This window comes from Heteronotia binoei, chromosome 5 (assembly GCF_032191835.1).
Source record: "Heteronotia binoei isolate CCM8104 ecotype False Entrance Well chromosome 5, APGP_CSIRO_Hbin_v1, whole genome shotgun sequence".
NCBI classification, from domain to species: Eukaryota; Metazoa; Chordata; class Lepidosauria; order Squamata; family Gekkonidae; genus Heteronotia; species Heteronotia binoei.
The window spans coordinates 100,913,999-100,986,087 of record NC_083227.1 but is presented as its reverse complement, the minus strand read 5'-3'; the positions used below and the strand labels follow the sequence as shown (position 1 = coordinate 100,986,087).

The 72,089-nt window shown below is 43.2% G+C and overlaps 1 protein-coding gene across 2 annotated transcripts; it reads right to left on the bottom strand.

Moving 5' to 3' along the window:
• Nucleotides 1-27,283: 27,283 nt before the first annotated feature.
• On the bottom strand, nt 27,284-64,281 carry RFT1 (RFT1 homolog). 2 transcript variants are annotated; one of them, XM_060239924.1, is made up of 13 exons: nt 64,059-64,281; nt 62,882-62,967; nt 56,436-56,552; nt 54,699-54,888; nt 52,559-52,660; nt 50,743-50,877; nt 50,096-50,174; nt 48,557-48,607; nt 46,211-46,341; nt 36,543-36,687; nt 33,203-33,308; nt 29,240-29,489; nt 27,284-27,465 (listed from the first exon to the last, which is right to left on the bottom strand). In XM_060239924.1, exons 1-13 carry the CDS (start codon nt 64,119-64,121, stop codon nt 27,298-27,300), a joined length of 1,623 nt encoding a protein of 540 aa, XP_060095907.1. In that variant the 5' UTR covers nt 64,122-64,281; the 3' UTR covers nt 27,284-27,297. The 2 variants fall into 2 exon arrangements, with proteins under 2 accessions (XP_060095907.1, XP_060095908.1); XM_060239925.1 differs by lacking the exon at nt 56,436-56,552 and having other exon boundaries at nt 64,059-64,278.
• Nucleotides 64,282-72,089: the final 7,808 nt, after the last annotated feature.

The window sequence follows — 72,089 nt, the reverse complement described above, 5'->3', positions numbered from 1 at the left end:
GCATAATTGAACTCCAAGGGAGTTCTTGCCATCACATTTAAAGAGACAGCACACCTTTTAAAATGCCTTTCTTCCATAGGAAATAATTAAGGATAGGGGCACCATATTTTGGGGCTCATAGAATTGGACCCTCTGGTCCAATCATTTTGAAACTTGGGGGGTATTTTGGGGAGAGGCACTAGATGCTATACTAAAAATTTGGTGCCTCTACCTCAAAAAATAGCCCCCCCAGAGCCCCCAATACCCACAGATCAATTTCCTATTATTCCCTATGGGAATTGTTCTCCATAGGGAATAATAGTGCCCAGTAGACATTTCCCTCCCCCCACACGCTTTCTAAAGGGGGGGAGGGCCTCCAAACTAGGGAATCCCCTGCCCCCTCCCTCTCACACACACACACTTACCAGATCTTCCTCTGGACAACTCTACTTCCTGTGAAAACAAAAGCAAAAGAAAGGGAGGGACCATTCTCAGAAGCCCTTTCTGCTTCCTGCCCAGCCTTAAAGGGGCAGACATTTTGCAAACGGCTCAAGAGCTCTACAACATGAAGCCTAAAGGTATGTTCTCCCCCCCTCCACCCCCACCCCCGCTTCCAGAGTTTTGAAGAGCGGGAGATGAGGCTGCGAACCCAGAAGTCTCCCGCCAGAGCGGGAGGTTTGGGAAGCCTACTTCAGAGATATTTCTCACACATCTGGTTCACATTAGGCCTGCCAAACCCTGGGCTGAGGGGGGGAGAATCCCTTGCCCTGAGCTCCTGTTGCCCAAGCAGTACCGGGGGGAGGGGTTTAAAAAACTCACTGAGGTCACAAGTGTGATACCATCACCCTACTGCTACTGCCAGCCATCCTGGCAACCCTAATTCATATTCACAAACTTCAGAAAGAAGAATCTGAAATTCTAGAACTGTAAGAAGAATTTGGGAAAGCAGATGGGGGGGGCGGTTCAGTGGCAGAACACAACCCTTGCAGGTCTCAGGTGCAATCTCTGGCATCTCCAAGTAAAGAGCCTTGCCTAGCAGAAAGGTCTAAGTTAAGGCATGCTGAGGCCCTAACCTATGTCATGTTTAAGAAGCCTCATATTATTACCACCATATGGTAATTGGACTCTTCTCAATCTGAGTTCCTAAACTGTAATTTGCTTAGATAAATCCAGCCCTGATAGCAAGTGCTGGGAAACACCTCTTCTGCTGGAGTCATAGCAGATAAACTCTGAGCTGGATGGATCAATGGTCTTAGAAGGTAAAAAACAGCTTAACATAAAACCAAATAGTGCTATCCTAAACAGAGTTACATTGAACTGAATTAGTGATAGGCATGAACCAGCAAAATGTGGTTTGGTTTGTGGTTCATAGCTGAATCATGAACTGAAACCTGAGGCTCATTTACAAACTGAATTAGTTTGTGTGGTTTGTGGACCTGCAAACCCCATTGAAAGACTGTTGCGCAATGGAGAGGTGCTCCCCAACATGCAGCTGTTTTGGGCTGCCTTCTGCAGTCTCTTTAAACATTATAAGAGCTGCAGAAGACAGCCCAAGGAACAGCAGCCAGCAGAAAGGGAGGAGATCTTCAGGGAAGGGACTTCCCTCCCACATATCTGCTGGCTGTGGTGAGCCCTAACCAGCAGAAAGGGGGTGAGATCCCCCAGAAAGGGACTTCCATTCAATCTTTCAGTTGGCCATAGTGAGCCTTGCCCAGAAGAAGCAGGGGGGGGAATTTCCTGGGGATGGACTTCATTTCCACTTTTCTGCTGACCACTTTGAGACTCAGCCAACAGAAATTCGGGGGGGGGGGGGAGATCCCCTGGGAAGAGACTTCCCATTCACTTTTCCATTGGCCATGGTGAGCCCTGGCCAGTAGAAAGTGGGGGCGATCTCCCAGAAAGGGACTTCCCTTCCACCTTGCTGCTTGCTGTGGTAAGCCCTGGCCAGCAGAAAGGCGGGGGTGGGGGGGAGATCTCCCAGATAGGGACTTCCCTCTCACCTTTCCACTGGCTGCTCAGCTGTTTTTCATTAAGACCAGAAAGCAGGGGTAAATCCCCGCATTAAGCTGTTTATGAACCGCCACAAGCCACAACAAATTTCACAGTAGTTTGTCTCAGTTCTTCAGTTCGCAAACCCCAATCAGGCCAAAATTCATGATGAACTTTAGTTCAACAGCCAGTTTATACCCATCCCTAAATTCAGTGAAAGGTGTAACTCTGTTTAAGATTGCTCAGTAAATGTAATATTATATGCAACTGGCGTGATTTCTAAGAATGTCATCATAGACATATTTTCAGAAAATGGGCTCAATCCACTGGAAAATCTTTCCTACCATACCACAGAGTCTAGTATTAAGATACTTTGATTTTTCCCCTTCCATTGCTCTCTAGAGATATCACTTGAAATGTTAATACAAGGGCTGAAAATGTATTTATGACAAACAGTATTCTTCTAGCATACAAATGTTTCACCTCAGTAAACAATACATCATCATCATCAGACACATTTGTTGCAGTTCCCAGCTAATGTTATTCAAAGGTTATTGACTTTAAAGGGAAAGCCATGACTTTAATCAATATATATTTACAACGCTGCCAAAAATAGAATTGGAGATGGAGAAGGACTGTTCATCTTATGGGGGTGAGCACAATTGTGGAGGGGACAAAGTACAATTACATATGGCAGGTCAAATGAAAGAGGAGCCCTTTATGGTTAATGTTTCCAGTTGTTTACAATAAAAGCCAGTTTTCTGCCACTGTTATGCCATATCCTAAACGCCTTGTAAATATATGTTATACATGCGCACACACACATGAAAAATCTCTGCAGTTTTTAAAATAGTATTCACCAGATACCTATCTGAATATCAAAAAACTTACTGAATATCTTCTCACTTTATTCAGAACTTTGAAATAGCATTTGAATGTATTTATGTATTTAATAACATACAATGACCTTACAATTTCATAGTGGTCATGCAACTTTAGTGTTTGACCATTGATAGTTTTTGAGATTTCATAAGTCCTCCCTGCTAAAATCAAAATATTAAGAAACATCAACAGAGCTAAGGCTCTTCACATTTTGATTGAGGGGGAGGGAATGTTATGTTAAATATTCAGATTCCAATTTTAATTTCAGGATTTCATATTTAAAATTCCAGTGGCTTAATATGTGTTGATAATAATAAAAACTCCAATGATTTTCAACTATTGAGTGGCAAAATGCAAAAGTTTGGCAGATTTTGATTATTTACATAGATTCATTTCAGCCCTACAACCAGCAATCACTATAAGATGAAAGTGGCCGGGTTCCATGTCAATCCTGAAAAGCAGCAAAATCACGTAACCCACAGATAGGAGAGAACTCTCTGAACTTACTTGAGGGACTCCTTGGGGATGCTGGGAAACATGACATTGTAAATTAAAACAGATTTAAAAAAAAAAAAGTTCAAAGCAGCCATGAGAGCCCTATATGATGAAATCTTCTAAAAGAACAATCCTAAAAAGGTCTATTATGTATTCTACTACAGTCTATTCAATGGAGCTTACTCCCAGCAGAGTGTCCTTAAGATTGCACTGTAAATTAAGCAAGAAGATAACGAGGGGGAGGGAGGACATTAAAAGGGAAGATGATGACCGAATATGTTCCAGGAACATGAAACGTTAAAAACTATTGAAGAAAGGGTGGGTGGAAAATATTGACCTGTTCAAGCCCCAGAGACTTTACAGAGCCCTGGAAGAGAGAGATGGGAGGGATCCCAATTCTTCTTGCAATGATTATTCACAGGGCTTTTTTTGTAGAAAAAGCCCAGCAAGAACTCATTTGCATATTAGGCCACACACCCCTAAGTGCCAATTCACATACACATATATAATATTCAGGAAAGGCCTGTGGCAAATCTTGGAACGTTTAGGATGTCCCCCAAGGTTCCTCAGCATGATCATCCAGCTACACGAAGACCAGCGAGGCCAAGTCAGACACTGCAACGACCTCTCAGAGCCCTTCCCAATAGGCACAGGTGTAAAGCAAGGCTGCGTTCTCGCGCCAACTCTCTTTACGATCTTCTTTAGCATGATGCTTCAAAGAGCCGCAGTAGATCTAGATGAGGACGATGGTGTCTACATCCGCTATCGCACCGATGGCAGCCTGTTCAACCTGAGGCGACTAAAGGCACACTCCAAGACAATGGAAAAACTCATCCGAGAGCTACTGTTTGCTGATGATGCTGCACTCGTCTCCCACTCGGTATCAGCTCTGCAGCATATGACGTCCTGCTTTGCAGAGGCTGCCAAGCTATTCGGCCTAGAAGTTAGTCTGAAGAAGACAGAAGTTCTCCACCAGCCTGCACCCCAGGAAGATTATCACCCTCCCTGCATCACTGTGGGTGAATCAGTTCTGAAGACAGTCCAGCAGTTCAGCTACCTGGGGTGCATCATCTCCTCAGATGCCAAGATCGACAAGGAGATTGACAACAGGCTGGCAAAGGCAAACCGTGCATTTGGCCGACTGCACAAAAGAGTGTGGAGCAACAAGCATCTGAAAAAAGGCACAAAGATCAATGTTTACAAAGCGGTTGTGATGACAACCCTCATCTATGGCTCCGAATCGTGGGTTTTATACCGTCATCACCTGCGACTCCTTGAGCGCTTTCATCAGCGCTGCCTTCGCACCATCCTCAACATCCACTGGAGTGACTTTGTGGCCAACACTGAAGTCCTCAAGCGGGCAGAGGTTACCAGCATCGAGGCACTGCTGTTGAAGACGCAGCTGCGCTGGGCAGGGCATATTTCTAGGATGGAAAACCACCGCCTTCCCAAGATTGCCCTGTATGGCGAACTCTCCACCGGCCATCGAAATAGAGGGGCACCAAAGAAGAGGTACAAGGACTCCTTGAAGAAATCCCTTAGCACCTGTCACATCAACCATCACCAGTGGTCTGACCTAGCCTCAGATCGCAAAGCATGGAGGCACACCATCCACCAGGCTGTTTCTTCCTTTGAGAACGCACGCATAGCTGGTCTTGAGGACAAAAGGAGATTGAGGAAGAATCGCACTGCTACAGGACCAACCCTAAATCAGACTTTTCCCTGCAGCCGCTGTGGCCGGACCTGCCTGTCCCACATTGGTCTTGTCAGCCACCAGCGAGCCTGCAGCAAACGTGGACTATTGCACCCTTCTTAAATCTTCGTTCGCGAAGCCAAGCCGAGAGAGATATAATATTCAATATCATTTGCTGACTCAGCAGGATTTGTGAATTGCCTGCATTGAAATACGAGGAAACATCCACTTAAATGAAAGATCTTTTGCCTTTCAATTGTGTCAGTTGTTTTTGGCACATGCAAACTCTTAGTTGATGTTAAAGTTTCCACTGTCCCCACCCCACCCCACCCCACCCCAGCTGTTGCAATACAACATATAGTTTCAGGTACCCTCAACAGTCACAACCAGACTGGTGTCTTCTAGAAGCAGGGCCTTTTCTATGGTGGTACCTCCCTGTGGAAAACTGTCCTAGAGAAGCCATCTTGTTTCACCAAAAGATTTATAAATGCTGCCAAAAAAATTATGTCAAATGGTGGGGTACTGTTTTCTCTGCTATTTGAACTTTAGCTGTGTCTTAATATGATGTTTACTTTTTTATTTGATTTAGCTAGCAGGCTGTTAAGTATTATGCAGTTAAATTGTGAGCCTCTAAGAGAACTTTTGAAGCTGTATTGGAAGGATATAAATTAGAAAATAAATAAATGAAATCAATTGCAACTGTAAGCTCCATCTGTGTTATAGTGTGATTCATACTGGAATTCCTCCATGTCATAATGTAGGAGGGTCATGAGGTACACACAGCAGCTTGCATGCATAAACAAGCAATAAACATTCTCATGTGAACTTGCCCTATCACCAAACATTTACTTGCATTGCTTAGAATCACTGCCCGCCATGTGACTAGCCAAACCAACCAGTATGATCAATGGATCAATATTTTAAAAAGTATCATTATCAGTAACTCAGCCTGGCAGTTATTTTTGCACTCCAGAATGCCTGTATTACATGGGGGGGGGGGGGGGTGTAATGGCTATTTTCCTTTCAAAACAGATGTAATGTCATGACCTCTTTCCTTTTCTGGATTGTATTCATTGCCAGTAGAGAGTGCTTTAATGACAAAGCAGCATTATACTCAGCAGCTGCTTCCCCCCCACCTAATTCACAGCTGAAGGAAACAGCCAGCTGAAACAATTTCCAAAATTGCTGGGGGCGGGGGGGGGGGGGGGCGCGGAATGATTATGCAAAGATTCTTAAGGCATGGAACTTCCCATCTTGGTGACCAAACCAATTTGTTATTGGAATAGTGTGCTCATTTAATGCTCTTTGACTTTGTGGTACATCATTTTCTGGGCTCATTTGGAATTCACAAGTTGGAATTCACATCAACATTAGATAAACCTTTCCAGAAAGGTAGAATGCCTAATTCAAGATTTCCCTTCTGCCCTCTGCATTCAGACTCAGTCTCGTTGATGGGAGTCAATGTGACCCATTAACAGAGTCTGGGTCAATTTGGCCAACTGCAACAATAGTATGAAAGCGACAGCAATACAGGCAAAACACCAATGGCAACAGCCACTGGAAGTGGCATCTGCATACAGTCTGGTTCTTGTTGAAATTTATCTGTACATGGGCCAGATTACATGTACAGGCATGTGTGAATCTTACCCTACCAGCAAATGTTTACATGCATTCTCTGAAATAGTGCTTCTCCCACACACAGACCAAAAATAAATACCAGCTGTTATTAGACTAGTAGTGGTGTAGCTGAACTGATTAAGAGGGTAACAAAAACCAAAGAAGGGTTTTTTTGGGGGGGGTCTCATATTTACTGTTTGGGTTTGCTGCCAGGGAAGAGCATAATTGAAAAGCAAAGACTGTGTGCTACAGGTAAGGGATTAATGGAGTATTTCTGTGTTGTTTTTAAACCATTACTATAATAAAAAAACAAACACATATTCTTCATTTATAGTCTGCCTTTCCTACTAAGAAAATATATATAGAAAAATTCACACACCACAGAATGGGCTGAATTCAGTCCTTTGCAGTTCCAGCACCTAAGGAAGGGGAGAGGGCAGCAAAGGTAGGACCCCTTTACAACTACCTGCTAATAACACCACACACAAAGTGTATTTGGAATAGAGTGTATTCGAAATCTTACAACGCTGCCACAAGGCAGACCAAATTCTAACAAATTGGAGATTGGCTGTGAGGCCTTTGCGAATTTCTTTGCGGATAAGATTGCATCACTCCGCCGCAACCTCCCTGCCATATTAGAGACAGTTTGCGAACCCGAGGCACCGTGCCTGTCTTCGGATCGTGTTCTGGATGGTTTCAGTGCTCTCAGCCTGGAGGAAGTTGACAGGATCCTCTTATCTGCACACCCAACAACTTGCAATTTGGACCCATGCCCTTCCTGGCTGATTAAATCCTGCCAGAGGGAGCTTAGATATCCTGTACAGGATATCATAAATAGATCCCTGAGGGAGGGGCACTTTCCAACACCGCTTAAAGAGGCGGTGGTCCGCCCCCTCTTGAAAAAAACAACATTAGACCCGGCCAAATTGGCACACTCCAGCCGGTCTCGAACTTGCCCTTTTTGGGCAAACTTATCGAGAGGGCAGTGGTGATGCAGTTACAGAGTTTCCTGGAGGATGCAAACTTGATTGATCCTACTTTCAGGTCTTTGATCCCTTTCTGAGTGTCAAAGCCCGGTAACAAATTATGCATTTCCTCTAAACTTATCATTCTAGCAAAATGTGCGAGGTTTCCCAAGATAGCAATTCAAGACAGCTATCTATGAGACATCAAAGACCTTTTTGTGACTACCAACCCCCATCCTCATACCCCTATAAAGTGTGGGTCAGAACCCTACCTCAGTATGCATTCTGTAGGGCGCCATTTGCAGTCTGTACCACCCGTTGCTCCTGTAATTGGGTCTATAGGACACGTTACGCTGGTCGTTCGCACTCCTCTCTGTGTATTTTTCCTTTGGACGGACCTCTCTTCTGGATCAGGTGAATATCACCCACTTCAACAACCTTTGAATTCCTCTATTGATAACCTCTATTTTTCTTAGGCTCATGTGTGTGTGTGTGCTTATACAACATATGTGCGTGTGTGCATATACATTCTTTTGACATATATTTTAAGTAAACACTATAAAAGATACAAACATGTGGTCTATTCTTGGCTGAAAACCCGAACTCCGTATTATTGAAAGCAAAGATCTTTGCTCCTAATTCGCTCTACCAAGTCTCTTGGCTAATTTTCCATTAAAATAAGAGATTTAAAAGCATTGTGTGTAATAACTGGCCACAACTGTATTAGTTACAGCTGTAAGGAGCCTTGGCACCAGATCCTGGCATCATCTGACCCATGCATCAGTCGATGTGCCACCAGCCTGCTGGGGTGGGGAGAACTATGGGATGGCAGGTTGCTGGATTCCACGAGAATGGTTGCCCCTAAGTGGACTCCCCTGTGGGTGTAACCCGTTGGCAGCCCCCTAGCTGGAGATACTCTGTTGGCAGCCCTCAAGCTGGGCATGCCTCATTGGCAGCCCTCAAGGGCATGTCCTTGAAAGCACTCACTCCCAAGATCCCTTAACAGGATCCCCCACATGCAGAAAAACTGGCACACAGACCAGTTTTCCTAAAATGGATCTGGCCCGTGCTGATACCACCTTAAGTTGCAACCAAATATAAAGCAGAAATCATTGTGAACAAGAACATAAGCTGTATTTCCAATAACATAACCCCCCTCAGCAGGGCCACCCACAAAGTCCAAAAACTTTCTTCCCTTCAAACACATCATAGGGAAGGACAGGTGAATAAATAATCCCACCCAGCCAGATGGGGAGGCTTGGTAGCATGGTGTGCTTTATCTCCCCACAGTGATCTAGTCCCTTCCAATGTTCCCTCTAAGCTGCAGAGTCTTGTGAGCAAAAATTCTGCTTTGTGAGCTACTAGGGTTGCCAAGTCCAATTCAAGAAATATCCGGGGACTTTGGGGGTGGAGCCAGGAGACTTTGGGGGTGGAGCCAGGAGACTTTGGGGGAGGAGCCAGGAGACTTTGGGGGAGGAGCCAGGAACAAGGGTGTGACAAGCATAATTGAACTCCGAGGGAGTTCTGGTCATCACATTTAAAGGGACAGCACACCTTTTTAAATGTCTTTCTTCCATATGAAATAATGAAGGATAGGGGCACCTTCTTTGGGGGCTCATAGAACTGGACCCCCTTGTCCAATCGTTTTGAAACTTGGAGGGTATTTTGGGGAGAGGCACTAGATACTATACTGAAAATTTGGTGCCTCTACCTCAAAAAATAGCTCCCCCAGAGCCCCCGAAACCTCCAGATCAATTCCCCATTATACCCTATGAGAAATATTCCACATAGGGGATAATGAAGACATTTCCCTCTCCTCCACACACACCCCACTTCTCGCAAATCTGATGTAGGGGATTGGCTCTCTACTCACCAGCCAGCTTCTTCACAGTAACAAAGACACAGACACAGAAAGTTGAAGCCTTTCACCACCTCCGGAGGTGCAAAGGCACATGGTCCTTTGGGGCGGGGCAGGAAGCAGCCTGGGAAAGCTCTGGCTGCTGCGATGGAGCTGGGTGGGAAGGGGAGGGGCAAGGAGAAGCTGCTGAGATCCAAGGTGAGAAGGGAAGGGAAGGGAGGAGGAGAAGCATCAGGGATCGGTGGGAAGGGGAGAGGAGAAGCTGCTGGGATCTAGGCTGCGTGGGAAGGGCCGCCATTCTCCCCGCTTTCTGGATTTTTGCCGAGCGGGCGGAGGAGGCTCCAAATCGGGGGTCCCCCACCCAAGCGGGGGATTTGGGAAGCCTATGAGCTACTGGCATGAAAGTTGTGAGCTACTGCATAGTGTGCTCTGGGGTCATCCTTCCTGAGCTAAGACAAAAATGTGTGAACTGGAGACTAAGAATTTGTGAGCTAGCTCACGCTAACTCAGCTTAGAGGGAACACTGGTCCCTTCCCTCAGGCCTGGTTCAAGCCCCATCATAGAACCACCAAGGAAGAGGGGGCAGGTTTTGCCACCGCTGCTGCCACCTGGCCCCCACACTGCCCATGCATACTGCCCTGCCTTGAAGGACATAGCCATCATGGCCACTCATCCCCTCGCTGGCTTTCCCCATTGTACAGGACTCCAAACTGGGCCTGCAGAGTTAAAGCCTCCCCCTTCTCCCTGATATGCAGGTTATGAACTCACAAGGAATGTTCTTTAAATTCAAAGATGACATCTGCTTTTGCATACTCAAGTGGCTAGGCCATTCTGTAGCATGTGCTGCAGATCAGATCTAATTCATGACCACGAACAGAATCTACACACATGTCAACTCAAACAGTTGTATTTCTATGGTGATAATTCACACTTTTAGCAGGGAGGTATTGACCAAGCACAGAAGATCATCCATAGAGTCAGCAAGTTTGCATATGCATCTAAGCTTAAGTGCATAGTTTCTGGGATAGCAGATTGAATTATTCAAATTGGGTCAGTGGTTAATCTTGTCCGAAATGCAGTCTAAAGCATTAACTTTCAATACAGTGTCCATTTCGGAACTTCACTGTGGACTGTTAGCCCTTCTGTTGATGAGTTTGCTCTGACTTACCTGTGTAGTCAGCACCTTGTTTGGAGCCTTCAGAGACATAACCAAGGGGTTAGTCCTTCAGACTTCATCCTTTCACTACAACACAAAGTGCTGTTTAAATTCAGTGTGTTTATTTTTAAAAAAAACCCACTGAACTCCCTTCCTTGAACCCTAAATTGTGACAAACAAGCTAATAACCAACAACTACTTGTAGCTTTGCCACATAAAAAATGCAGTAAGCAAAAGAGAAGGCCAGGCCATTAAAATAAAAGAAGAATGTGTCAACATGTCAATCTGGTTACAGTGAAAAATGTCATGCTTTCCCAAACCCTGAGCAGAAGCGCATTTAGGGAAAGCACTTATCAAACCTAATTTAAGGAGGAAAAGCAAGGAGTGCTGTCTTATCTAAGCTCTCTGAAGAGCTGCTGATTAGTGAGTGAAAGAATGGGTCTTGCAGAGTCCTTTTTCTGCCAGCAGAGTATATGGAGTTTAATCAGCAGGCACAGGTCACTGGACCTCAATGAAGAATTCATCTCTCCGGACTTGTTCCATCTCTTTTCCAACATAAATAAGGCCTTTTTTGCCACTACCGATTTAGGCCTTCTGGAAGTTCTTGTATCTTTTTGTATCTTCCCCTATTTCTCTTCCAAAACTGTAATTTTTGTACAGGTTACATGAGGTATAGACACATAAGTATAGAGAGACATAAATGCATTGTCAGTGCCATATCCCTTGTGTCTCATTGGCCAACTCAGAGATGGATCAGGACATTTTTTCCAACTCATGGTAGCATTAACATCTATACCTTCCAGCAGTGTGTGCTGCCACCATCGTTTGTCCATGGCAATTGAAGAGCGGTAGCAAAGGCTCTACTCACTACCAATCTAGCCACATGCTCTCAGCTTAGAAGTAGGGATGTCAGTGCTTCTTTATTAAAACTTTAAAGCAGCATACAGTTCTTTGTTGTTTCTGTACAAACACTGCTCATACGTCTTGTTTTTAGCCTTTCTCACTGACTGTTTTGAAAGAACAAAGGACTAAATTTGTAAATGTTCTTCCAGTGATCAGTTTCACAACACAGGATTAAAAGACCATTACTTACAAAAGAATAATTAGACTTTAAAAAGAGATGTTTCAGATTGCCACCAAAACTGAATATAGTCATCAGTGCAGATTTTATTACAACCCTGAGCAAAATTCATTTCTGCTGTTTGCCACATATTGGGATTCATTCAGAAAAAAAAAACCTGGGACAACATTAGTGAAGTTCTATGTCTTACATCCAATTTAACACTGTCTCCAGTATATCTTCGGTTGCCTAAACCAGAGGTTCAGATTGCTATTTAGTCCTAATGGAAGGACGAATGGAAATCAGCTCCAGCCGCAATCTAGTTATTATTAAAGAAGCCTTATGAACTAAAGATTTCTGTCTTCTCTTCTGTATATAAATGCAAGATTCCTAACCCAGATAGCTGAAGAAAGGGGGAAAACCTGAGAAAACAGACTAGCTTTCACTAAAGCCTGCGAAACTAGAGTATCGCTTCTAGCAGTTGAGTTGCTGGGTGCCTTCCTTTCATTTTCAGTGCCTCTAGATCCTCGTGAAGTCTGGCATCCAAACAATGGGACAGAATTTTATTAGAATCTTTTTTAAAAAACTGGAAATGTTTGGACCCTCACCAAAAGCTAGATGTTATAATGGATTGGATTCTATGCAGGGCTTTTTTGGTAGAAAAGGCCCAGCAGGAATTCATTTGCATATTAGGCCACACCCTCTGACACCAAGCCATCCGGAACTGCGTTCTCATGCGTTTCTGCTCAACCTTACCCCCACTCCCCCGATTCTATGAATGGCAAACAGGAGGTGATGGTGGATATTTTTTTCCTCCCTCCTTTCTACCTCGATAGGCTTGAGATGTCTTCTTTAATTCCAGACTGTAGAAGTCTCACAGGCAGGGCTGGCTCTCCTACTAGGCAAACTAGGCGGTTGCCTAGGGCACCGGGAGGGTGGGGGCACTGGGAGGGGGGTAGCCCAATTTGGCACCCCCACCCTCCCGCTGTCCTAGGCAAGCTACCCCCCTTCCAGTGCCCCAGGCAAGCGCCTTGTTTACCTGCCTCCAAGGCCCATGGACCCGCCTGCATGCCAGCTGCTGCCCACCCCTCCTTTCCTTTTGCCTCCCCCACGTGCGATTATAGCACTGTGCCTGGGCCATGCTGAGTGTGGTGTGACTGCCTCCTACCCCGCCCACATGCCTGCCCGCCACCCCCCCTTCCCTTCCTTCACCTCCCACCCCCCTGTGCCTGGGCCATGCTGGTCACGGCGTGCCTGCCTCCTTTTCTGCCCACACGCCCATCGCTACCACCCACCCCTCCCTTCCCATCCTTTGCCTCCCACCCCCCTGCGTCTGAGCTGTGCCAGCCGCAGTGTGCCTGCCACCAACCCCCGACCCTTCCTTTCCATCACCTCCCTCGGGCATGATAACAGCACCAGCCGCAGTGCACTGTGATCATGCAGGGGGAAGGACGGGAAGGGAAGGAGGGGGCAGGTGAGTGCTGCACCTCAGCACAGAGCCAGTGGGAGTTTGAAGCACTGTGGGGAGTGATGGAGGCACCACGTGCCCTCAGGTCACTGCTGCTCACAGGACTTGCAAAAATACTTCAAATATTATTTCTTTACAGAATTTATAACATGCCTTTCTGTTAGCACAAAAAGCCTTAAACAATTATTAAAAAGGTAAAGGTAGTCCCCTGTGCAAGCACCAGTCATTTCTGACTCTGGGGTGACGTTACTTTCACAACGTTTTCACGGCAGACTTTTTTATGGGGTGGTTTGCCATTGCTTTCCCCAGTCATCTACACTTCCCTTCCCCCCCCCCCCCAGCAAGCTGGGTACTCATTTTACTGACCTTGGAAGGATGGAAGGCTGAGTCAACCTGGAGCCGGCTACCTGAACCCAGCTTCTGCCGGGATCGAACTTAGGTCATGAGCAGATCTTAGGACTGCAGTACTGCAGCTTTACCTGTTAACCCAAAATTGCCTCATGCACAGGGATTTTTTTGAGCAGTAACGCAGTTCTGGATAGCTTGGAATCAGGGGATGTGGTCTAATATTCAAATGAGTTCCTGCTGAGCTTTTTCTACCAATAAGCCCTGTGTGTAAAAATGGTGATATCAGGGGGTATGGCCTAATATGCAGATAAGTTCCTGCTGGGCTTTTTCCTACCAAAAAAGCCCTGCTCATGCATTCCAATCCCCTCTTTTTCCATTATGTAGGGGATTACTAAAACCCTGAAGCTAGCATTCATACACACCCCAGAAATCTAGGAAACATTTAGGCCTAAGTATGCACTGTCTTGCCCTGGCATGTCCCACTCCCTATCCCAAAGGAACTGGAAAGAAAGACACCTCTGCTAAGCAATAGCAAATTTTATTAACTGGAAAGTGGCTAGATCAAAAAAAGAAAGTGAAGCCATCAATAAATGCAATAATGACAATCTCAATCCTAGTGTGATCATTCCCTTATCTCTCATAAGAACATAAGAGAAGCCATGTTGGATCAGGCCAATGGCCCATCCAGTCCAACACTCTGTGTCACACAGTGGCAAAAAATTTTTATATATACACACACACTGTGGCTAATAGCCACTGATGGACCTCTGCTCCATATTTTTATCTAAACCCCTCTTGAAGGTGGCTATGCTTGCGGCCGCCACCACCTCCTGTGGCAGTGAATTCCACATGTTAATCACCCTTTGGGTGAAGAAGTACTTCCTTTTATCCATTTTAACCTGGCTGCTCAGCAATTTCATCGAATGCCCACGAGTTCTTGTATTGTGAGAAAGGGAGAAAAGTACTTCTTTCTCTACTTTCTCCATCCCATGCATTATCTTGTAAACCTCTATCATGTCACCCTGCAGTCGTTTCTCCAAGCTAAAGAGTCCCAAGCGTTTCAACCTTTCTTCATAGGGAAAGTGTTCCAGCCCTTTAATCATTCTTGTTGCCCTTTTCTGGACTTTCTCCAATGCTATAATATCCTTTTTGAGGTGCGGCAACCAGAACTGCACACAGTACTCCAAATGAGACCGCACCATCAATTTATACTCACTTTCTTCTGGTTCTCTTTTTAGGGGGCCTCAACTGAGGGTGTGTGTATCTGTGTGTGTGAGTGCAGGACCAAGAGAAAAGAACAGAGCTGAAAAAGAGAAACAGTCATAAAGACAGGCATGGATGGGGAGGGCTAAAAAACACCTGAAATTGATTCCAAGAGGCCATGCTTAAGGCTATTGCAGAAGATAGGGGGAAGGCAGGCTGCGGGGTAGTTGAAGTGTATGGAGAGGAGGGAGTAGTGGGGCTCTGATGGTGAAATAGAGGGAGAGAAAGAGGGAAGCTGGAGCAGGATGGTGATTTGGGATAGCAATTGCAAAATACTAGGAAGCCTAGGAATGCAGTGGGGGGGGGCAGGATTAAACCATACTTCACCTGATTCCACAGTCCTGGTGCTGGAGTGGCAGTGGAGCTCAGTTTGAAGAAGCTGAATTCCCTTATATATCCCAAATTATCTTTTGCTTTTGTCTTGTGACAATTTGAGACTACATTAGTGTTTTCTGCTAGTTTCCTGATTCACAGAAATTATTTTCTTGCTTAATGTTCATTTGTGGCGACAGCTGACTGTGACACGATTAACATAATGGATGACTATTTGCTTACAGGTGTTTTGGGGCTCCGGAGATGAGGTTTGCCCTTATGATTAACTCAGGAATGAAGCTATATTGTTCTCTTGGATGTATTAAAAAAGAAAATCCCTTTATGTCTTCTATACATTTCTCCTGAGACATCACAAACACTATTTCTCATGGCTGCTGGAATCTGAAATGATCTCAGTTAATCAAGATGCTTGCCTTTAAGATTAACTTTCTCACAAAAGAGAGCTTTACTTCACACCTTTGTAAGACTCAGAGTCTAATCCATGATGCTCCCCCCCATTGGCCTCTGTTCTCTGGCTCTAAAAGCAATGTAGATGAGAGCTTTTAGCTGCCCCCTTTTCTATTTTCTAGGGTGACCTGAACCCCTAGATGAATACGGGGGAGGGGGGTGCTGGTGTAACAAGGATCTCCTTTATTCACTCTCATAGGAGCATGTGAACATTTCAGCAAAACGATCCACAGGAAGCAAATTAACATGCATGCATGCAACAATTTCATTTTCCACACCATAGATATGCCAGTGCATGCTCCAGGAAGTCAGAACTAGCCATTGTTGACCATGGCTGCTTTCACATGGTGACATGAAAAGTTGCCACCACTGTGGAAGCAGCAGTGAGCAGAGTGGACACATACACAAGGACAGCATCCATATGCCAGATCCCTGCGCCATGTAACTGGTGTCCCTGCCCCTCTGCCATGATCATACAACTCAGCAACCTTCCTTCCCGCTTCTCAGCTGAGCTGCAGAGCTCAAAGGCATGGGAGGGGGAAGCCAATAAAAGGGCTTAAAGTAGGGGGGGAGGACTCTTCCACATCCCCAGTTTGGCAGTGGGGAGAGCATCAACTATCCACAACTGCCCTGCACTTTCCCTTCTTGAGTCAAAACAGAGGGGTTCTTTTGTTCGTTTTTGCTGTGCCTCATAAGTGAAAAATACAGGGGCCATGAAACATGCTTGAATAAGCACACTGTATTGAAGCTCTTCCAAGAAAGTGGGAGGACCCAGCTGGCCACGTGGAGCAAAGCCCTCCCACGGAAGTGTCCAATGTCAGAAAATGTTAGTTCGTATCTCACATTAGACACAGACTTGAATGTCTTAGGCAAGCCGCTAGTTTCACACTCTCAGCACAGCCACCTGCCACAGTATGTGGATAACAACACTGGTCTACTGTATACAGTAGGGTTGCCAAATCCAATTCAAGAAATATCTGGGGACTTTGGGGGTGGAGCCAGGAGACATTGGGGGCGGAGCCAGGAGCAAGGGTGTGACAAGCATAATTGAACTCCAAAGGGAGTTCTGGCCATCACATTTAAAGGGACAGCACACCTTTTAGAATGCCTTCCTTCCATAGAAAATAATGAAGGATAGGGGCACCTTCTTTGGGGGCTCATAGAATTGGACCCCCTGGTCCAATCCTTTTGAAACTTGGGAGGTATTTTGGGGAGAGGCACTAGATGCTATACGGAAAATTTGGCACCTCTACCTCAAAAAACAGCCTTTCCACAACCCCTGACACCCGCAGATCAATTCCCCATCATTCCCTATGGGAATCATTCCTCGAGGTGCATAATGGCTGTGGGGGTGGACCTTCCCCCTCCGGCCAGCTGGCTGGGGAAGGGGGGAAGCCTGTAAAACCAGGGGATCCCCCGCTGGAACCTGGGGATTGGGAAGCCTAGTATACAGCTATTGTAGGGATTACTGAGATAGTTATATTAATTACTTTGAACACATGAAATGTGCTATATGAAACCTAATTACTTTATAATTAATTATAAATCATTACAATTTCATTGCTGTTTATTTTATAGTTCTGTTGCTATTATTTTGATTATTATAAGCTGCCTTGATTTTTTTTTCTTGTAAAAGGAAAGTGATATATTTCTACAATTTAAAATTCAATAAAAATAAGAGAAACTAGCTGCATCTTATTCGGAAGCCTTGGACATTCTTCTTCAAAGTGTGAAGTGAAATTCTCCCAGCTTGGGACAATATAAATTCTTATTAATAAACAAGTCCAGAATAATACCAGGTTGTTTACTGAATTCTAGCTGCTCAGTATTTCAGCAGAACATAAAAAACATCAATTTGAAAAGAAGTTCTTGCTTCCTCTGCCTATTTTTGTACTGTAACTGCCTCAGCAATCTTTCCACCATTATAACAAATAACCCCTTGAGATAACATAATCAATCTAATGATCATCATGACCTTATATGCAGATACTTAAAATTCTCAAATCAAGGCCATGTAGACAGAAGGGAGCTTTTTCAACAAATTTCCCCCCCCCCCCAGGTTTACAGAAAAATCTGACACCCAAGGGGGAAAGGAGAGGGTTAAAGCCCCCCAGACAGAGGAGCATTTATTTGTGCATGCACACACTATGCTCCTCTATTGGATCCATTGGATCCTGGCAAAGATGCTACAACTGAGTAGGAGGAGGGTGGGCACAGTAGTGGGTGGTGCATGTAGATGGTACTACAAAATCATAGGGAAACGGAGCCTCTGCAGTAAGCAGGCACTGCCCAGGCAGACAGTCTGGTTGATGTGGCTGGCCTACCAAGCAAGGGGGGAAGATAAGCTAGAAAACAGAATGGGTGAGAGGGTAGTCAGTCAGTCGTGATGATGGGGATGGAAAACGTTGTGGTAGTATGGGGGGGAAGGGTATAGAAAGGTGGCTAGGGGTGGGTGTCAAGAGGACAGTGAAGGAATTTCCTCATGCATTTCTTGCAGGTCACTGTTTGTCAATACAGCCCCATATGGATACTTAAATACAGATACTGGAACCATGACCAGACCAGACCAGACAAGCCATATCTATCTTCAAACATGAAAAAAAGCTCCAGCTTGCAGAAAAACCTAAAATCTTTTTTTTTTAAGGGCAGTTAAACTCACCAAAAATAGAAACAGTGCTGATACCTTTACAAAAGGAGATCTCCATCTCATTGCAAGGGTTGCTAGGCAACCACAGTATTGCCAGCCTTCAATCCTTGGTTTATGTATTTATTTAACCTCAGAGATGGAAGGGACCACCAGGGTCATCTAGTCCAAACCCCGGCAATGCAGGAACTACAACTGTAATAGCCCCAACAAGCAGATATCCGATCAATACTTAAAAACCTTCAACAACAAAGAATCCACCACCTCATGACTGTTCCAGTATTGAGTACACCTGACAGGAAGCTTTTCCTCAAATTTAGACAAAACATCCTTTGTTGTAGTTTATATCCATTAATCTGAGTCTTGTCATCCAACATATCCGCCCCATCATCTGCATGGCATTCTTTTAGTTATCAGAAGGTAGCTATCACCTTGCAAGTGTCTCTTCAACATAGAGATTCCCAGCTCCTTCTACCTCTTGTCATAGAATATGGTCTCCAACCCTCTCACCTGCATTGTTGCCCTATGCTGGACTCATTCCATAGTATTAACATCCTTCTAAAACTAGTGCCCAAAACTGAATACAGTACTGTAGGTGAGGTCTAATCAAAGCAGTATACACCAGCACCAATACAGTGATCTCAACACAACACTTCTGCTAATGCAGCCTAAAATCACATTAACCTTTTTTTAAATCACCACATCACACTGCTGGCTCATATTAAGCTCATCATGGCTCACTAGAACCCCCAAATCCTTTTCACAGATGGTTCTACACAGTCAGGTTTCTTTCACCCATCCAATGGTTATATAATGGATTTTTGCTAACCAGGAGCAACATTTTACACTTCATGTTAATCCTCAAATAGCTATTAATCCATGTTAATAAACTTCATGTTAAACTTAATCCTCCATCCTATCCAAATCCAGTTTAATCCTGTTTCTATCCTCCAAGATTTTAGCTACCTCACTCAGTTTAGTATCATCCATAAACTTGATAAGCAAACTCTAAACTCCCTCATCTAAGTCATTTATAAAGATGTTAAAACAGCACTGGGCTCAAAGCAGAACCTTGAGGCACCCCATTTGTCACCCCCCCTCCAGATTGACAGGGAACCATGAACTATCATCTTTTGAGTACAATCTACCAACCAGGTCTAACAGTAATGGGGTCTAGACCATATCTTATCACAGGAGTGGCCAACGGTAACTCCCCAGATGTTTTTTGCCTACAACTCCCATCAGCCCCAACCATTGGCCATACTGGCTGGGGCTGATGGGAGTTGTAGGCAAAACACATCTGGAGAGCTACCGTTGGCTACCTGTTTTATCAGCTTCTCAACAAGAACATCATGGAGCACCATGTCAACTGATTTACTAAAATTCAAACCAATCACATCCATAGCATTCCCCTGGTCCACCAAACTAGTGACTCTATTGAAACGAGAGATCAGATTGGTCTGACAAAACTTATTCTTATTTTGGATCCTCACTGGAGACAAAGGTGGGTATAAATGAAGTAAATAAATAAAGCTGAAGACATAGAGGTAGATAAAAGGTTAGCTGGTGTGTGGGAAGGAAAGAAGGATTTGGGGACAGAGGATATATGGGCTGCTTGGAGAAGAGAATACAGTGTGGGGAATGGGATATAGAGGGGAAACAAGTTCTTCTGGATTCACCGCTTGTAGTATGCAAGAGATAAGAAATGACTGTTCACTGAATACTTCAACATTTTTTACTCTTGAGTTGAGCAAAGCCTTGAACTTTTCTGCTGCAGGTTGTGCAGTATTAACTGGTCTTTCGAAAGGACCAGCATTTTAGATGCACCTTAAAAATAAGGTGTAGAAACACCGTGCAAAAGCCAAATGGTTTCCATTTGCATCTCTACTCCAAGACCAGCTAAAAGCAAAGCTCAATAAAATGTAAACACCATCATGGTTTAACTGTGTAAAAGGAAACACATGCAAACAATAGGCTTTATCTGAACAATTTCCTTAATGCAGGTTTCTTAATTTAGCTGTTAAAAGTGTTTCATAAATGAATCCATTTTGTCCATTATTGTTGCATTCCCTTGATATTTTATGACTATTCTGCTGAAAACTAAAGCAATATAGTGGAACTGATTGCCTTGAAATAATGGAACACTACCAGAAGACACAAATTAATAGAAATCTTTCCCCCTATTAATTTCACATTCTGAAACAACATCCTTCCTGCCATCCTTAATATTTAATTAGCAAATGAGATTTGCTATTATTAAGCCCAACTTTCTTTTCATACATATGGCGCAGAAATGGCAGTCTGGTAGTTTATCTAAAAAGTCTGGCATCAAAACACTTGGCTGATTAATCCAGCCAAATCATTATGTGAAATTTAAGTACTCATCCTTCTTTTCTGGCTGCCGCTACTCTTTGGCCTATAGCCTGCCGCTCTCCAAAACCTCTTTACCTGTCTACTTCCTTCCTTCCAATAGAATATTAGTCTTGCATCATAAAGTCCGTTTTTGTCTCCCTGTTTTTACCTTCCCTGTTCTATTCTCTTTGCTTCTTTTTCTCTCCCCGTTTTCTCCATTCTATTCTTTGCTTCTTTTTCTCAATCTACCACCTACCCTGTCACCAGGACTTTTTTTGTAGAAAAAGCCCAGCAGGAAATAAAAAGTCCACCAGGAACTCATTTGCATATTAGGCCACACCCCTGACATCACCATTGTTTCTGCAAAAAACCCCAGTGTGGACTCATTTGCATATTTAGGCCACACACCCTGACACCAAGCCAGCCAGAACTGCGTTCCTGTGCATTCCTGCTAAAAAAAAAAAAAGCTGCCTGTCACATTCTTCATCCACTTTATAACTTTATGTTTTTCCAGTTTAGTTCTTCAGACTTGAATCAGCACTCCTGCCTCTGCCTATAACCCATCCTGTAAGCAAGTACTTACCCTACTAAATATGGTTTCAGCATCTATGGTTAGTAGCTTTCTGCTCAGAGATATAAATGCTTGTGACTGTTCTGTGACATCACAGCAGCTTAAGTAACAGTATATTCTGCTCATGATTCTCAGGTTATTGTTACCAAGAATCAGTTTTTGTTCTTGTACATTTTAAAAATGTACCAACCAGATGGTAACATTTCAAATGCATCTAGAATTTATCAGACTTTTATCTATAATATTTTATAATAATTCTCTATAATATTTATCTATAATTTACAGAATTTTGCAGAAATAAAATCAATGTATTCTTCTCCAAATACTCTGGTTGCATTTACACATGACAACAAACTATGGTTATTATAGGGGCAAAATTTGAAAATATTTAGGCATGCATACACACCATTCTTTCTTTCTCTTCTAGAAAAAAATCAGCTTACAAATCACTTTCACAATTGCTACAAAATTTGTTTTCATCCAAATCACAAAATGCAATTTGCTCTCTTGCAATCCGCTCTAGGATTAAAACTGGTTTGGTATACTGATTTCAAGGCAGGAGAACCAACCATGGCTTGCAATTTGAATGAAACAAAAAAAATTGGGCTTTACATATAGGAAACTATATAATTTTCAAGCAGCCCACAAGGGGAAAAGAAGAAGAAGGATGAGTGGAAGCCCAAAGATTTTCAGGGCTAGTTTTTGTAAAAAAAAATTAGTTTGCCATTACATATGAATGCTGTTGTGCTAAATCAGACATCTTTCACTATTGTAAACGTTCTGAAGTCAGAAACAACTATACCCATGTAAGATATTCAACAAGCTCAGGCCTGTATAATTCCCCACTTTAGAACTTTGGGGAGTTCCTGATTTTTGCATTATATCCACAAACTGCTAGACACTGCAGAACCATGAATGGAGTCACAAACAAGCTTGCACTAAAGGTGGCAAGGGGTGTGTGACATTAAATGCTCAAACACTTTTCAGATTGCAGCCCACATGGCTCCTGACCATGAGCATCTACCATGAGGATGACTACTGATGTAGTTCAGGGAGTGACAGAAACCCCTTTTGCTCTATTTGCAAGATTAAATAATTGTAGCGGAATTACATAAAGTAGATTGGTTTGCCCTTTATTACAAATAAACTGACGCAGGAAAACAGTAACGACATCTTCGATCACATTCAGCTATACGTAAAGATACTGTAGGATTCAAATGATTTTTTTTAAAAAAAACCAAAGCTTCAATAACAAATGTAGATTGCATTAACAGAGACAATTAAATTAACTCCAGAGGAACAGAAAAATTGTCTGCTGAAGCAAAGAGGAGTCCAGGTGCATTAAAACAAACAAATTTAATGTAACAGATTTTCATAGGCAAAATCATGCATAAAATTTATACTTAAAAAAAACCTTTTGATTGTAAATCACAACACACAGGCAATGGTCCTCCCAGGGCTTAACAGAGATTTTTTTTTTAATCTCAGTACACTTGCTAATGTCATTCAGTTCTCGCATTGTAAATTTTTATTATACTGCATTCTAGGGATGCCAGACCCCAGGGGTGGGCTGGGGATCCTCCAATTTCAGGGGCTCCACCCCACCAGCAGCCAGCTGGCAAGCAGGGGGAGGAGGAGACCCAGTCCACAAGAGCCACCACCAGGCAGCCACCATTCTACCTCCCCTCTTGCAGGAGCAGGAGAGGGGGCCACCGATCACATCTCCGGAATCCAAGTGGAAAATTCACCACTGAAGTTCAGGAATGCACGGCTACCACTTTTTGCAAGCAGTATTTAAAGGTTCCCTTTAAATGCTGTTTGCAATAAGCATGGGGGAGAAGTGAAAACTCCATGGTGAATTTGGTGCTGGAGTTCAGGCACATGCTGCCCCCACTTCTTGCAAGCAGCATTTAAAGCAGGAGTCGGGAACCTTTTTTCTGCCAAGGGCCATATGGATATTTATAACATCATTTGCGGGCCATAAAAAATTATCAACTTATAAAAACAGTGCTCCGCCAAGGGAGAACGATTCAGGCCGGCAAAATTAATACAAATAATTGTTTTTCTATTTGAAATCATGTGGGGAAAGCCTAATCTGGCACACACACATACACACACACACCCAGCCCGCTGCCCTAGCCAAACGCATAGGTCCAAGGTTTCTTTGTAGAAAAAGCCCAGCAGGAACTCAGTAACATATTAGACCACATACCCTAATATTAGCATATTAGGTCACTCATTCATTAGCATATTAGGCCACAACATCTGGGATAATCAAGTGCAAACTGAACTGTGGCAGTAACTTTTCCAGGCCCTGCAGCAATTCTGGCCAGTCAGCCAGGCCCCAGGGAAGCTGCCGCACAGTACATCTGGGCCCTGTGATCCCTGCCTGGCCCTGGGGAGGCTGCTACACAGCACGGTTTGGCCCCACGATCCTCGCTGGCCAGCCAGGCCCCAGGGAGGCTGCCACATGGCTCGGTTCAGTCCAGCAATCCCCGAGGGCCACACCAAGTGACCTCAAGGGCCGCATATGGCCCTCAGGACAGAGGTTCCCCACCCCTGATTTAAAGGGTCTCTTTAAATGTTATTTGCAAGGGGGCGGGACATGCCTAAACTTCAACAGCAAATTCATTGCTTGGAGTTCAGGTGTGCACCTTCCCCCTCTTCTTGCAAACAGCATTTAAAGGGACTTTTAAATGCTGTTTGTAAGAAGTGGAGGGGGGAGGTGCCTGTACTCCAGCAGTGAACTCACCGCTGGGAGTTCATGTCTGCCAGGTGCCAGTCCTCAATGGGATGACATCATTTCTGTGTGACATCACTGAACTGGGGACATCCCCACTCCCTCCAGAAATGCCTCCCAAAGTCCCCCACTGGGGAGGAGGCAGGACCTGGCAATACTACTGTATGCTATTTGCTGCTATTTATTGCCTTAATCCAATTTTAGCTATATTTGCTACTATTCACAGATCATCTTACCATTACCCCAGGGCTTTTCGGTAGCAGGAACTCCTTTGCATATTAGGCCACACACCCCTGATGTAGCCAGTCCTCTAAGAGCTTACAGGGTTATTAGTACGGGGCCTACTGTAAGCTCCAGGAGGATTGGCTACATTAGGGGGTGTGGCCTAATATGCAAAGGAGTTCCTGCTACAAAAAAAGTCCTGCATTGCCTTAATCCAATCTTAGCTCTAACTGGCCCTTTCTAGCAACATCCTCCTCACTCGCTACATATTATGTAGTGGTTGGTGACTGTTTCAATGTATCTGAAGAAGTGTGCATGTAAGCAAACTTATACCCAGAATAAAACTTTGTTACTCTTAAAGGTGCCACTGGACTCAAACTTTATTCAGACCAAACACCCGAAATAAAACACATCATTTATATCCACTTTCCTTCCCCTATGGTCTTATCACATTGTTCTCCCCTCTGTCACTTAATCCTCACAGCAACCTCATGAGGTAGGTTATATACTTCTTTATACCCACCTTTCACACCAATGGGGGACCCAAAGCAGCTTACATGGTTCTCCTCTCCTCCATGTTAATCCTCACAACAACCCCATGAGGTAGGTAGGTTAGGCTGAGAGTATGTGACTGGCTCAAGGTCACCAAATGAACTTCCAAGGCAGAGCAGGATTCAAGCTAGTGTCTTCCCAAGACCAGTACTTGAACCATTATACCACACTGACTCTCAGGTTAGACCAAGAGATTGTGATGGGCCCAAGGTTACCCACTCAATGACAGAGCTGAGATTTGAACACATTTGTCTCAGGTCTTGACTGACAGTGTCAGCTCTCTTAAACTTTGATTGTGATTAACAAATTATCAACAAGGCAATATCAAGAATGTGAGTACAGTGAATGGATTAGTCAAAATTATATTTTCATACTATTGCCACATAAGATGATTTCCTAGGGACTTTCTTCTCCTAGCACAGGGGTGGGGAACAGTGGCTCTCTAGATGTTTTTTGCCTACAACTCCCATCAGCCCCAGCCATTTGCCGACAACTCCCATCAGCACCATCTAACATGTAGCGACTGGCAACCTATAAAACACTGTAATATTTTTCCATATTTATTAACTTGCTCATTCTTAACATGAAATTGTAATACTTCATCCAGTTTGGGCCTTAGTGCTTTATGAAAAGCTCAAGACTGTGAACACATCACTACATGCAGAATGGAGGATTTCGATCTCTCATCAACTACCATAGCCAACCATGTATCCCAGAACATTGCCAATGGAGGACCTGGTAATCCTAAAAACTATACTATATTCCCATAACTCCAAAAAAATCCATAAATCCAAAAAAAAAATAATCCAAAAATAACTAATCTACAGGAATTTGTTCCAAGTCTCTACAGGAATTTGTTCCCAGTCTCTGTATATACTCTCTCGCACAAGACTTTAAAACAGAAGTACCCTTGATATGGTATCCACCGGCACTACGGCACCCACTGAAATCTAAGGTGGCACCTGACAAATGTTTTCAGAAAGTGAGTGGGTGGGCCACTTTTGATTGACGATGGGGTATCTAAATAGATCTGCATATTAAAATAACATTGCTTCAGCAGCAGCTCCCATCCATACTATTAGATTTATTCTCTGCCTCATTCATGTCTCCGTGTGCATTTTTAAAATTTTCCCATACATGGACTTCATCTGGGGGGGGGGGTTGGCTCCACCTCCAATTGCAGTCATTTTTTAGTTGTGCCACCACCTTGTACCATAATTCCAACAGTACCCACAGGCTGAACAGGATGGGGTTGAGGACCCTTCTCTAAAACGTTATTTTCCAATGCACTGGTATACAGTATCCTTCAAATTTCAAACAAAACAAAACTAACTTTAGGCAGATATACTTAAATATATACTATTTAAAATAAAAACCTTTGTAGTATTCATGTACGGAAATTTAAAGTGACAAAACTCCCACAGGACTACTCTTAAGGCTCTGCTACCCGTCCTGATATTTTAGACCGTATGGTTTCACACAAGAAAAAAATGACTTGTACATAAAAGGGTTGGAACACTTTCCCTATGAAGAAAGGTTAAAATGCTTGGGGCTCTTTAGCTTGGAGAAACGTTGACTGCGGGGTAACATGATAGAGGTTTACAAGATTATGCATGGGATGGAGAAAGTAGAGAAAGAAATACTTTTTTTCCCTTTCTCACAAAACAAGAACTTGTGGGCATTCGACGAAATTGCTGAGCAGTCAGGTTAAAACGGATAAAAGGAAGTACTTCTTCACCCAAAGGCGGCTACAAGCATAGTCAGCTTCAAGAGGGGATTGGATAAAAGTATGGAGCAGAGGTCCATCAGTGGCTATTAGCCACAGTGTGTGTGTGTGTGTATATATATAATTTTTTTTTTGGGGGGGGGCCACTGTGTGACACAGAGTGTTGGACTGGATGGGCCATTGGCCTGATCCAACATGGCTTCTCTTACGTTCTTATAAAGGAAATAGATTTCTTCTAAGATGCCTCTATATAACTGATAGATCTGTAACATGTCAAGTGAAAAGTATTTTTGTGAGGCCAGAGATGCTCATCAAATCTACAGGAATTTTATCACTGCAATATGAGTGCCCTATGACACAAGAAAATAAATCAAAATTATTCCAAAATAAACCACATTCTAATACTCAATTATGTTTGAATACAAGAAATTTTAGACTAAATCTGGTACAGTATGTACTTAAGCTATTTTTTTTCTGCTCAGCTAGACATAAATTTGGGAGCAAACATTTTAACAGCTGTCAGTTCTACACAGCAATTAGCATGATGGGTATCTCATGTCCCCAAAATGTTTTGCAGATGGAATATACAATTAAAATGGCATCACAGTAGTGATACACAATATTCACTTGCCACTGGCTGGTGTCAACCATGATAATGCAAATAGTATGTAAATTATGTATAAATATACAATTCAGCAATAACCCTCAGCTTACAAAGTTACTTGCTCTTGGCGTAGTTTTACAATTTGAAGTAAAGCTGTCAGTTTAAATTGCTTTGAACCTGAAATGTCACCTTGTTACCAAATATTAGGCTTCACTGAAAGAATTCAAGATAACCAGGATAAATTTATGACCCTTATACATTAATCCCCAGGTATATTTATATAAAATCTCTGTAACAAACATATATAAATACAAAGGACTTTTCTGCTGATATTCATTTTATTCCTTCTTTGGTATACTTTGATAAAAAGTGTGTCTTAACAAAATGGATCAGCTTGGTCTCTGTGAAAAAGATGGTAGCCAGAGCTACTATGAAGCAGAGTGCTCCCACGGCAACATGACTTAGTCTTGCCATCCAGCCCTTATCGCAACACAGGAATATCTACAAAGGAAGCAAATTTAAATTATTATTCTCAGTGTTAACACAGTTTAAGTAATCTAATGCTTCTCTTCACAGAAATACTAAATGGTTTTTGCACAAACAGTTTTTCTTAGCAAAATTTTACAAACTTTCCATGCAACTATGGAAGAGTCCAGTTCATCTTATCAGTAATAAACAGATATAATAAACAGATAAATTCGACAATGTATACATAAGGTATATTTCACGGCTATATATACACATACTGTTCACTTTTTTCCACTTTCTGTGCACTGTAAATTTGACTTTTTCACTTTTGTTACTTTAATCTATTTATTGCATTTATTCCTTTCTTTTATCGCAGGGGTGGGAACGCCATCCTGAGGGCCATTTATAACCTGTGAGATCACTTGGTCTGGCCCTCAGGGATTGCTGGGCTGAGCTGAGCCATGTGGCGGCCTCCCTGGGGCCCGGTCAGCTGGCCGGTGAGGATCGTGGGGCACAGCTGTGCTGTGTAGTGGCCTCCCTGGGACCTAGCTAGCTAGCCAGGATTGCTGCAGGGCCTGGAAAAGTCACTGTCACAGTTCAGGTAAATTTCCCCCTCATTTCTTTATTTCCCTTTCTTCTCTCTCTCTGTGGAACCCGAGTGGTGGGCATTGTGAAGGACTGCTGCTGGGGTATGTGGGTGCCTTTAAAGGTCTGCTGGGAGCAGCTGCAGTTTCTGCATGAAGGGAGGGAAGGACGGGTGGCGGGGAGCTAGCTACCACCAGTTCAGTTTGTATTTGATTATCCCAGATGGTGTGGCCTAATATGCTAGTGAGTGTGTGACCTAATATGAAGAAGAAGAATTGCAGATTTATATCCTGCCCTTCTCTCTGAATCAGAGACTCAGAGCGGCTTACAATCTCCTATATCTTCTCCCTCCACAACAGACACCCTGTGAGGTGGGTGGGGCTGAGAGGGCTCTCACAGCAGCTGCCCTTTCAAGGACAACCTCTGCCAGAGCTATGGCTAACCCAAGGTCATTGCAGCAGGTGCAAGTGGAGGAGTGGGGAATCAAACCCGGTTCTTCCAGATAAGAGTCCACACACTTAACCACTACACCAAATTGGCTCTAATATGCTAATATTAGGGAATGTGGTCTAATATGCTAATGAGTTCCTGCTGAGCTTTTTCTATCAAAAAAGCCCTGGACCTAGACATTTGCCTAGGGTGGCAGGCCGGATGTGTGTGTGTGCACGCCAAATTAGGTTCTCCCCATGTGACTTCAAATAGAAAAACAATTATGTACATTAATTTTGCCGACCTGAATCATTCTCCCTCGGCGGAGCACTTTTTAAAAAGTTGATAATTTTGTGTGGCCCTCGAATAATGTTATAAATATCCAAATGGCCCTTGGCAGAAAAAAGGTTTCCTACTCGTTTTATTGTGAGAATCATGGTAACCTACAAACAGTCCCTAAGAGGTTTATTGTTAAATTTTTAATCTGTACATATATTTTTATTGTATTTATCAGAATTGTATTTAAAAGTCAATGTTAACCACCCTGAGCCCCTTATAGGGGAAGGGCAGTATATAAATAAACAAACTGCCCAGATCCAAACCTGCCTGGAGCTTCAGCAAGCTTGCTATAATTAGGCATCCTCTGATCATACCCAACATACCCCGTAGTTTGTTTAAGAGCACAACAAAGCCAATTGCTTTTCTACTCTGCATACAGCTAATATAACAGCAGCAACAACAATAACAAAAATTTGTCAGAAATGTATTCTAATAGGATGAAAGCAACACCCACCTCTGATACCGTTGTGACCACCCCACTGACAACATAAACAAAAATCAGCAATGGTGAAATAACTAGGCCCTTTAAAGGTCTGTAAGGGCTGTCTTCAAAGTATCTGTAGATATAGTGGACACTGTGTGTTATTCGGATTCCCATGTTGAAGCAGTTTGCCAAGATGAAACCTATGCTGCCTTGCCAATGGGTCAAGAAATAGGACATGCACAGAAATACGAAGGACAAAGCAAGCATGACAAAATTATACCTAAAAAGAATAAAAAATAAGGGAAATGGGTCATCCAGTTCAGCAGGAATCTAGTACATATTAGACAGCCTTGTAATTTACTAAGAGGAATGGGATGAATTCTTTTGGAATTATATGTGCTGCAGACCTATATAAGTATTGACAGTTTCAAGGGGGCATTAAATATGCAATAAGTGGTGTCACACAGCATGGGACCAAGAAGGGTCTTCTACTGACTGCCACCACTTTGGTAAGGGTCTGCGTGGGAGGGCCCAGAGCACCCAACCACCCCTGTATCTTCCTTTTTAGCATGCTCTGTCAGGCTCTCTCAATTACACAGCAGAGCTACTGAGCCAAGTCTTTCTTCCTTCTGTTGCTGAGGCCCCTCCCCCTCTTGGTCTCATGGGGAAGAAAGGAGCCAGAACGTCCTTTGCCCAAATCCGGCCCTCATAACAAATGAGTTTGACACCCCTGCCTAAGATCTCTGCCTTCCTACTCAGAGGGACAAAAAGGATCCTGGGAGATGTAGGCCCACCAGCAACTCCAATATAGGCTTCTCCAGGCCTTTCTCATTGAGACTCAAGGCAGATTACACTGTGTTAGTCGATGCAATCAACAGGTTGAGACATCTAAGAAGCAATGTAATAGGACTAGGATTACAGCAGTCTTAAACAAAGAATAAAGATATATTGCTGCAGAAAATAGCATTACCTAAGTATAAAATCAAAGGAGTAATGGATATAACAAAGAGAAAATACATACTATTTATAATGGTCATAGGTTTTTTTAAAACATTGCTTTGGCAAGAGCTGCCACTACAATTCTAGGATCTTCACTTCATGATTGAAGGTAATCTGTGGCAGCCATTTTGTAGCTGATTTTGCCTCTTTAAGCAGCCATTTTGTGTCCGGGCCCACTATACTGTGTCCGAATTCCAAAGGTGCCTACAGTCAAAAAAGCTGGGGACCCCTGCTATATACTATACCCATACACAAGTCCATCCCTTTTATTTAAGTGTATTACTGAACCATTTTATTATAATATAACCCTATTGCTTTTATTTAAATGTTCTACCAGACAATTCTGTTTTACTTAGTATGTGGAATGACAAAAGAATGGAAAGCTTCTTGACTACCACAGGGAGGCTATTCCGCAAAGTGGGAGCCTCAACAGAGAATTTAATTGATGGAAAATATTATTCAGAATCACTTCTAATCCCAGCTCTGAATACAATTTCACTGAAAATGACCACAATTTTTCCTTCTCAGCTGAAGAGCTCATGGCAATTCTTCAGGACATCATGTCTCATTAAAATTACATTATGCCAACTAGAATAGCTGGTCTTAAAAGAACACTGATTATGCTGAATATTGAGAAATGATTATTTGGGTCTTAAGTGACTGTCAGTATTTATTTTTCTGTCCTGTGGAACTGAGCTTATAACAGCATCAATTAATGTCTCAATCAAAACATATACAAATATTATCCTCTCAATATATGTACATTTAATTGATTAAAATGCTTTGCCATGGCACAGTCAGACGTATTTATCCAAATGTGTTTTTTCCACCTTCAAAATAGTTACTGCGTCTTGACTCACAATCATACCATGTCAAGGCAGTTTCATTAGCTTACAAAAATACAAATACATAGGAAATGTGAACTTAAACCTAATTCATGAAATTGAGGATGAATTCAACATTATGCTCTTAGACTACAAAGCTGTAAATCAGCAAGGAGGATACCTTTGCTAGTGTTGTAGACATCTAACAGCCTTAAAAGTGTATAATATTTGACAAAAACAAACTTAAAATGAAAGAACCTCACTTTCAATTGCACAGTGACAGCAGTTGGCGAATTGCACTGTGTTTTCCTAAATAGGTAACTCAGTATCTCAAAGGAGCATAGAGTTTGTTTTCAACCAGTCAAGTTTTTCATGAAGGCAATTTAGATTAAGATGAGGACTTTAAATCTATACAGCTTCTTCAGCAACTGCAACACAAACAGCAACTAACATTGGAGCATCCTCCACTGGAGGTCCAGGTCCTCAACTGAGGTCCAGCCATTTAGGTGATGGACAGCGCCTGCTTGCTATTACAAAAACTGGAATATGGAGTATTGAAAACAGTTTCATGGAGCCACCTAACAGGTTTCTAGGATAACACACGTTGGGCCTCTTTTATCCCTTATCTCCACCAGTGCTGCACCTAACATTTTAAAACCAATCCCCCTAACACACACCATCAAAACGAATTCAAAATAGAGTTAAAATATGTACAAAGGCATAAATATAGCAATTAAACTATTATACAGGAATAAAAACAGTAAGCTCACTAATAAAATTAAATTTAGTTTTCTTTTGTCAGTTTTAATTTGTTGGGAGAGGTACAGTATTCACTGGAGGGGCTAAGAGCAGGGACATGGTCCTATGTTTTCAAAGCCTCTACTTCAAATAAATAAAATATCATGAAATAAGCCTGTTCTAGCCTGAAAACTAGCGACATAAAGACCTAGTTAACGTCATTTACCTCTCTGTATTTAAAAAGAAGCATACCAATGCCTATTAATACATTATCCCGGGAATCCGCAACTTGGTGCCTAAGCTGACACCTTTCCTGACGCCTGCCAAATGTTTTTAGAAAATGGGCAGGGTTTTTGCCCATCAAGGCTTCTGCAGATTTTTAAAAACACTGCTTTGGTGGTAACAACTATCACAGCATAAGGACTGTGTGATGGAAGATATGCTGCATCAGCTATGTTGTGGCTGGCTCTGCCTCCTGTGGTAGCCACTTTGTGGATGCACCCACCACACTGTGTCAGAATTCCAAAGGTGTCCACAGGCTCAAAAAAGGAGGGGGGCAAATATAGGCCTACAACTAACTGAGGACCAAACTAGATGAGACACTGGATGTTTCATGACTGGAGTTCCAAGTGAGTTTTTTTTAAGAAAACTCCACAATTGTAAGGAATGTGGGTCCCAGATTCAGATTGGGAGTCTGAAAGCAATGAAGTTAAGCCTTGACCTCATTTTGTGCTATCTTTCCAAATTCCAATCAGAAATGGAAGAGCTACTACATTCCCTGCCGAGACAAGCTCAGATGTATATGTACCTATATGTTTCCTCTAATAAGGCAAATAGGTAGCTCCGCTTCAGGTTGAGAAAAAAGGTAAGAGGCTTAAATCCCTGTTCCTTTAACAGAATTCAGGTTCTGTGTTCCATATAGCTGCATTTTTTAAAAATAAAAAACAACCTTAGAACTCAGTTTGGCCTTGGCATTTAGGAATGGACCATGGTATCATAAACATTATCAGCCCCCCTCCAACCACTACTGAGGTTTGAAGCATCTTACAATCAACACCTATTACAGAGGTATCTCAAAACTTAACTTGGTAACTAATCAGCATGAAATCCAAAATACTAATTAATTTCAGGAACATGTGTGTGTGTGTGTGTATATATACACATATACATATACGGACTGCTGAGCTGAATCAGACTCATGGCTGTTAGGAAAATCATAGGCTGGTATGTAAGGAAAATGTTCAAACATTAGTTAGAACTACCCACAGAAGTTATTCCTTTTTCTATACATGGGATGTGTCAAGCTATGCTCACACAAATTATTCAGTGGGATGCATTTATAAAGAATTTGATTCAAGCAATCATTTCAAGATGCAAATAATATGTACATATATAAAAAAGAAAGTCTAAATATAATACAACAAAAACCCACCTGTCTACTTCTTCTTTACACATCGAAGCAAATGCAAAACATTCTGTTACCCCATTAACTGCAAGCAGTAAGACATATAGGCTATAACAACGCAGGAGGCTTGGACCTGAGAAAATATTGTGACAAGTGGATTAATAAAGTGAAATCTCATACTGATCTTTGTGCAGTAAGGCAAAGAGTGCTATTAATAAATTATAAATGCATCAGAGACGGTCGAGTTATTGCCCAAGCTATTCAGAAATATATCCTAGCTAGTGCAATACAGTATACTGCAGGGTTTCCCAAACTTTTCCCCCCTGTGGCTTGGTTATTTTTACACTTCTCCTTCATGGCCCACTAAAATTTGGGGGTGGGGCCAGGAGACTTTGGGGGTGGAGCCAAGAGACAGGAAATGATGTACAAACATGCTTAAAACTCTTGCAATATTTTGTTTAGGAAAGGTAGGTGAATAGTGAGATTTTGCAATGCAATTTTAAACATAAAACATAAAGAAAAAGCACAAGGATCACACAGCAGAAAACTAAAAATATAAAATGCTCTCAGCCTGGGAAAACATGAAATGGCAGGCAGGCAGGCAGGCAGGAGAAGGAAGGAAGGAAGGAAGGAAGGAAGGAAGGAAGGAAGGAAGGAAGGAAGGAAGGAAGGAAGGAAGGAAGGAAGGAAGGAAGGAAGGAAGGAAGGAAGGAAGGAAGGAAGGAAGGAAGAAAGAAAGAAAGAAAGAAAGAAAGAAAGAAAGAAAGAAAGAAAGAAAGAAAGAAAGAAAGAAAGAAAGAAAGAAAGAAAGAAAGAAAGAAAGAAAGAAAGAAAGAAAGAAAGAAAGAAAGAAAGAAAGAAAGAAAGAAAGAAAGGGTTGCCTTCCGGTGCCCTTCCAGACATTGTAATTGTCCTGGAGTGGGAAAGGGAGAGAGGAGGGGGGCAAACTAGGCGTTCGCCTCCCCCCCATGTCATGCCTAGTTTGACCCCCCGCCTCCTTCTCCCTCCCTTCCCCACCCCAGGTCAATTACAATGTCCAGAAGGGAGCTGCTCAGGGCCGTGTAAAGCCCCCCCATCACTTGATAGTTGGGGAAAATGGAACTCACTCAGTCCAGCAGGCCAGCAGCAGCAAGAACCAACCCCGTCCTGAAAGGGCTCCACCGCTGCAATGGGTAGAGCCAAGCCCCATAATTGGCCCCTCCCTCCGCAGGATCAGAGGGACACCGCAAGGAAGCTCAGGTCACTTCGGCAGGGCCAGTCTGATTGGTAGTTATTTGAAGATTGCGCTGTAGGAAGTGAGGGAGGGGCAAAACTCCTCCTCCTCCAGCCTGCTCTTCAAACAACATTGAATCAGGCCCTGTAGAAGCAGGTAGGGCCTCGGAGCCTCCTCTGATCGTGAGGGTGGGGGAGGGGGTGGAGCACAGCTCGGCACTGGGGAAAGGAAGGGAGGGAACGGGCCCTGGTGGTGGCGGCGAGCTGAGTCTCGTTGTGCTGTGGGGGGAGTGGCGCATTGCAGTGCTGCTAGGGCTGGGGGTGTCAGAGGGCAGGGAGTGGTAGCCCAGTTGTAAACAGGCCATACTGCATTTCAGAGAATATTAGTATGAGAAGCAAAATAACTGATTAGGAGTACAATTGTGACTTTCCCCTTTCCTAATGGAAAAAAGCAGTATAGAATGAATGACACACCTTTAAACTGAAATGAGGTCATTTCACTAAAATATACTTAGGAAATTACTTTCAAAGGGATCAATGTTAAACATTTTGTGTTTCCCAGTTACCACTAGCCCTAATCTCTAAGCCTTTGAAGCTAATACTCATGTTTAACAGAAAGCTCTGCAGTAGAAATAGCCTTCAGTGCTGAACAGTTTGCTTTTCAAAAATCTATCATGAGCCAGATGGTTGCAGCTTATCTGCATATAATTAACAAAATTAAACATCATTTTCATGAACCTGGCAGATGCTAAAGTATAGTTTATTGACATATTGTAGTACTTCCAAAATTAACTTCTTATGTATCGATTGAGCCTTAACAAATTGGTGATAAATGAGCTTTAGAACAGATGCTGCTGTCTTGTATCATAAGACCAACGACCCACCTAGCTTGCTACTGTTCACTTCTACTGGAAGCAACTGGATTCAGTCTTCCCACTCTAAATCCCTGGGCGTGGAGCAACCAGAAATGCAATACAGAATCCTGGACAAGCAAACTATATCTTTTACCTTCCCTCTCACCAGTGCTGAGAAACCACAATTACTTGGGGCTTCTGTTTGCTCACTAATTAATATATTCACTTCATACAACTACAAATGTCAGAAACACATGGGGTAAACTGGAATCATTAGCTGAATTTAAAAAACAAACAAACCTACAAATATATATATTGGGAGCTCTTAACAATTTGCTTTTCAGCATTCTGAATAATTTGGTGTTAAAAAGGTAGTCCCCTATCCAAGCACCAGTCGTTTCCAACTCTGGGTGACATCACATCATGACATTTTCATGGCAAACTTTTTATGGGGTGGTTTGCCATTGCCTTCTCCAATCATCTACACTTTAACCCCAAGAACTGGGTACTCATTTTACCGACCTCAGAAGGAAGGAAGGCTGAGTCAATCCCCAATTACAGATAATTTATAAACATATAGCACTCATCCTGATTCAGTTACTAATCCACAAAACAACGAACTTTCTTATAACTTCTAAGTTAACTCAAGAGCCTTTGGTGAGTGTCGCTGTTCAAAGTTTTTCAGAACTCCAAGTACATAAAATGTATCAGATATCCTAATTCAAATATTTGTTATCCCTCTCAATTAACTCCAAGGGTTTGTGAGGTGGGACTCCCCTCTGCAAAAATCACACTGATTCTTCTTCCACCAATTTACCCAGAATAGAGATCAGTCTATTTGGCTTGCAATTCCTCAGCACCATTCCCCTAACCTGGATCACTTTTTTAAAAATGCTGTTAAGTTTTTATTTTACACTCTTCCAACAGAGCATCTGATTTTAAATTATATTTCATATTATTATTAGCAGCTTAATAATTTCAAATTTGAGTTCCTGAATTCTTAGATTATGTTCTCCTGACCCAGTTAGTTTTTACCCTAGCATAACATCTATTCCTCCAACTAGCAGTCTAAAATAGAAAATTAACATTATGCAAAAGGGTTTCACTGCATTTTTCAAAGAAACAACGACATTTTAGAGGAGGAGGAGGAGACGGAGGAGGAGGAGAAGAACTTTTAAGAAGTATATATCCCATTCTGTAAGTTTTTGAAGAAGCTATAGTACCAGGAGTACTAGAACCAAGATGGTTATTTTAGAAAGGCATTTTTTTTCCTCAAGAAGACCAAAATCATCAGACATTACCTGATCCCAAACTGAGCATTGAACCTCCATAAAGATCCAGAGCCAACTGGGAATAGGCATAACCGAAAACAGTAATCGTCAGGCCAATCAGAAGCACTAGTTTCAACAGTAATTCTAGAACAGCTGCTGCCATAGAGATATCATCCTAGAAAAAGAATTGCATTCATTAAGCATATATAACACAAACAACAGGCCCCGTTATTTGAAAAATAATATTTTACAGTACAATATTTTAACCTGGCTAGTTGCTGTCAAATTTATAATAATTAACATGGACTATTTTGTGTCTCAAAGTCCAAATATTTTTAAACAGAATCCACATTTACAGAGTAAATGAAATGAAAGTTCTGATTATTTTTTGCAGCCAGTCTGCACAATATTCCAATGCAGTACTGCACAGAAGCCAAAACGATAGATTTAATTATTCTGCACAAATCTGTGCATTAAGCAGAAGATCAGGAAATAAAATCACCTTCTAATGCATAAAAGGAAATGCATTTGATTAACTATGAAATATATAGACTTCTTTGCTTTGCAGAAAATAAAACAATGGACTTAACTGTGAAATGGAAAACAGCCTTAAAATTATGCCTCACTCTGTACGCAGGGCTTAAGCAATTTGTGCACAGCTTCTTCTGTTGGCTGGAGATGGACAGCAACTCATGACTTGCCAAGCTACTTTTGCAGTCCTTTCCAAACACATGCCCAATTGAGAAATCTTTAGGGCAGCTACATGGGCTTCAGCCTTCACCCTTGTGAGGCAATATAGACTGGATAGCTTTGCCTCTAGAGCCACAATGCAGGCAGAGCATGGACTGGGGTCCACCTCCAACCAATGGAAGAAGCCTTCTAAAAATAATTTATATAAGCCCTGACATGGAGCAAGGAGGATCAGGAAGTAAGTGATGTGAAAGACCTCTACCTAAGACCCTGGAGAGCTACTACCAGTCTGAGTGGACCATACTGACCTTGATGAACCAATTGTCTGATCAAGACAGTTTCATGTGTAAACAAATAGCCCAGACCTCAAAACCAAGTGCCATTGATTTGAATCAAATAAGATGGTGACAGTGCATCTCTTGGCAGTGCACCTCTAACACTGGTGCCAATTCTTAAGAGCCTCGGTGTGCTTCTGGATGCCTCCTTATTGATGGAGGCCCAAACCACAAATGTTGCCAGACTTGTGCTCCTTCAGCTGCACCAGTTCAGGCAACTAGCCCCCTTCCTGTTTCACCCTGACTTAGCCACAGTAACCCATGTGAAGGTCACCTCCAGATTAGACTACTGTAACTTATTCTACACAGGGCTACCCCTTGAGACTGACCCAGAAACTACAATTGGTCCAGAATACAGTAGCTTGAGTTCCTACTGGAATCCCATTGACAGCATACACTGAACTGGTGTTTCATCACTTGCACTGGCTCCAGGTTGAATACTGGATCAGGTTCAAGGTTTTGGTTCTAACCTTTAAGGACCTAAACAGTCTGGCACCAACATATCCATGGGACCACCTCTCCTGGTATACCCCCAGAAGAGCATTGTGCTCTGGGAAGAACTTCCAAGTGATACCTGACCCCAAAGATATCTGGTTGTCCTTGGCCAGAGTGAGGGCCTTTTTAGCCCTGATGCCAGCCTGGTGAAACTCTCAGACTAATGACATCCGTGCCCTACAGGACCTAGTACAGTTCTACAGGGCCTGTAAGACAGACATATTCCACCAGGCCTATGATTGAGGACAGCAACAATCTGTCATCAAGCCTGGCCTCTTCCCAATGGAGGCAGGATACAATTGGTTCTTAACTGCCATCCAAATAGACTTGGAATTGTTATCATTCTACTGTTCTTAATTGTTTTAATTGGATTTGTAAAATTATTTATTGAGATTCTGTTCACTGCCCTGAGCCCTGCATTAGGAAGGGCAGTTTATAAATCAAATAAATAAATAAGCAAGCTTTCACTATATATTCTTAAGATACATTTATAACCATAGGTTCCAGTATTGCTTTAGTGAAAAAAACAGGTTGCTTACCTGTAACTGATGATCTTCAAGTGGTCATCTGTGCAGTCACACACATGGATCAAACCCGACCTCAGAGAATTCAAAGCAATCTTATGTGTTAATTTTGGCGCGCATTCCCTCTCGGTCTGGGGAGGAGGCATCCACTGCGCATGCCTAGAGCGAGGGGAAGGTGCTCCACACACCCAGTTTCTTCTAGCCACTGTATAGAGAAAAATGTAAATAAGGAGAGCATAAACCAGCAGTGGGGAAGGCTGGGCAAGCGTGTGTGACTGCACAGATGACCACTCGAAGATCATCAGTTACAGGTGAGCAACCTGTTTATCTTCATCGTGATCTCTGTGCAGTCCCACACATGGGTGACTGGCAAGCTGACCTGCCCGGAGGCGGGTGCTGGTTCTGTAATAGAAGGGCAGAAATTAATTATGCATATAGGAAGTAAAAGTAATGTACTTACAGAATAGAAGACTGGGGATGTCAGTCAAAAATGGAACGCAGTACAGCCTGTCCGAAGGACGCGTCACGCCAAGCACGAACGTCTAATCCGTAGTGCGTGGCAAACGTAGATGGAGAAGACCAGACTGCAGCAGCACAGATGTCTTCCATCTGAATGCCTCTGCAGATGCAGAAGGCTGATGAAGGCTGCAGAAGGCTGCTGACGTGGAAACGGCTCAAGTGGAATGAGCTCATAGTCGTTCGGGTACAGGCTGCTTAGCCAGTCGGTAGCATAAGGTAATGGCAGCCACAATCCATTTTGAAAATCTCTATGTTGAGATTTTGTGTCCCTGCTTGTGGGTTCCGTACGCTACAAAAAGTCTAGTGTCATTACTGAAGGGACGTGTCCGCTCAATGTAGAAAGCAAGGGCCCTACGCACGTCCAGATTGTGTAGGGTCGGTTGACCAGCGTCAGCAGGACTTTGTAAAAAAGAAGGCAGAGTAGTTGGTTTTCCTAAATGAAATGGTGAGACGACTTTTGGTAGAAAGGAAGAGTCAGGGCATAATATTATTCTGTCATGGTGGAAGACAGTATATAGAGGATCTGCTCTGAAGGCACAAATGTCACTGACTCTTCTGCCAGATGTGAGTGCCACCAGCAATGCCGTCTTCCAAGACAAAAGGTGCAAAGGAATGGACGCCATAGGCTCAAAGGGTGGTTTCATTAGTTGGCTCAGCACAAGGGATAAGCTCCAAGTGGGATGTAGCTGACGGATTGGAGATTGGAGATGCAGGATCCCTTTTAGGAAGGCCTTAGTCGCGGAGTGGGAGAAAACAGTACATCCCTCAATGTGTGGATGGAAGGCTGAGATGGCTGCAAAATAAACTTTCAAAGAAGAGTAGGTTAGCCCTGAGTTTGAGAGAGACAAAGTGTAGGTCAAAATCTGGGCTATAGTAGATAGTTCAGAATGAAAGTTATGTAGAGCAGCATACGCCAAGAAGCGTTTCCATTTCAGGGAATAAGATTTTCTAGTGGAAGGTTTTCTGGCATTGAGCAGAACATGTCGAACTTCTAAGGGAAAATTCAAAAACTGATTTTCCAGGCAGGCAGTCGTAGAAGTCCCGGGTCATGGTGCAGGACTTTACCTTCCTGTTGGGAGATTAAATCCCGGACTTGAGGAAATCAAAGGAATACACTGTTCGAAAGAAGGAGGAGAGTGGTGAACCAAGGTTGACGGGGCCACCACAGGGTGATAAAAATACAGTTGGTCCGATCTAGTTTGATTTTCTGCAGTGTTCTTGTGATGAGAGGAATAGGTGGAAATAGATAATGCAGTGGTCCCGACCACAGGTGGAGGAAGGCATCTCCCACAGATTGCGGGGATGGAGGACCTCGAGTGTAGAAACGCAAGCATTGGGCGTTGTGTAGAGAGGCAAAGACGTCTATTGCCGGAACCCTGAATGTTTTGAAGACTGTCTGAAGGTAATGGCGGTTGAGAGTCCATTTGTGGTCGTTCACGAGGTGGCAACTTAGTGTGTCTGCTTGAACATTTTGAATTCCCAGCAGATGCACAGCTGTCAGAAATATGTTGTGAGCAAAGCTCCAATGCCATATGGATAAGGCTCGTCTGCAAAGGCAGACAGAAGCAGTGCCTCCCTGATGTCCGATATAAAAGACAGTAGCCACTTTGTCCGAAGTGACCTGGATGTGTTGACCATGAAGGGATGGCAGAAAGGACCTTAGAGCTCTGTAGACCGCCAAGAGTTCCAGACAATTGATATGGAGGGATTTTTCGTAGTCTGTCCACTGGCCTTGAACTGTTAACGTTCCGAAGTGAGCTCCCCAACCCCACTTCGAGCCGTCGGTCGTAACAATAGCAGACGGGAGTGACCGTATGAACAGCATTCCAGTCAGAAGATGACGTTCTAACGTCCACCATTCCAGAGATGGAAGAATGTGAGATGGAATAGTGAGTAGGGTCATTTGGTGTTGTCGATGTGGATAGAATGTCCAGACGAACCATAATTGAAGAGGGCGCATGTGGAATCTCGTAAACCAGAAGACGGAGGTTGTGACCGCCATAAGAACCAACATTCAATGGAAGATGAAGGCTGTTTGAGTACAGTGCATAATGATAGTAGTGGCCAGAGATTGGATGTGGTGCACTCTGTCCGCCGGGAGGTAGCCCTTGTGCGATAGTGTTGACAGGTGTGCCCCTATGAACTGAAAGTCCTGTGTAGGGACCAGGTTGGATTTTGTTAGGTTGACCTGAAGGCCTAGCGAAGACAGGAGAGACAGAATGGTAGAGATGTCCTTTTGGAGTTGCTCTTTGGATTGAGCCACAATGAGCCAATCGTCTATGTAGGGGTATATGGAGATTTTTTTTGTTGGCGGAGCGTCGCTGCTACCACCGCCATGCATTTTGTGAAGACTCTTGGTACTGTTGATAAGCCGAAGGGGAGACAGCGGAACCGATAGTGTAGGTCCCCGACGGCAAACCTGAGGAATCTTCTGTGGTGATGGTTGATGGTGAGATGGAAGTAGGCGTCTTGAAGTTCTATCAAAGCCATCCAGGCTTGCTCTGGAATCAGTGGTAGGATACTGCAGAGTGATCATGTGGAATTTTTTGTAACGAATGTGTTGATTAAGTTTGCGAAGATCTAGTATAGGACGCTGTCCTCCGTCTCTTTGGAACCAGGAAGTAACGGGAACAGACCCCTGTGTGATGGAACTGCGGCGGAACTGGTTCTATGGCCGCCTTGTCCAGCAAGGTGGCAATCTCTTCCTAGAGAGAGAGGGAAGGGGGAGTATTTATTAATCGGTGGAGCCTCGGGGGCGAATTGAATTCTATAACGTAACCCCTGTGAATGATCGCCAGGACCCATGAATCCGATGTTATGGATTCCCACACGGGGTAGAATGGACGTAGTCTGGTGCTGTCTGTGGGATGTTGTGATGGGCTGAGAGGTGGTATTAGAGAGTCAAAGAGACTGTTTTGAAGCCGGGGCCATCTTTTTTGTGGTTTGTGGACGGGCCCTTTGATGGAAGGGCTGTTTAGCTGGAGGAGCCTTGCGCTTCCAGAAATCAGCTTGTTGAGGTGAGCGGGGAAGTTTGTAGTAAGATGGTTTCCAGACTCTGTCGGTTGGGTTGAGACTGTTGTTGGTTAACTCCCAACCTTCTAGCCCTTTTCCTACTGTCATCGACAGTGGTCAGAATATCATCCGTTGTGGCATTGAAGAGGCCTTGACTGTCGAAGGGTAGGTCTTCAATTTTGAACTTGATGTCTGGCTGCAATGAAGAGGAGCAGAGCCAGGCATGATGGCGTAAGGCGATAGACGTGGCCATGGTCCTGGATGAGCAAGAAACTGCGTGGCGCACTGAATTGATTTGTTGTTTGCTCACTCGGGAGAGCTCCTGTAGGATATGTGATGCTTGCTTCTGTGTCATGTCAGGTAGAGAAGGAATCATTGTGGTAAGTTGAGACGTCAAATTAAATATGTAGGCTAAAAAATAAGCTAAATAATTATGAATTTTGGAAGCAGCAGTAGAGAGGGAGTAGATTTTTTCTCCCTAACTTCTTTCCTTCCTTTTCAGGTGGAACCGGGTGGCATGTTTGCTTAGATTTTGATGACGAATATACGATCATGGAATTGGGTGCCGGATGGTTAAATAAAAAATTAGAATCTGGGGAATCTTATAAAGGTGCTCAATTCTTTTGGATGTAGGTGGAACTGATGCGGGCTTATCACACACCTCCTTTAAGCCTTCCAGATGGACAGGAAGCATAGGAAGGAAAGAGCCTGCCGGCAGGTCTGCATGGACTAAGTCATGGACTACGTCTGACACTCTAGGTAAATCAGTGGTGAGTTTTATATTAAGGGTATTAGCATGTTGGTGAGTAAGTCCAAGTAGGCCTTCGATCCTTCTGACGGTGAGAGGTCAGCCGGCTTGGTAATGTTGGAGACTGGAGAAGGCGGTGCGGAAGCCGTTGACTGAGAAGAGTCCGAATATTCAGCTTCAGTTTCTTCAGAAGCATCAATGGGAGCCGTATTCTGACTTCAATACCGGGAAAGTTGGTAGAAACCATTATCAAGGACAGAATGAGTAGGCACATTGATGAACACGGGTTATTGAGGAAGACTCAGCATGGGTTCTGTAAGGGAAGATCTTGCCTCACTAACCTGTTACATTTCTTTGAGGGGGTAAACAAACTTGTGGACAAAGGAGACCCGATAGATGTTGTTTACCTTGACTTCCAGAAAGCTTTTGATAAAGTTCCTCATCAAAGGCTCCTTAGAAAGCTTGAGAGTCATGGAGTAAAAGGACAGGTCCTCTTGTGGATCAAAAACTGGCTGAGTAATAGGAAGCAGAGAGTGAGTATAAATGGGCAGTCTTCGCAGTGGAGGACGGTAAGCAGTGGGGTGCCGCAGGGATCGGTACTGGGTCCCATGCTCTTTAACTTGTTCATAAATGATTTAGAGTTGGGAGTGAGCAGTGAAGTGGCCAAATTTGCGGATGACACTAAATTGTTCAGGGTGGTGAGAACCAGAGAGGATTGTGAGGAACTCCAAAGGGATCTGTTGAGGCTGGGTGAGTGGGCGTCAACGTGGCAGATGCGGTTCAATGTGGCCAAGTGCAAAGTAATGCACATTGGGGCCAAGAATCCCAGCTACAAATACAAGTTGATGGGGTGTGAACTGGCAGAGAATGACCAAGAGAGAGATCTTGGGGTCGTGGTAGATAATTCACTGAAAATGTCAAGGCAGTGTGCGTTTGCAATAAAAAAGGCCAACGCCATGCTGGGAATTATTAGGAAGGGAATTGAAAACAAATCAGCCAGTATCATAATGCCCCTGTATAAATCGATGGTGCGGTCTCATTTGGAGTACTGTGTGCAGTTCTGGTCGCTGCACCTCAAAAAGGATATTATAGCATTGGAGAAAGTTCAGAAAATGGCAACTAGAATGATTAAAGGGCTGGAACACCTTCCCTATGAAGAAAGGTTGAAACGCTTAGGGCTCTTTAGCTTGGAGAAACGTCGACTGAGGGGTGACATGATAGAGGTTTACAAGATAATGCATGGGATGGAGAAAGTAGAGAAAGAAGTACTTTTCTCCCTTTCTCACAATACGAGAACTCGTGGGCATTCGATGAAATTGCTGAGCAGACAGGTTAAAACGGATAAAAGGAAGTACTTCTTCACCCAAAGGGTGATTAACATGTGGAATTCACTGCCACAGGAGGTGGTGGCGGCCACAAGCATGGCCACCTTCAAGAGGGGGTTAGATAAAAATATGGAGCAGAGGTCCATCAGTGGCTATTAGCCACAGTGTGTGTGTGTGTGTGTGTGTGTGTGTGTGTATATATTTGGCCGCTGTGCGACACAGAATGTTGGACTGGATGGGCCATTGGCCTGATCTAACATGGCTTCTCTTATGTTCTTATGTTCTTATGTATATGTGGGCTTGGTAGGAATTGACACGGGCTGTTGTTTCAAGCTGTTGTTCAAGAGACTGAACAAGCTGATGTAGACCTGGCTGGTGATAGTGGTTTTGACACTAGACTATAATGCTGTGGACGGTGGTATGGACTTCCATGGAATCGAGTATATGAAACGTCCTCACGGTACTGAGGTCGATAGGTGTCTTCGTGATATCAAGGCTCTCGGTAGGTGGGTTGATAAGTCATCTCACGCTACTGAGGCTGAAATGGTTCCTCACGGTACCGATGCCGATGTGATTCAGAACAAGGTGACCTATAGTATCATCGATATCTACGTGGGGATGGTGACCTGGATTGTGATGGGCTGTAACAGTAGTAACGATCCCTGCGGTGACGTGGGGATCACTCAGTCAAAACCTGAGTGAGCGGCTCCCTAGGTATTGAAGGCTCTCGTCTGAGTGGAGACACTGGAGAGACTGTCGGCTCCTTGCGAGGTATAGAAACTTCTCGAAAGGTGTGTGCTTCAAGTAGGTTAGCTCGCTGACTCCGAGGACACGAGGATTCTAGGGATTCAGTGTCTTGAATGTTTTCTGGTAGGGATCCATGAACCAATGGAGATCTAGATCGGATATGGACAACCTCATAATGTACAGTATCGATGGAAGTCGAGAGCTCTAGTGGAAGAATCGGTGCCGTCGGCATCGAGGTCGAAGTGGAAACAGTTGGGTGCGGTGCCGAAGTCATGGCGGAGGGCCTGGAATCCGAAGACTGACGATCCGGCTTCGGCTTCGATCTCGAGGATGTCGAATCCGAGAAGTTTTCAGAAGTTGATTCCATGCGGTGTTTCTTTCTGGAATCATCAGACTTCTTAGAGTGTTTTCCGGACTTATGCTTGCTGGGAGCCGATGCCACGGAAGCTGCCGGTTGAGCCACGTCCCTTTGTAAAGTTAGGGAGGATGGCGAAGTTTGGGATCCCGAAGCATGGGACATTAGCCGTAGTGATGACTCCAAAACGTGACTTTTGAGTCTGGCCGCCTGATTTTTTCTAGCCTGTTTCCCAAATTGGCTGCAATGGACACAGATCTCCGTTCTATGGGTCTCCCCCAGACAGAAAAGGCACAAAGAATGTCCGTCTGTCGATGAAATTTTGGCCCCGCACTGGGTACACTTCTTAAAAATAGTTTTGGTATCTTTCCTTTCCATCTGCCCAGGGGGAGGGGGGGGGAATAGGAAAGAAGATAAAGTTTTTTGGGGGGGTTTACACCAGAGATGAAGATGAAACTCGGAAAGGGACAAAGAAACACGGTGAAGATCGCAGAAGAATAACAGTGAAGATTGCAGAGAAGTAAGGAGACACAGTGAGGTAGGTGTATCCTGGACAGCGGTAAAGAAGAAACTGGGTGGGTGGAGCGCCTTCCCCTCGCTCTAGACATGCGCAGTGGATGCCTCCTCCCCAGACCGAGAGGGAATGCGCATCAAAATTAACGCATAAGATTGCTTTGAATTCTCCGAATTCTCTGGATCGGGTTCGATCCAGGCGGATAACCCATGTATGGGACTGCACAGAGACCACGATGAAGATGAACAAATTACGCTTATATTTTAGAACCAAATGTGATATATACATTATCCACTTGCTACCACTGATCTTGCACTATGAATTTTACATTCTTCCCTTACTCCTAATTAGCCTTCCAAAATGTCATGGCACAAAGTTGCTAGAGCACACAGGCCTGTTCTTTTTCCATTACATTACAATTAGACTAAAGTTACCTGTTTTTGTAATTTGATATCCTTCCCACGTTCCAAAACTTTAGCAAAATACACATAGAAGCTCTCCTCTATAGGCAAAAATACAAATCTAGCTGTCAGTGATCCGAGGTTATTCACTATATCATATACACCTGTGAAATGAACAGAAAAATATTGTTCTGTATTTTATGTATTCAAAAACATATCTTCCTGGCCTTTCAAAATTAACATTCAACATGGTTTACAGACTAGCACATCATCAAGCCATACATATAATAATTCAACAATGAAAACACAGTTTGACAAATCTTGTTCACCAAAAATCAATTTCAGACTAACAAGAAATCCAAATCATTCTACTGTAACTTTCTGTACCTTAAGACACATCACAATGCATTCACTGAAGAGGTAATACAATTGTGAAAGCAGCTGACAGAACATCTAAACTCAATGTATTTTGGGGCGAAGAGTAATGTCACAAGATATACTGATGGAATGGTAACTGGACAATGCATATGTTATGAAGTGATGAACAGAATGCGGTATAGTAACTGGACGCATATCAATTTTATATTTTGAAAATTAAAACAATTTTAAAAACCCTAATGCAATAAAACCTTCATAGAGTCAGGAAGAAAGCAACAGGTCGGATCCCACCAATCATTTCTATTGATAGAAGGGTGGTGATTCTCAGCACTTTTCCCATGGCAGACCTGACTCTCCTCTCATGCTCTGGATCCTAGGAGCAGACTTTTGGGAGGCATTTTGGGTTGCAGCAGCAGAGGCAAGGCAGAGGACTCATACTGCACTGACAGAAATTTCTTTATCAGTGGAGCTTTTCAGTTGGATCCAAGCCAAAAGAACCAACAAGATCAGCAAAAAGCACTCCAGAACAAAATTACATTGCATGATTTCCTACAGGTAAGAAGGGAGGGCTTTTTTTGGTAACCTCATTCACATAGCCATTCCATAAAGCTGAAAAGGTTGGTTCTGCTCAAAAGATCTTAAGTTCCTAAGAGATATATAGTGAATAAGAGTTCTGGAAGGAGCACAACTAGTGTTCAGATTCTTAGAGTGAGAGACAGTCTGCCTAATATGTGACGTTGGGAAGCAAGAACCAGACCTTTTAGAAACAAAAGGCAACCAATTAAGTCTTCCTAGTTCAGGAGAAACACATTCATTCTGGCTTACTTTGATTAAAACTCAAATTGCTACATTTTGCACTAACTAAAGTTTCTGAGCTAGAGCAGACCCCCATAGAAAGCATATTAGAAAGCATCTAGACACTGTATAATATATTGCTTGCGCATATTTTGATTGTATTATAATGTTATATTGTTTTATCGGTTTTACTGTTTAAATTATTAATTATTGTATTCTGTTTTATTTGTATCATGGTTTTACCATGTCTTGTTAGCCGCCCTGAGCCTGCCCAGGCGGGGAGGGCGGGGTATAAATAAAAGTTTATTATTATTATTATTATAGCAGCACACAACAACAATCTACTTCAACATTAAAGTCTTGTGGATCAGTGTGGTCAGATTAGCAGTGTTTATAAGGGAAGATAAATAATAAATATTCTTAATTTTACAAAGCAAGGCTGAGCCAAAACACTCATAACTCCTTATAAGATATGCAAAAGACAAATTAACATCATCCAGCTTAGGCAGCACAGTCTTTCTAAAATATCAGCCTTGCCAACCAGCATCACCTCCATTTTATCTGGATTTCATTTCTGTTCATTCCCCAGCCAGCAGCTTGACCACAACCTCTCAGCACTGGCCTAAGACAGTAAAACCACTTCCAGAAATTTACTACATGAAATACATAGTTTCACGTCATTGGATTTGGTGGAATCCAATGAAAAAGCTACGGGCAATTTCATTTAGCAGCCCGACATGGGCATTAAAGAACACAGGTGCTCCCTTCGCTCTGTTTCCCAAATGCTGCAAGAAAATAGTGCAGTCATCTCCATCAAAGCAAACAAATTTTAGGTAAAAATCATTTTGTAATGTAAATAATAATGCACTCTTTTCAGCATCTCATCGTAATATAATCAGCTCAGTTGGTTATAAAGCAAAGCATCCAACAAAAACTCTCAAAGACATCATCATAATATAACCACTTGAACAGGGATTTCTTTCTACTGTCCAGTAGTGGTGAAACTGGGGGATCCCCCACCCCCAAATGGGAGAAGGCACCCCTACACCAAAAACATATATTCATATTGATAATCCTCACACTGGTATCACCATAAAGTGTGTTCAACATGCAAGTCTGTTAATTTTATTATTATTAAAAATTGCAGCTTTTTTCCAATATCAAGGAGAACTATGCTATGTAAACTTGATAATAGCTTATACTTACCCTGGTCTCCAAAATTTAGCACATTCAGGAAAGTCATTATGTATCTTTCACCTGCAAAATCAGCACAATATTAGACTTTATTGCCCTTTCTAATATACTAGCAAGTGACTATACAATGAGAAACCTCTAAACTATTATCCTGAGATACATATTTGCAATCAAGCACAAAAGAAATCAAAAGACTTTATTTCACTGTGATGAGAGACCAGCTACTGCAGGATAGTGTACATATTTGTAAACTTACAAGTGTTAGCAAAGGCATAAGACAACAAAAGGAAGATAAAAGGCAAAAGCTAAACAAAGTAAATAATATGACTTTCTGGTTAGGAGTACTAAACCTGTTGCACTAATACTCTAGAAGCCGCCTTGATAAATATGTGTGAAGAGAAAGCATTTAAAATGCTGAACATTATGGACACATTATTATTGTAACACTGACTTAGAGTCAGTTCCAAAAGATTACTGTACATTCAGTTTTGCTGTGTATCATGTGATTCAAATAGTATAATAATAAGTGAGTAGTATTCTGTGGACATGTCCAGCACATCTCATACCTAATATAGGCATACTATGGCTTGGACTTAGATGGATAGAATAGCATCTTAGGATCTAATTCTATGTAATCACTACTGTCATCACAGGACTCTTACTTTTCAGACCAATGGATACTGCTGGATTCAAAAAGTACAACCCAAACCCATAAAATTATACTAAGGGTTACATCCAAAAATAACTATATTTTAAGAAGACCTAAATTCACTTCAATTTTTTTGTGTGCTTCCTGTTACAAAAAGTATTGTGTTCTCCTTATCGCAACTTCTGCTTTCTAACAAACATGCAGAACAAATTCATTTCAAAAAGAACCTACAAGGAAAGACAGTTTCAGAGGGTAGCCATATTGGTCTGCAGTAGAACAGCTAGATTTGAATCCAGTAACACCTTAAGTTTCAGAGCATAAGCTTTTGAGAGTCCAAGCTCCTTCCTTCATCAGACACAGTAAAACAGAAATGGAGATCTGATTCCTTTTACATTGTGACTAGGATAAAAGGTTTCAGATCTACATTTCTACTCTTCCATATCTGTCAAAGGGAATTTTGTCTCTCAAAAGCTGATAGCCCAGACAAGCCCGATCTCATCAGATCTTGAAAGCTAAGTAGGGTTGACTTTGGCAAGTATTTGGATGGGAGACCTCCGTGAAATACCAACAGTCAAGAAGACAGTGGTAGGCTTTATTCAGCCACCTCTCTGAATATCCTTCATGCCCCCAGTGAGGGTCAGTCACCAGAGGTTGCCATGACTTCCAGATGCACACACATGCACACAAAAATACAAAAAAATAGCTTATACCTTGAAGCTCTTGTTGGTTTCTAAGCTACTCAACTCAAACCTAACTGAAAAGAAAGAGTATGCTTCTCACAGCCATTTAGTTCAACTCATAACAACAAAAATCCTGGAAAGTGCAAAAATGGCAGCTAAACTGGGGAACAGGAGAAGAAGCTGAACAACTGAACAACTAAACTGAGAATGAATCATACTCACCCTCTGTTAAAATCTGTTTAAGGAATGACTGCTTAAAAAAACTCCAGGTCAGTCTAGCTTCTTTCCAGTTAACAAGGTCCTGGAATATAAACAATTATTACAAACGTGCATTTAAGAATTTTAAAACCTTCCAGATAGTCATGAATTTATATTACAAAGGCTGGTCTTCCCTGACATGATACATCTCTAAGTGCTTTGGATATAGGGATTGTGTGACCAAACAGACCTCAATAGGACTGCATCCATGGAACATCAGTTCATAAAATACTGTTATCAACATGATCTAAAAATCTGCAGCAGGAGAAAATGCAAACCAGCCTTTACTGTAAAGATCATGATATTGCTACCAGTATTATAGACACCACATTATTAGTGCCCTTCAATAATTGCTTGCAGCAGCACCCCCAAACGTAGTTGGTGCAGGGTGACAGGAAAGCATGCGCTGTTCCCATGTTGGAAATGAAAATGAATGAAAACTTGTAAAAACAAATATTACTAAAAATTATTTTTAATGCAAATATAATGTAAACAAACAGTTTACAAATTCACCTGTTACTATGTGAAAAATAACTCTGGTCAGAGTTGATAAAAAAATTTCTTCTGCAAAAAAAAAATATGTTGTTTTTATTTAGAGCAGTTCTACTTACTTCATTGTTTACCAAACTGGGTAAAATAGATTTCATTCTGGTAATTGGAAATGATTTTTTCGTTGCTTCAGGAGAACCCAGAAAGTTCATGAAATACACTACGTAGCATAACACCAAAATGCTGGTATATAAAAGCTGGAAAAATAAATTTTCATTAGTTACACAGACTAAAGATTAGTGCAGCAACATTATCATCTGAACATGAAAATAGAGTACCAATAATATTTAAACGCCCAATGCCAGCATTAAATTAAGCTGATGGGTAGTAGATTCACAACAGACAAAACAAATGCTTCTTTGCAATAAGTGATTAAAATGTAGAATTAGATGCCTGAGGATATAGTGATGGCCATGGGCACAGACAGCTTTACATGTGGATTAGACAGAGTCATGGATAGGTCTATCAGTGGCTGCTAGCCATGATGACTAAAGGAAATCTCTACATTCAGAGATCATAAACCTTTGAATACCAGTGCCAGGATGCAACATCAGGTGAAGGCTCTGGCCTCTATGCCCTGTTCTTGGCCTTCCAGAATAACTGGTTGGCTACTAAGGATAGCGGTCCAGACAGACTACTGGCCTGATACAGCAAAGTTCATCTTCTGTTCTTAAGTTCAAATGTAGTAACAGATGGCACAACAGTATTTACACAATATACTGTTGCAAGAATTAATGCCCACATGTGGCAGCTGTCAGTACAGCAACTATGGTATGTCTTTTTGCAATCACTGCAACTATGTTAACAATTCATAAGTGAAGAACAAAGCTGGAGTCCAGTAGTACCTTTAAAACCAACAAATTTTTATTGAGAATGTAAGCTTTCGTAAGCTATGCAGTTTGTGAGATCAGGCACTTTACACAAGTACTCTGCATTCCTATGGTGCAACCACAATAAGTGACCCTGAGAAAAATTTAGGAATTTTTAGGAACAGCAGTTAAAAAGCTAAAATAATGCCTAAAGTTATCTCAAAGACCCTCAGTGTATTGTATAACATGACTATAAGTTTATTTATAGCTATTCCAACTTCCCCCTTTCTACTTTTCTTTTTACATTCAATTCAACGTAATGCAATTTGGCTTAATATTTCATTAAAATTCTTAAAATGAGATGACTCTCTTCTAACCTACCCACAGACGAAATAAGCTTATGCAGAAATAAATTGTGTTAGTCTTTAAGGTTCTGCTTTATTGCTTTGTATGTTTACATATTCCTGAAGTCTCCCATGCCAGTTTTTGGGTTCCCTAATTAGACAAGATGGCTGACAGTATTCTTGCTTTGGGGGAATAGACCTATATTAAATGCCCCTATCTGGAATCAATGCATCTTTTCTTCTACACTCTCATCAAATGAAGCACAAGGAACATAAAAATTAGGTTTCTAAGAACAACTCATATACCATTTGTATCATTAAATATGAAAACATGAAAGCTTAAGGGAGAAAAGGCTGATTAATATATGTACACACTGAATGGTGTGGAACGGTAAAAAAGAAGCACTACTGAAATGGGTTGAATATAATGTGTTACATGCCTTGTAAATTAATTCAAGAAATTATCCTGTATCTATGGAATAAGCTAAATGTAAAGCTCCCAGCTATACTCATCAGATCAGTAACACTGTGCCCCCAAATACAGTCATATCAGCCTTGCCTTCTATAAGAAAGAAGCAGATCTATGTGGTCTGACTCAGTCTGGCATCTTTGGTGTATGGTGGATAAAGGTAATAAAGCAGGAGAAGTTGTAACAAGCAAACATCCATTCCTTCAAATACAAAATCATTGTGTTAAATACCAAATCTAACAATCTCAAACCATACCTGGGCCAGAGAAAAGATGTAAAGTCCCCAGTGAGGATATATAACTACTAGAATAACTGTCAAAATACATTTGCAAATGATTGAGAGACTTTCAGCAATTACCTGCAAAGAATATATAGAAATTATGTTAGGCATGCGTAAGTGGATTGGATCCTATCAAATATCTCCCCATTACAAAGGTGAGATGGTATTTGTGATTCCCCCTTACACAGAAAACCAACTACCACTTCATGCTGTTTGGGGGGGGGGGGCGCTACGTCAAGAAGCAGCATTTAGGACTGCAGAAGGAGAGGGAAATGTAAAAAGCTGTGCTCCAGTGGGGGAAATCCTTCAGTTGGTGCTACTTTTTAACAGGAACATAAAAACATAAGAGAAGCCATGTTGGATCAGGCCAATGGCCCATCCAGTCCAACACTCTGTATCACACAGTGGCCAAATTTTTTGTGTGTATATATATATTAGCCACAGTGTGTGTGTGTATATATATATATATACACACACACACACACACACACACACACATATATATATACATACATACTGTGGCTAATATATATATATACACTAATATATATATACATACACTGTGGCTAATAGCCACTGATGGACCTCGGCTCCATATTTTTATCTAACCCCCTCTTGAAGCTGGCTATACTTGTAGCCGCCACCACCTCCTGTGGCAGTGAATTCCACATGTTAATCACCCTTTGGGTGAAGAAGTACCTCCTTTTATCCGTTCTAACCCAACTGCTCAGCAATTTCATCGAATGCCCACAAGTTCCGGTTTGGTGTAGTGGTTAAGTGTGCGGACTCTTATCTGGGAGAACCGGGTTTGATTCCCCACTCCTCCACTTGCACCTGCTGGAATGGCCTTGGGTCAGCCATAGCTCTGGCAGAGGTTGTCCTTGAAAGGGCAGCTGCTGTGAGAGCCCTCTCAGCCCCACCCACCTCACAGGGTGTCTGTTGTGAGGGAGGAAGGTAAAGGAGATTGTGAGCCGCTCTGAGACTCTTCGGAGTGGAGGGCGGGATATAAATCCAATATCTTCTTCTTCTTCTTCTAAGTTCTTGCATTGTGAGAAAAAGAGAAAAGTACTTCTTTCTCTACCTTCTCCATCCCATGCATAATCTTGTAAACCTCTATCATGTCACCCCGCAGTCGATGTTTCTCCAAGCTAAAGAGCCCCAAGCGTTTTAACCTTTCTTCATAGGGAAAGTGTTCCAAACCTTTAATCACTCTAGTTGCCCTTTTCTGCACTTTTTCCAATGCTATATCTTTTTTGAGGTGCGGTGACCAGAATTGTACACAGTATTCCAAATGAGACCGCACCATCGATTTATACAGGGGCATTATGATACTGGCTGATTTGTTTTCAATTCCCTTCCTAATAATTCCCAGCATGGCATTGGCCTTTTTTATTGCAATTGCACACTGTCTTGACATTTTCAGTGAGTTATCTACCACGACCCCAAGTTCTCTCTCTTGATCAGTCTCTGCCAGTTCACACCCCATCAACTTGTATTTGTAGCTGGAATTCTTGGCCCCAATGTGCATTACTTTGCACTTGGCCACATTGAACATCATCTGCCACGTTGACGCCCACTCACCCAGCCTCAACAGATCCCTTTGGAGTTCCTCACAATCCTCTCTGGTTCTTACCACCCTGAACAATTTAGTGTCATCTGCAAACTTGGCCACTTCACTGCCTACTCTCAACTCCAAATCATTTATGAACAAGTTAAAGAGCATGGGACCCAGTACTGAGCCCTGCGGCACTCCACTGCTTACCGTCCTCCACTGCAAAGACTGCCCATTTATACTCACTCTCTGCTTCCTATTAATTAGCCAGTTTTTGATCCACAAGAGGACCTGTCCTTTTACTCCATGACTCTCGAGCTTACTAAGGATCCAAGGCTATGTTCCTATTTGTGTGTCAAATTCAAAAATTCTGTGATTATCAAATGTATCTAAGAATATTTAATTATGCACTATCATAAACAACACAAGAAACTGAGGACAACCCGCACAGTTTGAAGGATTCTATTTATATGTGAACACACACAGTCAATTTTTGAAAAAAAAGTCTTTTTAACTTCACATTAATAAACCAAGAATAAAAAATTTTGCACAGATTTTACTAACCTTTAGTTTTACAAATAAGTGTACCTGGGCTAAAACCCAAAAAGGTTCACCTAGGAGTTCAACCACAGCAGAAAGACCAAAGGTAATTACTCCAAATTGGTAGTGAGGAACAGCATTTCCATCAGGAATTTCAAGTATATCTAGCCAGACCCAGCCTAGGAATACAGACCAACATACACCCAAGGGTACTCTACAAAAGATGCAGAGAGAGTTTCCTTAGACCATTTCATATTTTGCCCTTCTCTATGCAACATTCAAAATAGGATTCTTTTTTTAAAAAAAATCCAGATCTGTACTCCAGACTAAAGATAAAAATAAACACAAAAACATATACATTAGGGTTTTTTCCCCCTATATCTGCTTGCACAAGGTAAAACTAAGTAGTGATCCAGTGCTTCATTAGCAGAAGGCACACGGAGTCATAGATGTTCCCCACTTTCCCTTGCTTGAGCCCTAGGAAATTTGATCCCTGGAGGTGTAGAGCCTGTGTGTAGAATTCATAGATAAACAGGTCAATGGGCTGCAGTAAGGACAGAAAAAGGGTAAATCATACTTTGTGTCTTTTCTTTCAGTAAAATTGTCTCTGCCATCAGAAGGATTGCCAGCCTCCAGGTGGTGGCTCAAGATCTCCTGAAATTATAATTGATCTCCAGGAACAGAGAGAAGGCCACTCTGGAAGGTGGACTCTATGGCTTTATACCCCTCTAAAGTCCCTCTCCTCCCCAAATCCTCTCCCAAGCCCTCAGGCTCCATCCCCAAAATCTCCAGGTATTTCCCAACCTGGAACTGTCAACCCTATTCATCAGTGGAAGATGGAAGAGGGAGCAATTTCTGTTTTCCCCCCTTCTCACTGTAGCCTTCCCACAAATCTGAGTGACACCTATACCATGTGGGTCCCATGACCCCAGGAATCAACTTTTGCAGGGTCAGAAGTGACTGCTGGGATGGAGAAGCAGGTGAAAGCAGGAAAGATCATAATCCTTGCATAAGCAGACTGTCCCACACCATGCATTAGTTTGAATGCAATGGGAAATCTATCCCTGATTTTAATATCTCTATATGCAAAAAATCTAAATTTTTCCAGTTTGATGCTTCATCGACCTAATATAGCTTTTTGGACAGTAACTAAGGTACAATATCAATCCCCAACTGTTATCTACACAACCATGCATTAAATCAACATGATATTGAGATAAATATATTGAAACAAGTGGGAAACTCACAAGGTCTTCCAGAGAGCATTTCATTTCCTCCTCCCCCACTATTTCCTCTTTCCATTCCCAGAAAGCACTCCCATAGCCTTCCCCCTTTTCTTTTTTCCCCCTTTACACTCACCAGCCAACCTCCATTTCATCTCTTCCCATTTTCTGTTTTCCCTCCCACCCTGCCCCTGGCAATTTCTTCCTGGGAAAAGTCTGGCCAAGATATGCTGTGCAGGCCACCAAGCTGGGCCCAGTTGTTCAGTGCCAGCCACGAGGCTAGGCCCAGCTGCACAATGGGGAATGCACAAGGAGCTGCAGAGAGCACCTCAGTTTCCCCTGCATCTCCCTTCCCACACTATTTCCTCTTTCCCTTCTCTTGGAAGCCTTATAGCCTCCTGGTTTCCTTTTTTCCTTCCCATCCACCCACCCAACTTCTGCTATATTTTTACTCTGCCTTTCTCCCCAGTGGAGAAAGTGCTTATACAAATGATTTGCTTTTTAAACCTTAATATCCTACCATATCATCTAAACTTACGTTAGCCACAAAAGATTAAGGGTTTTGGTCCAATTCCTCCTTGTACTTCCACTTAGACAAGCTCTGCGGAATGCCTCCCTGGCTAAGAAAACAACTGTAGAATAAAGCAGTGTTAGCCTAAATGAAAAGACAAAAACAAAAATGATTTTAATATACACTAACCATCAGTGAAACTACAACAAAATGAGAACAAAACTAACACTGAACCCTTGCCTGAAAATGGCATCTAAGAGGTTTTGATCTAAGAATTTGAATTCAATCAATCAATTGGGCTTATTATGGTCAAAAGACCAGCAAGGTTAAAAACAGACAAAAGGGCAGTTTTAAAAATTAATACAAAAATGTAGGATCACAGATAAAAGAAAATTCATATTTCAGCATTTAACAGTTTCCTTAGACAGTTTCACTTTTTAACAGCTAATACACAAAATTTTGCTACTGCGTAAGATACAACTTTTTGACTGTCTTCTAAAATGTATATCTGAAGCATGTCAGGGTTGAAGTCAATATAATATTGTAATGGCTTAAATCTGGAGAGCAATGGGGTAACTGTTGGAGCAAGAATCTACATAAACCCAGTCTGACAGCTACAGTATGACAGCTGGTGATCTAGCTGCCAGGCTAGGTCACAGTGACCTGATCAGCAGACCGGCTTGAGCCGGCAGAAGCCAAGTGATGCAATCTGCTGAGTCAGCATGGCCAGGATTGGCTGCTTGGACTATATATGATCTGTGTGTGCATCACACAGGTCTCTCCCTGTGAGATGGTGGTTAGGCGAAGCACTTTGTCCGTGGAGGTGATATTGTATAGACTGCACAAGAGAGCACTCGTTGTGTATATATGTTAATACACCTTTTGGCACTAGTTGCACGTGTCTGCCTGATTTTCTTTCCTGAAGCCCTGTGTCGGGCAAGTCATCTCCCTCACTCTGCTACTCCCGCTCCGACAGGGTTATGGGCCCAGGGCGGTTCCGCTGCGCGGAGGAGAGAGTTGAGAGTTGAGCTGACTGTGAGTTTGGAAAGAGCCGGAGGCGAGGAACGCCGGTGAAGGACACAGAAGCACCACCGTTCTCTGTTTGAGAGCCAGAGGGACGTCGGCAGCCAGCCGTGAGGAGGAGTCGGCACGATGGCTCAGCAACAGCTTGGAGTAGCCGTTGAGAAGCTCACCTCAGCCAACTACGCGGTGTGGAGCCTGAGAATGCAACACTACCTCAAGCGTGAAGGGCAATGGCTGTTCGTGAGTAACCCCCCTGCTGACTTATCTCCTGCCGAGACTGTGTTATCGGATAAGGCACTGGCCAACATAGCGCTATCTATAGGAGATGACCAGCTGGTTTATGTGCGAGGGCAGGACACTCCCAAGGCTGCCTGGGACGCGTTGAGTGCGGTGCATGTTAGCACCACTGCTGGTTCCCTCATGGCCTTGACAAGGAGGATGTTCCGCACCGTTATCCCGGCTGGAGGGTGTGTGAAAGATCACATCAAACGGCTAACGGACTGTTTCGTTGAGCTGGAGGCAAGAGGCAAGACTGTAGCTCCAGACGACAGAGTGTACATTTTGCTGTCGTCGTTGCCACCTGAGTACACTCCCCTGATAACTTCTCTGGAGACGGTGGACGTAGCGACCCTGACCATGGAATACGTCTGTGCCCACCTGCTTGACTTCCAAGAGAGAATTGCGGCCGTGAGCTGTCCGGGGGTGTCGGCCGGGCAGCGTGCTGTTATCGGTGTGTCCGGGAAGACAGCCAAGAATGAGCCAGCTTCTGCTGCTGGCAGGCGTCCGAAGGTGGAGGAAGTGGAGCCGACTGCGTTTGCAGTCCGTCGCTGCTATGGATGCGGGTCGTCGCAGCACCTGCTCCGAGCTTGCCCTGAGAGGGAGAAGAGGCGGGGGCGTGTGCGGCGAGAGCGGAGGACCGCCAGCCCGTGTGAGGAAGCAACCCGGCTGGTCACGTCTGCAGTAGAGAGCACAGGGTCTGCTTGGATTTTAGACTCCGGGGCAACGAGCCATCTCTGCTGCGAGAAGGAGTTGTTGAAAAACATTGACAGTCCTGAGCATAAGTATGTGAGAGTGGCTGATGGGACCACTGCCAATTCTGTTTGCTCAGGCAATGTGGAATTTCCTGCACTGAAATGTATGTTGCAAAATGTGTTGTATGTACCCTCACTGCAGTCTAACCTGTTGAGTGTTAGCACACTGTTTGACCAGGGATACCAGGTGAGATTTGAGAAAACCTGCTGCAAAATCCTGGGAGGTGGGGGAAAGTTGCTTGTGACAGGAAAGAGGGAAGGTAAACTGTATGTGATCCAGAGTGATTGTGCCCAGGTGGCTCAGGTGTCGAATGAGCCTGTGCACAATAATTGTATACATTTGCTCCATAGGAGACTTGGGCACTGCGGATTTAGGGCGTTAAAGAAAACCCTGGAGCTTGTGCCTAGTTTGAAAGTAAATCCTTGCAAACGTTACTTGGATTGCCAGGTCTGCAAGAAGACCAAAAGCAAGGCGTGTGCTGTTGCTAAAGAAAGCTCAAGGGAAAGCACACGAGCCCTGGAACTAGTCCATTTAGACGTTATTGGCCCATTGCCAAAGAGTCTGTCGGGGAGGAGATACTGCTTGGTGGCCACCGACGACCACACGAGGTACGCGTGGGTTTTCACCATGGTGCATAAGTCTGAGGTGTATAAGACATTCACCAAGTGGGTCAAAGCAGTGGAGAGACAATTAGGGGTTAATCTCCTAGCTGTACAAACCGACAGAGGGGGGGAATTCTTATCTAACCAGATGAAACGTTGGCTGGAGAACAAGGGCATTGCCCACCGTCTGACGAACCCGGCAACGCCCCGAGAAAATGGGCATGGGGCTGTATTGCAGAATGTGATGTATTGCATGTTAGAGGATGCACAACTGCCAATGACCTATTGGGCAGAAACCATACATGCAGCTGTTTTTTTGCAAAACAGGGTTTGGTGTAATACTGTGAAAAATGTGCCTTACAGGTTACTGCTGAACAAGACCCCAGATTTGAGTTCTTTAAAAGTCTTTGGGTCACGGGCTCGGGTTGGCATCCACTCCACGAGTAGCGGGGAGGGGGATGTCCGGGCAGAGAGCCTAATTTTTCTGGGCTACAAGCCAAGGGCCAGGTGTTATCGTTTCTGCAATAGCAAAAGCAAGATAACACTTAGTCAGAGTGCCCAGTTCAATGAAGAAAGCAGCTGGCCAAGGTTGCACTCCTTGCAGAAACAATTTGTCCTGCTGCCAAGTAGCGATAACGATGTTGGAGCGCAGCCCAGAACTCCAGCCCAGGAGGTGGCACCCAGTGGGGCTGGAGAAGGTGAGCCGAATGCTGGCACAGAGCCTGACGAGCAGAGTCAGGAGGCAGAGCCTCAAATGCAGGAACTGGAGGTAAAGTGTGAGAGTCAGGAGGTTCAACACCCAATTACAGGGGCAGAGCAACCAGCCCAGGAGGTGGGAACAGAGCAACCCGAAGAAGACAAAGCTGGTCCAAGCACAGGGCCACGGGTGTCTGCCAGGTCCACCAAAGGCCAACGTCCCGCTAGGTACAAGTGTCCCTATGTCACTCTGACTGTCAATCCAGACCCACCCGGATTTGAGGAAATGTTAAAAGAAAAGGCTAAGAAATGGAAAGCCTGGGTGGCAGAGTGCGAGGCAAGGGAGAAGGAGGCTGAAGCCAAGCGTCTGAAAGAGCTGGCTGAACAGGAACACGATGATGTGTTTTACAATCATGATGAGTTCCTGAACCAATTCCGGAAAGGGTTCCGAGCTACGTAAATATGAACTGTAATGTTGCTGGTGGACATGTATGTAAACTGTGTAAAGTGTTTTGGTGCACTGGGTTTAAATAGATTAGGAGGTGTGTTGGAGCAAGAATCTACATAAACCCAGTCTGACAGCTACAGTATGACAGCTGGTGATCTAGCTGCCAGGCTAGGTCACAGTGACCTGATCAGCAGACCGGCTTGAGCCGGCAGAAGCCAAGTGATGCAATCTGCTGAGTCAGCATGGCCAGGATTGGCTGCTTGGACTATATATGATCTGTGTGTGCATCACACAGGTCTCTCCCTGTGAGATGGTGGTTAGGCGAAGCACTTTGTCCGTGGAGGTGATATTGTATAGACTGCACAAGAGAGCACTCGTTGTGTATATATGTTAATACACCTTTTGGCACTAGTTGCACGTGTCTGCCTGATTTTCTTTCCTGAAGCCCTGTGTCGGGCAAGTCATCTCCCTCACTCTGCTACTCCCGCTCCGACAGTAACTATCTGCAGTCTTTCTTCTTGATAATATTCACAGTGTAAAGAGTATATGTGTGAGACTCAACCACATTACTTGAACAAGGACAACAGCATTGCTGCATAGGCAGATGAGAAAATCTTGAATTAAAACTAACCTAAAGTATTCTGGGGACTTTCATCCTGAACCAGAAGCGAAACCCCAGGCAGAAAACCATGGATTCTAGTTTTGTTCTGGTTCACAGAAAAAACATCTTTGAAGTGATTTGGGGGCTAGAGTTCAGGTTTAGTCTGACTTCCTGATTACAACTGACTCTAATCAAACAGAGCTGGTTATTGAACTAATTCTGTCACCAGAGGAATGCACAGAACAAGGAATACTATCCACTACATCATCAGATAACCAAAAATAACATTATATTACTGTTAGAGACATAAAGTTTATGTAGCTGTTCAGTATCATTGCCAGTTTTTCGGTACCATGAAAGTTTTCAGATTTCTAATTCCTTGAAAACAATATTTTCCAAATTTTGTATTTCATTCCTTCAGGCATTTAGGTAAAGCAGTTTCTACACAACCATTATTCTGCCTAGTCCCAGTCTATCCAGTCTATCCATCCTCCTTCAGGTCCCACTTTGCAGCTGATAGAAAGATTAGCTATAAGTATTTTAGTAAATAACTATAAACAAATCTCAACATCCTTTACAATAATTCTGGTCTGCAATGTTCTGTATACTTTCAATGCTCCCTCCACAAGCTCCAGTAAGCCATCCCCCGAACTTCAGAAACTGGAGCCTCATAAGGCTTGACAGGCTACCGGAAAGAGGGGTAGTCAGCACACATACACCCTTCCACCAGTCTTTGCAAAATTTTGTGCACCCAACCATGGCCTGCACTGCATCTGGCCCAGCCAGGTGTTTTGAATTTCTCATATACTTCTTAAAGAAAAACACAAAAACATAAAGCAATCTGTAATGCTGTCACATATATGGACAAAACAAGCTTAAATTGCTGTAGATTTCTGTTAAACATGACTACAATCTGTTGGGTTCATTTTGTGCAAAAATGCAGCTACATAGCAAGTAAATAAACAAGTGCAATATTTTAATGCCATAAAAAGCATAATATTATACATAGTTACCAATGTTCCCTTTAAGCTGAGTTAGTGTGAGGTAGCTCACACATTTTTAGCTTCTGGCTCATACATTTTTGTCTCAGCTCAGGAAGGATGGCCCCAGAGCACACTAATTTATGCAGCAGCCAAATCACTCATTCACAACTTTAAGGCTAGTAGCTCATGAGGTAGAATTTTTGCTCACAAGACTCCTCAGCTTAGAGAGAACATTGATAGTTACTCCTACCTATAGGCATAGACCAGAACAAATTCACAAAGGATTGTACTGGAAATAAATTTAGAGAATGAATTTTGTTAACACATCTCCATCCCAGTCATCTCAATATAAGAAAGCAAAAGCAGCCATATGGGATCAGACCAATGGTCTATCTAGCCTAACATACTAATTCGAAAAGTGACTAGTCAGATGCCATAGAGAAGCTATAATATATCTTCGTTACTTTCAATGGACCTAGCCCATGGCATGTTTACAAAGAGTAATTTTGCTGTGGAGTATCCATAATAAGAATGAAATTACACTCATAAAGCCACTAATCACACCACAGAAAATATCAATAAATATGCACCAGTTATAATGTAGTTCTCCTAAAGAGGTGAAACACCAGCAATGTGGGAATGCTACTGCAGGCACCTCAAGGTTTCTGCTGAACTGAGATAAATCTGGCAAAACAGCAGTAATCCTTCAATTCTGGGATATGGTAATAGTAGCATTTTTCAAATCTAGTATTTCAAGAACATCTAATAATTATGGAATGTCTGTTATCAGAAGCTACAAAACGCAAGTTTTAAATAGCTATGAGAGATGTACATAGTTCAGAAAAACAATACACTGGCCTAAGAAACAAAAATCAGAAGCTCAAATTTGCATTTAGACATTATAAATGTTAATTCAATTGAATGACTTCTTGCAGCATCCTGCAAAGAAGTAAAACATTAAACAGGAAATCGTTTTTCATTGTTCATGCTTGGAAAGAGACCAAACAGAAGACACTGAAACAGAGCTGCCATAATTTGGAAACATTAATCATTCACACCTTAAAAGAAAACTGATTGCCATCTATTACCTTACATTCACAAGGCCAATGATTTCCTTTGAAACGTATCGCAGAGTAAAAGCATTTAAGCCAAAGGTAATTACCCGGAAAAATATCTGAAAAACACAGTAAATAAATCAAAACCACCTTGCAAACTACATAAACAAAAGTCAGATTTAAAAGAGCAGCTTTACTGTTAATACTGTAAATGTGATTAGCAGTCTCTAGTTCCCAGTTTAGTTCAACCTCAGAATCTCTACTAGTGAAAGCATGCACACTTGTGTGACAGTTTGGTGCCACTGAAAATAATAGGATTTCCTTTTAAATAGAACTAGTGAGAGGCTAGGATTTGGGAGACCCTGATTGGAATTCCCACTTTGCCATGCAAGCTTGCTGGATGAGATTGAAACAGTTACACACTTTCACAGGGTTGATGTGAATATAAAATGCAGGAGGGGAGAAAACTATAAGCTGTTTTTGGTACCCACTGGGAAGAAAGGAGGGGTACAATGAAGGAGTTGCCAGCCATTTATAGAGTTGCCTTCCCTTCCCCTCCGCTGCTTTTTAGGAGCACATTCTGGTAATGCACAGGGCACCCTGCCTCCTGTTTCTCTTTGCTAAGAGAAGCAGACAAGCAACAAAAAGAGATCAGTCAGCAGTGGAGGTGGGATTTTTTTTAACCGCAGGCAAGTTCAGCCGCGCCTCCTCTTTCGGTCAAGTCCTGCGATTGGATATTACGAGCTCATTGGGTCACATGTCACTAGTGAGGGGGGGGGGGATTGCATGTTTTGGTCCCACGTTTGGAAAGCTTGAAAACCAAAGCTCTCGAGGGTGTGTTTTCTCTCAGCTACAAGCGAGGTACGAAAAAGAAAAGGACGCAACTGGTGACAGTGCCTTATCCCACACATCTGTGAACGCACCAATGCTCCTTCTAACATGAGGCCGCCCTTGAAGTGAACAAGAAAAAACTATCGATTTCTCTCGACTAGCCATCGCCTTGCCAACACTTCTTCATGGGGCGACTGCGAAATCTGCCTCGGGCTGGGGAGCACGTCGCTAGCGAGTCCGTCGCCCAAAACCTCTTTTTGCACCTTCAGCGCGGCGAGGAAGCCTCGGCTTTACTTCTTTTCCCCAGGAGTAAAGCGGCAGCTACTGCAGCAGGTTACCGCCCCTCCCCGGCATTCATCCCAGCAGTCTGGGCGGCTACCTGCAAGAGGGCGCTGGAGGAGGCCAGCCGGGTGGTCTCTCTGAGCACGTCCTGAGAGCGCATCTTTGCCGCCACCTCCTTGCCCGGGAAGGGACCTCGGCGCCCGGGTCCATGCGAAGGATTTGCTACTCTACCACCCGCCTCGCTTCCTTCATCTCCCTGCCTTGGCACCCGGCAAGCGCCGCCGCTTCCTGAGAGAAAAAGCAGACACAAATGACTCCTCCCCGTCGCGCTCAAATCTCGTCAGCTTTAGAGGTGGAGAAGAAAAGGGTCGATGCGGACGAGTCCCGCTAGCTGAGAGTTCCGTTAACGCTGCGTCCTTCCGAGCTCGTCTTCAGTGTGGGAGCAGAAAGGGCTCCGAAAAAGATCTGCTTGGCGATTCTCGGTTCTCCAGGGATCGCCCTTGGAGCTAGTCTGTGGGGAAAGGCGAGGGCACATGAGCTATTACAGTTTGGGAAAGGCCCGAGGAGCAGCCTTGGGAGCTACTTCCTGAACAGCTTTTTCCCCTCGGGGAAGTGGGGGGCAAGGGGATCGGAGCGGCCGAGCAGAAGCTGCCACTGGAGAGGAGGCCTACTGGCGGAGTCGCACTGCGGCTCGACTAGGCCAGATTGCCTCAGTCCTGCAGTGGTAAGTTTGCTGCGGAGCTCGCTGCGAGCTGATAATGTAGTAGCGGCTGCTCCGCCTGACCACGTTTTGCAGCAGGCCTAGCTGGGGTAACTTGTGTGGTAGTCGCTCAGGAGGTCTAGTTGGCAAGTCACACAGTAACTGCTTTGAGACCTGGCTTAGATAAATCACATGGTGGCTACTACCAAACCTGGCCCAGCCAGCCTGGTCGACTCAACCAAGTGGCACCATAAGAGCATAAGAACTTCGCGGTCCATCTAATCCAAAACTAACTGGCCAGTCACTTGCCCTGGAGGACCAGCAAACAAGATATAAAGGCCAAACTGGTTCCTTGATTTTACTTTTCAGCACCAGTACTCAGAGGTTTGCTGTTTCTGGCTATGAAGCGTTTCTGCAGTCACCATAGACGTTGAGAGACCTTGAATCTGACTCACCAACCCAGCCAAAACAAATCAAAGTAGTCACTGTAGGTCCCAATCCCAGCTGAACAAGTCTCTTGAGTAATGCAGCGGCAAGTCACTGGATAGTCGTTACAGAAAAAGGTAAAAGTCGGATCTACACGGATCTTCATGAATTCATATGCTTTTTACATTGAAATAAAATAAAACCACTATTATTATGTAGATTCTGTCTTAGACTATAGGCAGGACCACAAAAATCATGCTTTCATGGATTCATGCCGCCTCACCAGTGCAAAAATGTTGCAAAGCACGAATCCTCATGAATTCATATGATTTTTACAGTGAAATGAAATCAAACCACCATCATGCTGTAGATCCTGTCTTAGACTGTAGGCAGCACCAGACAAATCATGCCTCCATGAATCTGTGGTGCCACAACAGTGAAAAAACATGTTTCCAAACCACAGATCCTCATGATTTTTACCTTGGATCCCTCTAAGCTTTGTTACTGCACCTAGCCCAGGCAAGTCATGTGGTAGCAAGTCACACAGGCCTCACATTGTAGTTATTTGAAATTCATTCCACTGGTGCTCACATTCAGCTTTTGGCCAAACATTAGGTGAAAATGTATAAATACTATTTGTGTAGTCTGGTGTAATGCAACTTTTGGTCAGGTATACTCCCAAACAATAAAAGCTAAAGGGAAGTTAGGACATGCTGACACAGTAACTTGCAAAAAGGATTAATCTTGATACCTAATGTGGGACCAGGAAAAGCACATTTTAGGGTGTAAGACAGAAAATTTGCAGCACCCATGCAAAAGCATGATCCATCCCCATTTAATATCATCTGCCATTATTTTTGTGAATGCCAAGCCATCACTGAGAACAGGAAGCTGATGTATCTCTGTCTGGTTTTTGTCTTCTGTCATAGTAACCAAGACAGAGGGCTTTAGATGAGCCTGAGTTTCCCATTGTCAGTCAAACACATGCAGATAGTGGTTGGGACAGGACTAGTGCAATCTTATGCTGGTTCTTCAGAAATGCCCCATTTTGTTCAGCAGGGCTTATACTGATGTAAGTATGTTTAGATCCACAGCCATAGAGTCACATAATGATTCCTCAGTGCAAAGGCAACTTTACCAAAACGAATCACTATCACCCATTTGATTGAATAATGACCCGCAATGACTTGTGAAAGGCATCTCATTTCCCACACTCTTTCCTTTTTCCCTTTCCTGAAAGCCTCCATAGCCTCTCTATTTTCCCTGCTTCCTCCTCTCCTAGAGTTGCCAGCCTCCAGGTAGAGCCTGGAGATCTCTTGGAATTGCACTGGATATCCCAGCTACAGAGACCAGTTTCCCCTTAGGATTTATTTATTTATTTTTGGAGGTTTTATCCTGCCCTACACCACGAATGAACTCAAGGCAGCTTACATGATATTATAAAACAGTATATAAGTACCAAAGCAATAAGTCAATTAAAACATCAATAATAAGTTAAATTTTGGTGGAATTTAATATGTTTCCAGTGTGATTTAAAGGACGGCTATTATTTGACATCCACAGCCTCAACTAAAGGCTTGGCAGAACAGCTCCATTTTGCAGACCTTGTGGAATTGCAACAGAACCCACAAGACCCTGATCTTGATTGGGAGCACCTGGTTGAGGCAAGGCAGATGTCTTTTGGGGCCAGGGACTACTAAGCAATGGTGGTCTGAAGAATGCAAGGCTCTTCGGGGTACATACAGGGGGAGATGGTCCTGCAGGTATGTTGGTCTCTGGCTGTATAGGGCCTTAAGGGTCAAAACCATGACAAAATGCAGTGGCCATCTGCAGACTGGAAGTCTGTGTGGGTGCACATTCAGCCAGTGTCGTTTTGGTATTCAATTGGTAACCAGTGCAGCTGGCGGTCAGCTGGTGCACTACTGCATTTGTACTAGCTGAAGCTTCTGGGTCAGGTTAAAAGGTAGGCTCATGTAGAGTAAGTTGTAGTAATCAAGCCTGGAAGGGATATTGCATGGATCATTGCTGCCAGGTTGCAGGAAGAAAGGTAAGGAACCAGTTGCTTGACCAACTGATCTGGCAACGTTGGTGACCTGAGCCTCCATAGAAAGGGAGGCATCCACGATTACCCCCAGACTCTTCATTGTTAGCACTGGCATCAGTGGTGCCCTACCAAGGGCAGGGAATCAGATTCCTGAACCAAAACCCCCTATGACTCAAGAACAGGAGCTCCATTTTTGCTGAATTAATTTGCAGCCAGTGAAGAATAGTGAGTTCAACAGCCAGAATGATCAACAGCTCTTTCAAATAGCTCAACAACAATAGCCCACATTCTGCTGCTTCATATATACTCTTCAATAACCCATAACACACCCCTTTTTAGGTGCCAAACAAACCCATTGGTTCCTTTCGGATCCTTCATTAGCATAGCCAATAGGAGAGCCCTCCATTCTGATTGGACATTTTCCAAGGGCAGCCACTCAGCCTGTAGGTATCAGAATCCAGAGAAAGAATATAAGCATGCTTAAACTAAACCTCACACAGAACTTAACAGCCGGCTCTGTTGTAATCAGTCAGCCACAGTCTCCAGAGGTGATTTCCCAAAGGTGCCCAAATTCTGTCTCCACAGGCTTTGACAAGTCAAGATGGACATGAATCAAAAAGGCAGGTAGTGGACTTCACAGGGTCTTGTCAACCTCTTCCTCATTTACAAAGTTTTCTCAGCCTCATGGGAGTGATGGAGAGAGGTTTGGCAGCTCCAGATTGAGAAATTCCTGAAGATTTGGGAGTTGAGCCTTAGGAGGGCAAGGTTTGGTAAGGAAGCATCTTCAGTGGGGTGTAGTGTCTTACAGTCCACCCTCCAAAGCAGCCATTTTTCCAGGGGAACCAATCTCTGTCACCTGGACAGCAGTTGTAATTCTGGGTGATTGCCAGCCTCCACCTGGAGGTTGGCAAACCTAGTTCCCTGGAGGAAATCGCTGTTTTAGAGGTTGGAATCTTATTGCATTGCACTGCTCTGAGGTCCTGCCCCTCCTCAAACCCCACTTTTCTCTACAGTGTGGACTAAAGCAGCTAACATTACTCCTGCCCTCCCTTTTTATCCACACAACAACTGTGTGAGGTAGGTTAAACAGAAAGTATTCATTGGTCCATAATCACCAAGTAAGCCTCCACAACAAGATGGGAATTCGAATCTCCCAGATCCTATTCTACAGCTCATATGGCTATTCTACAGCTCATATGGCTCATAGTGGCTTTCATAGAGTGGTTGCTGCTGATCAGTTGCAGGCAGCCAAGCCTAGTTGACACATGCAGGTTAGGTGGTATCAAGTCACCCAGAGGATGCTCCCAGGCCTAGGGTTACCAACCCAGAATTACAACTGAACTCCAGATGACAGATCTGTCCCTGTGGATAAAATGGCTGCTCAGGAGGGTGGATTATATGGCATATTTGATTGAGGCCTCTCCCCTGCCAAAACCCTGCCCGCCTCAAGCTCCACCACAAAATCTCCAGGAATTTTACACCCCAGAGCTGGTAACCCTAGCCAGGCCTGGCACCAATGAATCCTCCCTCAAAGGCCAAAATAGGCCTGGAAAGCCTCCCCCCCCCCACTGCCCTTTACAAGCAGAATTTAGTCTAAAATACTGCCATTGCCTAGCAACAGCCACTGAGACAATCTGTGTAAAGCTACAAGTGCTCTGTTTATCATTTGGGGGGTTTTGTTACCTATGTAGAAAGAACGCACTACAAAAAAAAAAACCTGGAAGAATAAGTCAAGAAAGAAATACAATGCAAATCACATTGTAAATGCAAGTGAAAATATATTCTAAATGCCTTTCTTATTTCTATATTTTCATTTCCATTATACACTTTTAACCAGTTTGTTAACCAGTGAAAACCACTGGAATAATGTTCCTATTTTGGGATCCTAATACTGTCCTGAGAGCTGTACCCTTCTCAGCGGATGGGCGGTAGGGAGTTTAATAGATAAATTTGGTATCAGTTTGCATATGAGAAAAACAATAGCTCTAAATAAAGACAGCTCACTTTCTGTTTTGCTCAACAGTTTGTAGATAAAATCTCTCCCATCCATTCCAACTTGGACTCTTCAATAACAGTAACAGAGTCAGATGGTGCCAGAGTTTTTACCAACCCAATTATTTGAGATACATTTCAGTTTATTCAGTGTGATGATGTGGACAGGATCCTTGGTGTTTTGATGCCTACCACCAGCTTGTATGACTAATGCCCTTTATAGCCACTGAAATCTGCTGGGGTGGGGGTGGGGGCGGAGCTGGCTGTAAATTGACAGGTCTGTGTTGGAAAATATCTGGAGACTTTGGGGGTGGAGCCAGGACAGGATGGGGTTTGGAGAGGGAAGGAGTCTCAGCATGGTACAATGCCATAGAGTCTACTCTTCAAAGCAGCCATTTTCTCCAGGGGAGCTGATCTCTGCCAGCTTGAAAATCAGTTGCGAAAGCAGGAGATCTCCAGGCTACACCTGGAGACTGGCAACCCTGGCTGACTGGGTCCAAGTGGTAGGTTATGCTTCCTTGAGAGAGGAGGTAGTTGTCCCAGCCTTGAAACAGGCTATGATGCCTTCACTTATAAAAGCTACTCTGGACCCAGGAGATCTCAATAAACTGTTGACAAGTCTCAGATGTTCCATTCCTGATCAAGACCGAGAAAGTGCACGTCTGTTGATTCTTCTGGAACTTTCAGCAGCTGTTAATAGTATCCATCATAGCCTTCTGGACCACCTTTCGAAGCTGGGACTGGGAGGAGCTGTTCTGTGGTGGTTCTGGTCTTACCTGGAGTGTAGGTTTCAGAAGGTGGTGTTGGCCACTGGTGCTCAACCACTTGGACTTGGGCTTGCAAGGTTCTATCTTATCCTTTATGCTCTTTAAGATCTACATGAAACTGCTGAGTGAGGTTATCCAGAGTTTAGTCTGGGATGCCACCAATATGTGGATGACGCTCAGCTCTCACTCGCACTTCTGGCTGATCGCAAGGGGTCTTTAGAAACCCTGAACTGGTATCTGGATACAGCTTTGGAATGGTTGTAAGCTAATAAACTGAAGCTTAATTCCAACTAGATGGAAACACTACTGCTGAGCAGAAGGTCTGACCCAGGATATAAGGCATCACCTGTTCTAGATGGGGTTGCACTTCTCTTAAAAGAACAAGTCCATAGTCTGGAGGAGCTCTTGGACCTAGGCCTACTGCTGGATAAGCAAGGGTCAGCTATAGGCAGGAGTACCTTTTACCACCAGCTTTGACTGGTTAGCCAGCTGTGACATATCCTGGCCTGAAAAGATCTGGTCACTTTGGTGCATGCCCTGGTTACATCTAGATTAGATTACTGCAATGTTCTATACATAGGATAGCCCTTTAAAAGTGTTCAGAAACTTCAGTTGGTGCACAGTGCTGTCACCAGGATGTTAACTGGAGTGGAGACCATCTCACTTCAGTCTTGGCCCATCTATATTGGCTCCCAATTTGTTTCTGGGCACAATTCAAGGTGCTGACCTTTAAATCCCTATATGGGACCAGCTTTACTGAAGGATCTATCTTCTTATGAACATATCTGACTGCAGTCACTTTTGTAGGCCCTGTATCAGTTGCCTCCATCTCCTGAAATTAGGCAGGTGGCAAGGAGAGGACTTTCTTGATCGTGGCATCAAAATTCTGGAACTCTCACCCCAAGGGATATTTGTCTGTTCCCTTTTGTTGCCCTGTTCAGCCTGCAGGTGAAGACTTTTTTGGTTCATTTAGTATGCTCTCAGTGATTCCCTCCTTCCTGCCCAATGATTCAATTGTTGTTTTTTTGACTTTGTATATGTTTTAATTGAAATTCTAATTGTTTTAATGATGTGTTCTTTTTGGTTGGTTTTAATCATTTTTAAGACGTACTTTTATTATGTATGTATTAATTTGTTAGATCCCTTGATGGTCCTTTGAGGGCATAAAGTCAGGATATAAATTTAGTGGATGGAATATATTGCAACAGTCATTATATTAGAAAAGATATTCCCTCATCATTTTCAGTTTAGGAAAAAAAGAATGTTCAAAGATGGGGCATGCTCACTGCAACTTTTGTAATAATATAATTTTAAAATATTAAAAATGTGCTGTTGGTTGAGTTAAATAGGGGATCTAGCTGCAAGCAACAAATCAGTGATATCATGAATGTGTATATTGGAGCCACTAGATGGCAAGCCTTCCTTAGTGGAATGAATAGGAAGTACTCAACCTTAAGACAACCCTGTTGTCATTGCTAAAATATACACAAATTGAATAATAAAAGAGAAACAACTTATTCAATAGGCAGCGCAATTCACTGGTCCTGACAATATTGATAACAACTATTTATACCTGTGTAACTTGAATGTAGTTGGTATCCTGTGCATTCCGTGGCAAAAAATTAGAACCATCATTTTAAACAATAGTAATCCACCCCCTCAAGTCCTTAGGAACACAACAACAACAAAACATGAAATATGGAGTAATATGCTGACATTATTAGCCATGTAATGAAGAAGCCAGTCCACATAGGGCAAAAGTTGAATTCCTTCATGATGTCATGAAGAAAGTTATATCTTTATTGAATACTGCCAGTCATGAAGTTTTGAAGGCAAGACAAATGAATGGCAAGCTAATTTTTATTAGTATGTGGTGGGGGCATGGTCTGTCCCCCCTCCAAATTGAGCATATTATGAGAGAAGAATTAAAAGTTTGAATTCCCTAAGCTTTTCTCACTCTACTGCAATGTTTTTACCATTTTCTCTTAGCAACTTCAGTGCAAGTCAGCTAGCCCATGGGTGGGGGGGTGGATAATGAAGGCAGTGGAATAAGGTGCAGTACAGAGAAGGGTTTAGCTCCCCTTACTCTCTTGCTCTATTTTTTAAAAAATAGGCATACAAACACATTTTTGCTTTCCATACCAGTGAACAGGAAATTGCCTGTCTCTATCCACCACCAGGATTAAAAACAGCTCAGTA

Excerpts from the sequence above, each read along its gene's own strand:
- RFT1 (XM_060239924.1), bottom strand. The coding sequence starts at position 64,121 with ATGCGCTCTCAGGACGTGCTCAGAGAGACCACCCGGCTGGCCTCCTCC. Across the intron at positions 52,661-54,698 it reads ACTTATTTGTAAAACTAAAG|GTAATTGCTGAAAGTCTCTC; the intron begins GTTAGTAAAATC and ends TATTCTTTGCAG. Across the intron at positions 29,490-33,202 it reads TGTAAAGAAGAAGTAGACAG|GTATAATTTTGTCATGCTTG; the intron begins GTGGGTTTTTGT and ends TATTCTTTTTAG.